The sequence below is a fragment of the Schistocerca piceifrons genome, chromosome 4 (assembly GCF_021461385.2).
Source record: "Schistocerca piceifrons isolate TAMUIC-IGC-003096 chromosome 4, iqSchPice1.1, whole genome shotgun sequence".
Taxonomy (NCBI): Eukaryota; Metazoa; Arthropoda; class Insecta; order Orthoptera; family Acrididae; genus Schistocerca; species Schistocerca piceifrons.
Window position 1 is genome coordinate 326,111,112 of NC_060141.1, and position 72,089 is coordinate 326,183,200.

A 72,089-nucleotide genomic window follows, 5' to 3' on the forward strand; every position below is an offset into this window, starting at 1 on the left:
CCATTGAATGTATTTCGGTTTTTAGGTTTTACTGCCGATATTTGTCCGAAGTTAAAAAATATTTAAGTGTGTGTGAATTCCTAAGGGACTAAACAGCTGAGATCATCGGTCCCTAGACTTACACACTACTTAAACGAATTTAAACTTAGCCGGCCGCGGTGCCGAGCAGTTCTAGGCGCTTGAGTCCGGAACCGCGCGACTGTTACGGTCGCAGGTTCGAATCCTGCCTCGGATGTGTGTGATGTCCTTAGGTTAGTTAGGTTTAAGTAGTTCTAAGTTCTAGGGGACTGATGACCTCAGATGTTAAGTCCCATAGTGCTCAGAGCCATTTTTGAACTTATGCATATGCTAAGAACAACATACACACCTGTGCCCGAGTGAGGACTCGAACCTCCGGCGGGAAGGGCTGCACAATCCGTAACATGGCGCCTCTGCTCCTCCCTACGCCATATTGATTGTAGACATTATTGTCAGCTGCAGCAGAAGCACTACCTTCCGCAGCTGCTGTGACCTTTCCTCCATTAAATGAAAAGTGTGCTAGTGTAACATACAATGACTGTGATAGTACCATAAAGTATTGTTACCATACATTTAAGCTCGACAGCCTTGTCTGGTTATTAACTCGTTAGTTAATTCTCACCTATCAAATTTAAAAAGTAACTATTAGCTTACCCGAGTTAGAACGCTGATATTACGAAGCACTATTTACCCATATCTCCAGGCGAATCATTCACAATCAAAATGGTTCAAATGGCTCTGAGCACTATGGGACTCAACTTCTGTGGTCATCAGTCCCCTAGAACTTAGAACTACTTAAACCTAACTAACCTAAGGACATCACACACATCCATGCCCGAGGCAGGATTCGAACCTGCGACCGTAGCAGTCCCGCGGTTCCGGACTGCGCGCCTAGCACTCACAATAATCGGTCCGCTTTAAGCAGAGCTCACACACCGACAAAATAAAGAAATAAATATGCAAACTCTGACAATGGACATGTTCCCATTTTTCTCTGAACAAAAAACTGTTTCCCTCCGTGCTCAACAGCGTTCTCAATCTTACAACAGTTATTTATAATGCCTGGACATGAATCTTCTAAGCTCTGAAAGCATCTTCACATATAATACACAAAAGTGAAGTAATTTCGACAGCAAGCTTCTCCCTGATACAAACGTTTCTCTTGCAGTGTCTGCAACTTGTGTATTGTTGATTATTTCCGTAACACCCTCGCGTTTACTAAACGATCCTGTATCTCTTCCTTGGGTCTTCTGTACCTGTTCGACTCACCCAATCTGGTAGCGGTCCCAAACGGAGTGATACTCAAGAATCAGTCTTACAAGTGTTTTCTGTGTTACTCCTTTCGCGGATTCCTTACATTTCGTTGATGTGCTCCGAATGAGACTCAGCCTAGCATCTCCTTTTCCTATAATTATTTTTATTCGTTCAACTTTAGTTCACTATAGGCGCTAAGAGCCCTACTTACGCACCAACCGACCGATCGACTGACCGACAAATTCGGCCTGTGTTGCGTTTTGACCGACAGACCGAAGGACCTTTACTTGTCGGGGGGTGTCGGGCGGGTAGGACCACAAGACAGCCTACACTCCCCACTCCCCCTCCCCCCCCCCCCTTCCCAATCGCCCATGACTTCAACCAAACAACTGCGCCGTGTGTAGCGCTGTCGTGCCAACCGCCCGACAGAAGTTCGTTTTCTGTCACTGTGCCCGGGAGTAAGTACTATTCTACAGAGTGCGAGGCGGGCGAAACTGTGACGGAGTTTCTGTAGAAATTTAAAAACTGGAGATGATTGTGGCGAACATAGTGCGAGGATCATACCAGCAGAGATGCAAGAAATGAAGCACTTGTTTCGTTTCTTCACGAATCCATAATGGTTTATGTAGAACATACAGAGAGTGTAAAATATGCATAGTTTATGTATAGACGTCAGTCAACCTTCTGTATTTCGGTTTGTAGGTTTTTTCCGATACTTATCGGAAATGAAATCTAAAAACCGATATACAGACAGATTAGATCTTAGATTTAATTTCGGACAAAACCACGCGGATTGGCCGCGCGGTTTGAGACGCAATGTTCTTACCGGACGAAGCTACTTTCGTCCGGCCATTACTGTGGGTTCTTCAGTTGCTCTGGGAGAAGGCTCACCAAACTAGAACACATCAAATATTAGTTCAGTTTATTACATGAATAAAAGATTTATTTAAGTTCGACGCAATTCTTTGTCACAGGATTGCTTGATACTTTACAACTGTCATTGATTACGAAAGCGTCACTTGATGCACAGATTAACAAACTTTTCTTTTGAAATACACAATGCATCATGTACGAAAGAACATTTAATCAGAAACTTGAACTGTCGCTGTCGTGCACGATGACGTTAAGTGCTGTAGCTGAGGTCTTGAACAGGCAGAGCCTTGCCTACTCGACACTATATTGACCTCAGTGCGATGGCGCTGCTGTACTGAGAGACACGGCGTGTCTTCTCGACGATCGTCTACTGGTAGTTGCGAATTGCAGCGATCCCTCGCAAATATCCGCGGTATCGATTCGTGTTGCTGAAATTGATGTGGCACTGCGAGCACTGGACGGTACCACAGTTCGTTCGAGAAAGACGTACAACCTTTCTGCCCATGTGCCACTCAGGAATGCAGCAGGAATGGCGCGGAGGGTGGGGGGTGGAGTGACACTGACAGACAAAATACCCTTCGACACACACCATTAGGCAGCTTGCAGAACATAAATCACTTGTGTTTCTGATTAGCCACCAAAAGAATGTAAATCCGGTATTTACCTACGTGAAGGTCAAGCTAAGTACCATACAAAGGTGTACTAATGTTTAAAATACCTGAGTGTTTCATTTGTTTAGTATTATGTCGACCAGGGATTCATTTACACAAATTGTGTTTTCATCCTGCTCCATTGTCCATAAACGCTGACAAGTAGTTTTTTTTTTGGGGGGGGGGGGGGTGACATTAGTCTTCTGAGTGGTTTGATCCGACCCGCCTCAAATCTCTCTCCTGTGGCAACCTTTTCATCTCAGAGTAGCACTTCCAATCTACGTCCTCAATTACTTGTTGGATGTCCATTCCGTCATGAACCATGGACCTCGCTACTGGTGGGGAGGCTTGCGTTCCTCAGCGATACAGATGGCCGTACCGTAGGTGTAACCACAACGGAGGGGTATCTGCTGAGAGGCAAGACAAACGTGTGGCTTCTTAAGAGGCGCAGCAGCCTTTTCAGTAGTAGCAGGAGCAACAGTCTGGATGACTGACTGATCTGGCCTTGCTGTGCTGGTACTGCGAACGGCTGAAAGCAAGGGGAAACTACAGCCGTCATTTTTCCCGAGGGCATGCAGCTTTACTGTATGGTTACATGATGATGGCGTCCTCTTGGGTAAAATATTCCGGAGGTAAAATAGTCCCCCATTCTGATCTCCGGGCGGGGACTAATCAAGAGGACGTCGTTATCAAGAGAAAGAAAACTGGCGTTCTACGGATCGGAGCGTGGAATGTCAGATCGCTTAATCGGGCAGGTAGGTTAGAAAAATTTAAAAATGGAAATGGATAGGTTAAAGTTAGATAGAGTGGGAATTAGCGAAGTTCGGCGGCAGGAGGAACAAGACTTCCGATCAGGTGACTACAGGGTTATAAATACAAAATCAAATAGGGGTAATGCAGGAGTAGGTTTAATAATGAAAAAAAATTAGGAGTGCCGATAAGCTACTACAAACAGCATAGTGAACGCATTATTGTGGCCAAGATAGACACGAAGCCCACTTATATTACAGTAGTACAAGTTTATACGCGAACTAGCTCCGCAGATGAGATAAAAGAAATTATTCAGATAGTGAAGGGAGATGATAATTTCATGGTCATAGGTGAGTGGAATTCGATAGTAGGAAAAGGAACAGAAGGAAAAGTAGTAGGTAAATATGGAATGGGGGTAAGGAATGAAAGAGGAAGCAGCCTGGTAGAATTTTACACGGAGCATAACTTAATCATAGCTAACACTTGGTTCAAGAATAATGAAAGAAGGTTGTATACATCGAAGAAGCTTGGAGATACTGGGAGGTTTCAGATAGATTATATAATGGTAAGACAGAAATTTAGCAATCAGGTTTTACATTGTAAGACATTTCCATGGGCTGATGTGGACTCTGACCACAATCTATTGATTATGAACTGAAGATTAAAACTGAAGAAACTGCAAAAAGGTGGGAATTTAAGGATATGGGACCTGGATAAACTGACTAAATCAGAGGTTGTACAGAGTTTGAGGGAGAGCATAAGGGAACAATTGACAGGAATGGGGGAAAGAAGTACAGTAGAAGAAGAATGGGGAGCTCTGAGGGATGAAGTAGTGAAGGCAGCAGAGGATCAAGTAGGTAAAAAGACGAGGGCTAGTAGAAATCCTTGGGTAACAGAAGAAATATTGAATTTAATTGGTGGAAGGAGAAAATATAAAAATGCAGTAAATGAAGCAGGCAAAAAGGAATACAATCGTCTCAAAAATGAGATCGACAGGAAATGCAAAATGGCTGAGCAGGGATGGCTAGAGGACAAATGTAAGGATGTAGAGGCTTATCTCACTAGGGGTAAGATAGATACTGCCTACAGGAAAATTAAAGAGACCTTTGGAGAAAAGAGAACCACTTGTATGAATATCAAGACCTCAGATGGAAACCCAGTTCTAAGCAAAGAACGGAAAGCAGGAATATGGAAGAAGTATATAGAGGGTCTATACAAGGGCATGTATTTGAGGACAAGATTATGGAAATGGAAGAGCATGCAGATGAAGATGAAATGGGAGATATGATACTGCATGAATGACAGAGCACTGAAAGATCTAAGTCGAAACAAGGTCCCAGGAGTAGACAACATACCATTAGAACTACTGACGGCCTTGGGAGAGCCAGCACTGACAAAACTCTACCATCTGGGGAGCAAGATATATAAGACAGGCGAAATACCCTCAGACTTCAAGAAGAATATAATAATTCCAATCCAAAAGGAAGCAGGTGTTGACAAATGTGAAACCTACCGAACAATCAGTTTAATAAGTCATGGCTGCAAAATACTAACACGAATCCTTTACAGACGAATGGAAAAACTGGTAGAAGCCGACCTCGGGGAAGATCAGTTTGGATTCCGTAGAAATGGTCGAACACGTGAGGCAATACTGACCCTACGACTTATCTTGGAAAATAGATTAAGTAAAGGCAAACCTACATTTCTAGCATTTGTAGTCTTAGAGAAAGCTTTTGACAATTTTGACTGGAACACTCTCTTTCATATTCTGTAGGGTGCAGGGGTCAAATACAGGGAGTGAAAGGCTATTTATAATTTGTACAGAAACCAGATCGGAGTTATAAGAGTCGAGGACGCGAAAGGGAAGCAATGGTTGAGAAGGGAGTGAGACAGGGTTGTAGCCTATCCCCGAAGTCATTCAATCTGTATATTGAGCAAGCCCCCCCCATGAACCATGGACCTTGCCGTTGCTGGGGAGGCTTGCGTGCCTCAGCGATACAGATAGCCGTACCGTAGGTGCAACCGCAACGGAGGGGTATCTGTTGAGAGGCCAGACAAACGTGTGGTTCCTGAAGAGGGGCAGCAGCCTTTTCAGTAGTTGCAAGGGCAACAGTCTGGATGATTGACTGATCTGGCCTTGTAACAATAACCAAAACGGCCTTGCGGTGCTGGTACTGCGAACGGCTGAAAGCAAGGGGAAACTACAGCCGTAATTTTTCCCGAGGGCATGCAGCTTTACTGTATGATTAGATAGAGTAGCATGGAGAGCTGCATCAAACCAGTCTCAGAACAGAAGACCACAACAACAACAACAACATTGAGCAAGCAGTAAAGGAAACAAAAGAAAAATTCTGAGTAGGAATTAAAATCCATGGAGAAGAAATAAAAACGTTGAGGTTCGCCGATGACATTGTAATTCTGTCAGAGACAGCAAAGGACCTGGAAGAGGAGTTGAACGGAATGGACAGAGTCTTGAAACGAAGATATAAGATGAACATCAACAAAAGCAAAACGAGGATAATGGAATGTAGTCGGATTAAGTCGGGTGATGCTGAGGGAATTAGATTTGGAAAAGAGACACTTAAAGTAGTAAAGGAGTTATGCTATTTGGGGAGCAAAATAGCTCGAACGTCCGCCGGGACCAGCCGCACAGTCCATGACTGCAGTGCCCCAGACCGCTCGGCTAATCCCGCGCGGCGTGAAATTTGTGGCAGAACTTGACTAGAAGAAGAGATCGATTGGTAGGACATATTCTGAGGCACCAAGGGATCACCAATTTAGTATTGGAGGGCAGCGTGGGGGGTAAAAATCGTAGAGAGAGACCAAGAGATGAATACACTAAGCAGATTCAAAAGGATGTAGGTTGCAGTAGGTTGTTGTTGTTGTTGTGGTCTTCAGTCCTGATACTGGTTTGATGCAGCTCTCCATGCTACTCTATCCTGTGCAAGCTTCTTCATCTCCCAGTACCTACTGCAACCTACATCCTTCTGAATCTGCTTAGTGTATTCGTCTCTTGGTCTCCCTCTACGATTTTTAACCTCCACGCTGCCCTCCAATGCTAAATTTGTGATCCCTTGATGCCTCAAAACATGTCCTACCAACCGATCCCTTCTTCTAGTCAAGTTGTGCCACAAACGTCTCTTCTCACCAATCCTATTCAATACCTCCTCGTTAGTTACGTGATCTACCCACCTTATATTCAGCATTCTTCTGTAGCACCACATTTCGAAAGCTTCTATTCTCTTCTTGTCCAAACTAGTTATCGTCCATGTTTCACTTCCATACATGGCTACACTCCATACAAATACTTTCAGAAACGACTTCCTGACACTTAAATCTATTCTCGATGTTAACAAATTTCTCTTCTTCAGAAACGATTTCCTTGCCATTGCCAGTCTACATTTTATATCCTCTCTACTTCGACCATCATCAGTTATTTTACTCCCTAAATAGCAAAACTCCTTTACTACTTTAAGTGTCTCATTTCCTAATCTAATTCCCTCAGCATCACCCGATTTAATTTGACTACATTCCATTATCCTTGTTTTGCTTTTGTTGATGTTCATCTTATATCCTCCTTTCAAGACACTGTTCATTCCGTTCAACTGCTTTTCCAAGTCCTTTGCTGTCTCTGACAGAATTACAATGTCATCGGCGAACCTCAAAGTTTTTACTTCTTCTCCATGAATTTTAATACCTACTCCGAATTTTTCTTTTGTTTCCTTTACTGCTTGCTCAATATACAGATTGAATATCTACAAATTGTAAATAGCCTTTCGCTCCCTGTATTTTACCCCTGCCACCTTCAGAATTTGAAAGAGAGTATTCCAGTTAACATTGTCAAAAGCTTTCTCTAAGTCTACAAATGCCAGTAACGTAGGTTTGCCTTTTCTTAATCTTTCTTCTAAAATAAGTCGTAAGGTTAGTATTGACTCACGTGTCCCAACATTTCTACGGAATCCAAACTGATCTTCCCCGAGCTCCGCTTCTACCAGTTTTTCCATTCGTCTGTAAAGAATTCGTGTTAGTATTTTGCAGCTGTGACTTATTAAACTGATAGTTCGGTAATTTTCACATCCGTCAACAGCTGCTTTCTTTGGGATTGGAATTATTATATTCTTCTTGAAGTCTGAGGGTATTTTGCCTGTCTCATACATCTTGTTCACCAGATGGTAGAGTTTTGTCAGGACTGGCTCTCTCAAGGTCGTCAGTAGTTCCAATGGAATGTTGTCTACTCCCGGGGCCTTGTTTCGACTCAGGTCGTTCAGTGCTCTGTCAAACTCTTCACGCAGTATCTTATCTCCCATTTCGTCTTCATCTACATCCTCTTCCATTTCCATAATATTGTCCTCAAGTACATCGCCCTTGTATAAACCCTCTATATACTCCTTCCACCTTTCTGCCTTCCCTTCTTTGCTTAGAACTGGGTTGCCATCTGAGCTCTTGATATTCGTACAAGTGGTTCTCTTCTCTCCAAGGGTCTCTTTAATTTTCCTGTAGGCAGTATCTATCTTACCCCTAGTGAGACAAGCCTCTACATCCTTACATTTGTCCTCTAGCCAGCCCTGCTTAGCCATTTTGCACTTCCTGTCGATCTCATTTTTGAGACGTTTGTATTCCTTTTTGCCTGCTTCATTTACTGCGTTTTTATATTTTCTCCTTTCATCAATTAAATTCAATATTTCTTCTGTTACCCAAGGATTTCTATTAGCCTTCGTCTTTTTACCTACTTGATCGTCTGCTGCCTTCACTACTTCATCCCTCAGAGCTACCCATTCTTCTTCTACTGTATTTCTTTCTCCCATTACTGTCAATTGTTCCCTTATGCTCTCCCTCAAACTCTCTACAACCTCTGGTTCTTTCAGTTTATCCAGGTCCCATCTCCTTAAATTCCCACCTTTTTGCAGTTTCTTCAGTTTCAATCTGCAGTTCATAACCAATAGATTGTGGTCAGAATCCACATCTGCCCCTGGAAATGTCTTACAATTTAAAACCTGGTTCCTAAATCTCTGTCTTACCATTATATAATCTATCTGATACCTTTTAGTATCTCCAGGATTCTTCCTGGTATACAACCTTCTTTTATGATTCTTGAACCAAGTGTTAGCTATGATTAAGTTATGCTCTGTGCAAAATTCTACAAGGCGGCTTCCTCTTTCATTTCTTCCCCCCAATCCATGTTCACGTACTATGTTTCCTTCACTCCCTTTTCCTACTGACGAATTCCAGTCACCCATGACTATTAAATTTTCGTCTCCCTTCACTACCTGAATAATTTCGTTTATCTCGTCATACATTTCATCTATTTCTTCATCATCTGCAGAGCTAGTTGGCATATAAACTTGTCCCACTGTAGTAGGCATGGGCTTTGTGTCTATCTTGGCCACAATAATGCGTTCACTATGCTGTTTGTAGTAGCTTACCCGCATTCCTATTTTTTATTCATTATTAAACCTACTCCTGCATTACCCCTATTTGATTTTGTATTTATAACCCTGTAATCACCTGACCAAAAGTCTTGTTCCTCCTGCCACCGAACTTCACTTATTCCCACTATATCTAACTTTAACCTATCCATTTCCCTAATCTACCTGCCCGATTAAGGGATCTGACATTCCACGCTCCGATCCGTAGAATGCCAGTTTTCTTTCTCCTGATAACGACGTCCTCTTGAGTAGTCCCCGCCCGGAGATCCGAAAGGGGGACTATTTTACCTCCGGAATATTTTACCCAAGAAGACGCCATCATCATTTAATCATACAGTAAAGCTCAGTCAATCATCCAGACTGTTGCCCCTGCAACTACTGAAAGGGCTGCTGCCCCTCTTCAGGAACCACACGTTTGTCTGGCCTCTCAACAGATACCCCTCCGTTGTGGTTGCACCTACGGTACGGCCATCTGTATCGCTGAGGCACGCAAGCCTCCCCACCAACGGCAAGGTCCATGGTTCATGGGGGGTACTGGGAGATAATGGAGCTTGCACAGTATAGAGTAGCATGGAGAGCTGCATCAAACCAGTCTCTGGACTGAAGGCCACAACAACATCAGAACAGTCAGCAAATTGGCTGACGCCTTTGTCAGACGGCTGGTAACGTATCAACTGAGTACAATTCTACAAAAAATATTACCTAAGCTGTTGAAGACTGATTGGTACAAAGTATCTCAGAGAAGCTTTAGTTTCATTTAAAGAAATAAGAGACGAGAGCACGCGACTAGCGTTAATTCGTTAGCAGTCGAACAATTTGTTACTAACCACTCGCATTTGAAGCCTGAAATAAAATTCTAAAAACACGTAATATTTGCATGAGAAGAATTAAGTTAGGTGATTAAACTGAAATAACTCACACGGCAATGCTTTAGACAGTAATAGCAATTATTCAACTAATTTGGCATACGGAGCGAAACTTACGTGAGTGTATAAAATATCTGGAGAGAGAGAGAGAGAGAGAGAGAGAGTGGCTAGAAAACTCAAGACAGCAGAGAGCAGAAGAGTGGTTCTTTTTTTTCCACGATATTGTAACATATTTTCTTTAGACGGTTCACACTAAGTAATGAGATATTGCATATATATCTTTTCTCTTCAAGGTGAAAACTAAAAAACCGGTTCCTTCTAAAACGATAAAAATTTCAATTGACTTTAAACGTAACACTTCAAGCACCACAGAAACGTTGAAAAATCGCAGCTGTCGGACTCTTCAGAAGCCATCGTACAGTGTTTGAAGAGCCAGTATTGAGAGAGAAAGCCAGGAATATGAGAGACGTCCTACATAGCGCACCCGCAGGCACCGCGAAGACAAGAGTGGACTAATCACAGACCGCACTAAGACATTTAAGAATGGGAAGAAGCGCTAATAACTGGTACAATGGGAACTGTTTTCCGCAGTGCACTTCGCAGTGGTTTTCAAAGTACAGATGTAGGTGTGGACAAAGTTCATGCACAAACGTTCAACAAACATTTTAAGGAGTACGAACGCCCCCGGTAACTCCATGGATACCTTCCTGTCGTTAGTCCGCAATGAAAGAAGTGGGGGAATAAACCATCTTTCTTTAGTTCTGACTCGCCAGTAATGAAGCACAGTATATATAGGACAAACACAAGAAACGATTGGAGCGGCAAATGTCATTTTTAGAGATGGAACCCTGTGTCGAAACTGATATTTTGGGCACTGCTGAGAGTGCAAGCTTGAGCAGTGTGCGTCATGTTTCTTGGAGTCGTATTTGATAGTCTAGTTAATTACGCAACACGTTGGCAATCAGTTTGGCGTTGATTCACGGGCTTCTCGTAACAGCCTCTCTGTGCTTGTGCTGTTCCTTTCTATGGTCCTCTGTTCCCGTCATAACTGGATAGCTGCATTACGTACCGATGCAGTAATGTTGTTGACAGCATTACGGCATGTACCGACACACAAGAATCGAAGTGGTCGTGATGCAGCTTCTAGCCGGCCGCTCGTGGCCGAGCGGTTCCAGGCGCTTCAGTCTGGAACCGCGCGACCGCTACGGTCGCAGGTTCGAATCCTGCCTCGGGCATGGATGTGTGTGATGTCCTTAGGTTAGTTAGGTTTAAGTAGTTCTATGTTCTAGGGGAGTGATGACCTGAGATGTTAAGTCCCATAGTGCTCGGAGCCATTTGAACCATTTTGCAGCTTCTATACGGCACAGCTGATGGCGACAGCAAATCTGCTGCGTAATGGTACCGCAAAGGCTTCCCTGTAGAAATAGTCCGGATCATTCTATGTTCTGAGCAGTAATTAAATGTTTCCAGAATGATATTTTCACTCTACAGTGGAGTGTGCGCTTATATGAAACTTCCTGGCAGATTAAAACTGTGTGCTGGACCGAGACTCGAACTCGGGACCTTTGCCTTTCGCGGGCAAGTGCTCTACCACTTGCCCGCGAAAGGCAAAGGTCCCGAGTTCGAGTCTCGGTCCGGCACACAGTTTTAATCTGCCAGGAAGTTATTGAATGAAGATCAAGGGAGGCCTTAAAGTGACAAGTAAGTATCGTATTTTCTATTTCGATCAGTGTTTCTAAAATTATGGTGTACATGTAAAGCAAAGTGTGTTTTCCGTTTTTGCTGTATTTGAATGTACTTAAAGTAGGACTGTCGTGTAGAGATGTGAAGGTCTACTGATTACTCTTGATTACTTTATGAATTATTCGCATTTCTGTAAAGTACTAGGTGCCAAAACGGATGAATGCAGTTCACTCTCAGTTCAAACGGTTGCTTTTGACGTGAATATTTAGAAACTTGGAAGCAAAATCGGCACTCGCTATGTGATAAAAGCGTGGGTACATGCCGTACTAACATGAACAGTGTTGATTGCGAATATCCATACCACATGCAGAAAGTCCATACAGCAGGAGTGAATTGCACACAAATACGGTTCGTACAGTGGTATTTTCCACTGGAATGTGGTGCTATTTACTGACGAATGCCCGTTCAGTTAGGACGCCATAATGGATTCGCATAACATTCATATTAGGGGAGACGAAAATTTCCCCGCGCAGGTGATTAGAAGTATCGACTACAGGTCCTGGATCACCAGTTCACAACGCGCCCAAATAGATGAACTGGTAGAGGAGATCGTGTCGCATGGTCGCCATTCACTAGACCTTATTCCTCTTGACTTCTGTGGAGTAATTTGAAGATTATGGTGAATACTTGCCGTAACTCACACTGCAACTGAAAAACTGCCCACAGAGCTGCATGTATTTCACCGTGTGTATGCCTCTAAGGGATCTGTCTTGAAAAATGGTCAGCTTACCGTCCCACTCAGTATATGAAGCGTTCCCTCACCGCGGTCACTGAATTCACCTCACTCTCATGATTAATGGTGCAACTAATTACAGTATCAAGCACAGTGCTACGAAATTTTGACACTACCATCTTCAAACTTCGACACCCCATAAAGTTAAGCTTACATTTCTGTATAGGAAACCATTCTCGAAAAATAATTTTTCGTTCCGCATAACGTATTAAGTGTTGTGTTTTTTCTGTACATTCTGTATTTCCAGGTCTAGAAAAGCCAGACTTTTGGCATTAGTTGAGGAGCACCAACTTTACTCTTCACATCCCCTTAATATAACTCAAGTGATCGGGGGAAATTATCGCACGTTACATCTTGGTTCCATCCAAAGACTAGTACATAAATATAACGAGACAGAAATTTATATTGTATTCAAGTCCTTTCTAGCGTTTCAAATGGAGCACTTTATTAACAGCGTGGGATGCATTCGAAAACACAACAGATAGCGTGTGCATACTCACCTATACCAGACTGTAGATTAGCAGTTTCTCCGACCGATCTCTCAGTTTTGTACAACAATCAGAACTTTTCATTACGAATAGCGTCATAGTATTCAAACCTAAATCACACTGAAATGATGTGCTAACTTGCAAAGAATAAGATATGGAATGATAACTTTTCAAACATTTGGCCCTCGAAATTGAGGAATTCGCAACTGACAAATTGCTTTCTGTGGTACTGCAAGATTCTAGAAAAGCTTAGTTACAATGAAAAAAAGTTTGATGACTCATAGTGACGAGACGCTTTGATGAACCAAGGAACGGTAAATATAACAATAACAGCCATCGTCAGTCTAAAATAAAAGTTATCATTATTGTCCACTTATGAAATGCCAGATGACAGACACACTTACACAGGTCGTGATGGTAACGACAATAGAAGATAGTTCTACGGATACTGACAGCGAAACGATTTGAACTGCTATCGTAAGATAAATGTACTTTCCTTGTGTATTTTAAAATGACAGGGCGGTGTCTAGACGTGCGGTGTTTGACAGCTCTCCTCTCGTTTATTTATTTATTTAATCGTGTCAGAAGCATCGTTCATAAAATCAGAATGATTAACACATACATATCAAGTATATAACAAATACAAAAAGAGTATAAAAGTGTACAGATATATAAGCAGGGTCAAGTAGTTTTTTATTTTATGAAGTCTTGGACCAGAACCTGGCCACGTCCAGCGCTTCCGGGGTGGCATTCATCAAATCCTTCATGGTGCAGGTGCTCGGGCACAGCACGCACTGCGTGAGGTGGGTGGAGGTTTGAGTGTGTCCACAGTCACACAGCGCCGGTTCATTTGAGAGGCCCCATTTGCGCATATTCTCTTTGGATCGTGTGACACCTGAGCGCAGCCTGTTAAGAGATTTCCATGTCGTCTATCCTTCCATATGGCCGGGAGGGAGTTCTTCGTTTGGGACTAACCATTCCCCAAGGTGCGCGTTTTCTTCTCGCCACATTGCCAGCCTCACTTGCTGCGGTGTCCCGACGATGTTTTCTGCCGTGTGCAGGAAGCTTTTTCTAGATTTTAGTCGACGGCGGGCTGGCTGGTGTTTGTACAGCGGGTGGGCAGGGGAGGTCAACGCCTTTGTGTTTTCCTTCCTGGCCGCTACTTTCCTTCTAATATCTGGTGGGGCCACGCCTGCCAGGCAGTACAATATATCAGTCGGGGTTGGTCTCAGGCAGCCTGTGATGATGTGGCAGGATTCATTAAGCGGTATGTCCACTTGCTTGGCGTGGCTAGAATTGTACCACATTGGACACGCGTACTCCGCTGTTGAATAGCACAAAGCAAGAGCTGTCGTTCTCACTATCCCAGGCTTTGCCCCCCATGTAGTGCCCGTTAGTTTGCGCACAATGTTGTTTCTCGCGGCTACTTTATGTTTAGTGTTCATGCAGTGCTTTTTGTAGGTGAGTGCTTTATCCAAGGTGACGCCTAAGTATTTTGGTGTTTCGCAATGTTCCAGGGGCACTCCTACCCAGTTAAGTTGTAGTCAAATGGTTCAAATGGCTCTGAGCACTATGCGACTTAACTTCTGAGGTCATAAGTCGCCTAGAACTTAGAACTAATTAAACCTAGCTAACCTAAGGACATCACACACACCCATGCCCTAAGTTGTAGTCTTCTTGCAGATTGTCTATTCTTTAGGTGGAAGGCGCAGGTTTGGGTTTTCCCTGGGTTGGGTTTGAGATGGTTTCCCTTATAGTAGGTGGCAAGCAGATTCTGTTCAACGGTTTTCTCCTCTCGTGAAAATACTGATGTGCACTTTGTTACTATCTACAGCTCTTTTTCTGGGATAAACATAGTGTCACCCTGGATAAGCCTTCAGACTGGTTTGCTGGCTAACTGTATACCCACAGGTTGCATTCATAGGCTCTCAAAATTCATAACGTGTGAAAGTTCCCCCATCGTTTATAAGGTGCACTGGCTCTACTAACGGATTTTGGTGGGTTGTACATGATTGGAACTGACGGTCTTTAGCTGGTTTTGACTGGTTACCCTGACGATGATGTGTCAGACAAGAAAACCCTTTGAGAAATGGCACGTGGAGTTTGACAGTAAAAACAAATCATGTCAGCACCATATTCAAAAGATTGCAGTATCATGCGCTCATGAGACGATTAACAATGCTTACAAATCGAGTTATGTAGATCAATAATAAAATATAGAGCAAAATATGTTCACCTACGACACAGTAATAGAGCGTAGTGGCCATCTGGTTATGACACTGAATTCGTATAGAAAAAATCAGTACTCCAATCTCCCTTCCCGCCATTGCAATTTCCTCCTCAAATCACTTCACGTCAAACTGGTATATGTTCCTTCAAAGTCCACGACTTCTATTCTGCATCCTTGCTAAACATATTATTTTCAACCTCTTAAAACATCAGTGTTAGCAGGACAGACAAGTCAAGCATTTCTTCTTTATTAAAACAGTTTTACGCTATTGTACAGTAACGTTTCTTGGAAGCAACTGTTCAAAATTTGATGCAATATTTTGCAAACTAAAGAGTGACAGACATTTATGCAACATTTCTAGCAATCAAGCTAACGCTACTACCTAACGAAATACTAAATTAGAATCTGATAGTACTGTAACAAATGCGTATATTTCTCGTCAGTTGTTTTTTCACTACTCGCGTAAACTGCATTGTCATTTTTAGTGGTAGATATACAGACTGTTTCCGTTAGAGCGTGCGTAAACGTAACAGGACAGAACAGTTTGAGGTAGGGAACTTGGGATCGGAGGAGCCAGCTTAAGATGTGGAAGTAAACTTGCCTTCCGTTTTGTCTACTATTACTGTTTTCCAGCTTATTTACAACTAACATGCGTACACGTTTACACGTACTGTGCTGTTTATTTGCATGTACATTCTTCACTTCCTGCAAGGAAACAACTAGGAAGTCTACCTGGCCGTCTGAATGGTCACCTGTACTCGAGGTTCGTGCGAAGTTTTGCCTGAATTGCTGGAGAACGTACCCTTGAGTGTTCGTGAGAGAATATGGATACAACATGACGGTGCACCGCCTCACTTCAGTGTGAATGTCCGCAACCATCTCAGTACTGTATTTCCTGGTCGCTGGGTTGGTATGGGAGGCCCTATTCCATGACCCGTGAGGCCACCTTACCTGAATCCCCTCAATTATTTCCTGTGGGGTTATTTAAAGTCATTTGTGTAGAAGACCCCAATTGATACGGAGATGGAATTAGTTGCCAGAATTGTAGCTGCCTATCACGTGATTCTAAACACACCAGGGATATTTGTCAGGGTCCGTCAGAATCTTGTTCGCCGATGTCATGTTTGCAACGAGGTTGATGCCCGTCAGTTGCAGTATATTTGGAAGATACGATACAAACCACCAGCCACCAGCTGCGACATGGGAACTTGTTAAGATGTGCTAAGAAGACGGATTACGCTTTGGCGAGTGGCATTGTAAAGGCTCACCAACATCTGGCAGAAAGAGAGATTACGAACAGCACAAAGATACGGATTGTTGAAACAAACGCATATTCCTTCTATTATTGTTACGAAACACGGGTCCTTAAGCTCAGAGCAAGCAGCGCATTGAGGAATTTCAGTTTTGATGCTGGCACAGATGCCGCCTATAAAATGGACTGAAAGAAGAAAAAATGCGTCAGTTATTGAGCAACTCGATGTCTTCAGGCTGCCCTCTTCTCGTGTGAACCAAAAAATTCTCTATATTGTGAGGAAAGATAGAGAAAATTGTGGAAGGAAAGATCGAGGACACGAGACCGATAGGGAGTTCAGCGAGCATTTGGATCGGTCATATCCATATCTCTGGTCTACCTCTTCAGCAGGTTCTAAGAGAAGGTAGGATGCAGACTCTCGGTTCGTTGGGTCATGACATTCGGCAGCGAGCACAACAACTTGATGATGATGGCAGCCACCAGTGAGATGTAGCGGATGGTAAGGCTGGATTCAAACAGATTCTCATGCGAACTACTAAAATTAAGAAAAAATGGCGTCCTGTGAAAGATGATGTACGTTATCTGATCAAAAATATGCAGACACCACTATGTAATGTAGAACTGACTATTATACGTCACGATAGGCGGACACGCCACTATAAATTTTTCTGTTGTCTGTAGAAACGCAGAACGGGTCGGGCAGGAGAGCTTAGTGACGTCCAACATGGAGTAGTCAGTGGATGTCGCCTAAGTAGCAAATATATCTGGGACATATTAGCCCTTGTAAAGACCCGTCGACTGTTGGTGATGTGATTGTGAAGTGGAATTCAAAGAACCACACTTAAACGAAGTTCACGCAGACCTTACTTACTGACTGGAACGGACCGTCGAGCGTTTTTGCGGGTAATCGTAAACGTCAATCTCCGGCCAATGGCCAGCCGCTTCTGCCTTCGGCACAACACCCGAGACCAGCAGTTAGTCTTGTTTCAGGCGCTCCTTCACCGAAGCCAGTACTCGCCGAGCAATACTATAGCATACTGGGTTCCCACCCTGGGTTTCTCAATAGTACAGTCGACAGATGCAAGCACGTCTGCACAAAAGTCATTCTCCAGCAGGCGTCGCAGAGGCGCCAATCTCTTCACAAATTGCGCGCCAGAGGCGACAGTGACGCTACAGTTGCGGCACTTGTTTACATCCGCGAGCCACGTGCGCATCACTCAACCTGCGGACATCCTTCCACTGCCTGCTTATATGACATGTTGCTCGACTGCGAGGAGGCTCCTGATTTCCAATAAGGTGAAGGACCGCACCTATGCCAAGAACAACCGTCCAATAAACTTACTCCGAGCAAGCTACTGGAGCGCATTGGAGAACTTCTAGCTGCAGGCGACTCCATCCACCCCGAGAAATTCGGATTTCAACAGAAGGTGTCCATCGAATTGCAACTACTCCATCTGACGCAACTCGACTGATAGCCACGCGCTTCCTTGACACTGAATGTGCGTATGACATGGTGTCGTGAGAATCTTCTGTGGAAGATAGAAGAATAGACGGCACTACCTGACTGCTACCAAAGACTGCTCGCCAGCTTTCTTCACAACATGCACATGATTGCGGGGGTTACCAACAGGGGACTGGATGCAAAAACTGCCATGCCGGCCAAGGCTAAGTTTTATCACCGATGCTGTTCGCCCTTTATGTCAATGACGTGCTTACGGCCCCTGAGTCCAGCTGTTCCAATTCGCTGAGGTACCGCCTTTTTCATTATGGGTACACACCATGCGACCAGTATACGACAATTTCTGTGGCATTTGGACTTGTCTAACGATTGGTGTCATCACAATATGGTGAAGCGTAACCCTTACGGGACAGTGGCATTGTACGTCAACAAAAATAGGCCATCATGGTAGATCACTCTTGGATGCAAGTGAAGCCCCTCAATTTGATACCTTGGCGTTCTCCTGGACAAACACTTCTTTTTTCACAACTACGTCAAGGATCTATGCACCAAGGTCATGGCTATGACGAGACAAGATGCCTTTCCTTAATAGCGTCGATTTTGGCAAGGTCACCAAATTCACCGTTTTGGCGAAGATTCTCTACAGCAGCTCGATGTAGAGGTTAGATACAGATCCTACAGAACACTTGCTTTCTCGGGATACTGCGTGCACACCTCTACACCATTACACACAAATGGACACCACTAATGAAGTGTTTGGAAATTTTATGGAACTCTCTACCAACGTATTGAGTCTCGAAGAGATACCAACAGAACAGACACTTGGGAGACATGGGAGTGGCGGAGTCGAGGGTTTGGCACAGCTACAGAATCCTGCTCACGCTTACTCTGCAAAATTAACACTTTCAGTTTATTAATACCAGTGGTTGTAGGTTTACGGACCTCAGAGGCTATCCAAAACCTCACGGACCTCAGAGGCTCTCCACAACCTAGCCAAAGCGAAGAAAGAAATAAAGAAATCCTATTCTGCCTAACCTGAGATGATATAGTGGACACCTGAGATCATAGGAGTTCAAACCATCCGCACCCCTCCCCACGCAATCACTCACACGCACACACACACACGCACACACGCACACACACACACACACACACACACACACACACACACACACACACACTAGAAAAAAAAGTAAGCAGCAGTCAGGCAGCGCGAAAGCTCACACTTATTCACAAGCTCTAAGCTTAAGCCAGCTGCACATATCACCCCATCAATTGCAGCTCTCGCTCGCCGCTTCACACTGATCTCCCAGTCGAAGCCTTCGACCCTTCGCCACTTTCGATGCTGACCTTCTCTGAACTCGGGAAGTCAGCGACCATCCATGGGAGATACAGAACTGCATCCGGACCGATCCACCAGCCATCACCCTCGGAGCCTTGGCGTCGTCTGATGCTGGCCTTGCCCAGATGCAGTGCATCGGAAACTGATATTGTTCTATGTGAACTCGTACCTAGCCGTTACCATCACGACTCACGTCACATCTTCACGATACAGATCATGAGAGACTCTTCGCTTTGCAACATTGATACCAGCTCAGTAGGATGCATATCAGTTACACCGTTCAGAATTTACATTGTGTTGAATCTTACTCTTAATGTGCTGTGTTAATAACGCGTCACTTATGTGGTACTTGGGAACTCCTCGTTTACTGAGTGAAGCCTACTACTCAGGACACACCAGTAAAAATCGCATGAAATCAACTGAACGAATCCCTCATGAGTTAAAAAGGCTACCAGCGATCTCGCTAGCATAATATCTGTATGCAGGAGTTCAACGCTCTCTAACTCCCTTCTCAACCACTGTTTCCCTATCGTGCCCACCAACTCTTGTAACTTTCGTCTGGTTTCTGTACAAGCTGTAAATAGCCTTTCGCTCCATTTATTTTACACGTGCTACCTTCAGAATTTCAAAGAGGGTATTCCAGTCAATATTGTCAAAAGCTTTCTCTAAGTTTACAAATGCTATAAACGTAGGTTAGCCTTTCCTTAACCTAAAATAACTTGTACGGTCAGTATTGCCACACGTGTTCCTAAATTTCTCTGGAATCCAAGCTGATCTTCCCCGAGGTCGGATTCTACCAGTTTCTCCACTCTTCTGTGAAGAATTCGTGTTAGCATTATGCAAGCATGACTTAATAAAATGATAGTTCAATAATATTTACGTCTGTCAGAACCAGCTTTTTTCACATTTTCTTCTTGAAGTCTGAGGGTATTTCACCTGTCTCGTTCATCTTGAGAGTTAACGAGCATTGCGCTCTCATATAAATATATGGCCGAAAGAGTCAGCCTACAGGAATTGTGAAACGAACCCTGTCGTCCAGGACCACGTTCCCCCAAGTGAGCAGATTCACACGAGATCGGGAAACTCACAGGCGTCTATTGTCTATTGAGACCTAAGCGCTGTAGTGTGCGAGTGAGACAGTCGAGAACCTACGTCATAAGGAAACCCAGAAGAAACCTTTGTGGCCAAGGAGACGTGGGAGTGTTAAATATTGCGGACCTAAGATCGGCCATAAAGGGAAACATTTATGAAAACTATTTAACACTGTAGTAATGTAGGGAATCAAGCCACAGTAACTTTAATCTACCATCCTGCATAAATGTTCATGGTGATCCCAATAAAACTTGACTATTGATCATAATAGTTCAGGATTTACTGTTAAAGTGAAATTCACAAATTTTGTGACAAAGACCTAAACGCTTTGGTCGATCTTGACGATCGACATTTCATGTAGAAGCGCATCATTACAATGACAAATTGTGTAAATATCAACTCTGTAAATTTATTTGTTTAAAAGATATAGTAAATTTAAATTACCAGTATTTTCAGTTATCATCGGATCATCATTTTCTCCACACAAAACACACTGAACGATGACAGCATGACACCTTATTGATTCATTAGGTAATAGAATATTTGTTGTGAAGTTTAGTGCATAATAGTTACTTTTGTTCTTTATTTATTTATCAGAAAGGCTACTGACCGTGACATTCAAAGCTAAGAAAGAAATTAGATTTGTTTTATGTAAAAGAATTTAACGTTTATTATGTAATGGATATTATTCTTACTTTATTTAGAACGTGAAGGTGGAATGTAGAATAAGGTGTAGCCAATCAGATGGACGGCTTCAGGAAAGGGAACTGCCCTCGTCAGTTGAGCGAGGATATTCGGCGCGCGGGAAACGCGTCCGGGGACGGGCAGAGACAGTTCTGGTCTAGGCACCAAGGAGTACAGTTCGGCTGGAGACACCAAAGCGTACAGTTCGGATTGAGACGCGAAAGCGGACAAACGGTCTTTAGGCAGCTAGGAAGTGAAACAGAAAATTTCGCGTTGTGTGGTATCGCGGGACTTAAAGTCTGAGCGGTGAGCAGCCGCGCGCCTGGTGTGAACTCTGACTTTTCGTGTGGGGTATCGTACTTATGTTTCGCCACGAGATTGTGAATGATCGAACTGTGTCAAATGGATATGCGCTCGAGTGCAACAGTAACTCTAAATACGACCAGTTTTGCTATTAATTTGCTTTCTGAATAAACATTATTCTAACCAAATCGCAACCGTGTGGCGTACATCTTTTATGAGTCGTTAATTTAGTTCCCGATACTATTATTACTGTTATTATATGTTATGTTAACTTTGTATTTCGCAAACTTGCCACCAGCCAGGCAATTTATTCACAGGGTCACAAGTGTCTAATTTAGGGCGTGTAATGCGACACGTGCAGTTCAACCCCTAGACGAGTTTGAGCCAAGATATTTCGACGAAGAAGAACTGCATGTGAGTCCCAACGTCTATGGGATGTTAGCTCGCAATCTCGCACACCAGATGGAAGACTTCTGTCATGGTGAGTTCTCCAAAGGCTATCAATAGTTCAGACGGAATGTCGTCTACTCCCAGGGCCCTGTTTCTACTTAGATCTTTCAGTGCTCCGTCCTCTGTCAAATTCTTCTTGTATTATCGTACCTCCCACTTCAACTTGATCTACGTCCTCTTCTATTCGTATAATATTGCCCTGAAGTACATCACCTTAGTATAAACCCTGTATATACTCCTTCCACCTTTCAGCTTTCCTTCCTTTGCTTATGACAGGTTGTCCGTCAGAGCTCTTCATATTTTATAGCTGCTTCTCCTTTATCCAAAGGCCTATTCAATTTTACTGTAGGCGCTATCTATCTTTCCCTAGTGATATATACTTCTAAATCCTAACATTTGTCCTTTAGCCATTCCTGCTTAGCTAACCTCGTTTTATTGACGTTTATATTCCCATTCGCGTGCTTCATTTACTGCATTTTTATTTTTTCTCATTTTATCAATTAAATTCAGTTTCCCTTGTGTTATCCAAGGTTTTCTACTAGGCCTTGTGTTTTTACTTTTTGAACCTCTGCTGCCTTCCCTATTTTGCTTCTGAATGTTACCCATTCGTTTTCTACTGTATTCCTCTCCCCTGTTTCGTCATTAGTTGCGTAATTCTCCCTCTGAAACTCTCAGAAACCTCTAGCTCTTTCAACTCATCCAGGTCCCATCTCCTTACTTTCCAACCTTTTTGTAATTTCTTCAGTTTTAATCTACAGTTCATAACCAATAAATTGTGGCTAAAATGCACATTTGCCACTAGAAATACCTTAAAATTTAAAATCTAGTTACGAAATCTCTGTCATAGCATTATACAATCAATCTGAATTTTTCGCGTGTCTCCAGGACTCTTACAAGCGCACGACCTTCTTTCATGATTCTCAAACCAACCGTTAGCGATGATGGAAGTATACTCTGTGCGAAACTCTGCCAGACGGCTTCCTCTGTCATTTCTTTTCCCCAGTCCACATTCACCTCATATTTTTTTCTCTTCCTTTTCCTACCATCGAATTCAATTCCCCATCATAATTAAATTTTTGTTTGCGTTAAGTATCTGAATAATTTCTATTATTTCATCGTTAATTTTTTCATTCTCTTGAGTGCGGATAATAACATTCCTGAGATATTCTGATCCACGCAGAGTACCGACCTGAGACTAATGGAACATCGGGATGAGTTAGAATATCGCCTTCGCTCCAGACCCCAGCGTCCAACATCGCTACCTTCTCCGGTTTCGGCTCTTGAAGAAAAATGGGCTGCCATTCCTCAGCAGACATTCAGATATCTCCTAGTGTCCCTAGCAGACTTCAAGCCGTCATAAAGGCGAAGGCGAATGTAAGCAATATTAATGTCCACTGCTAAGCGTCTGCATACTTTTATCACGAAGTTTATACCTCAGAGGCTACATAAAAATTAAGCTAATTTGATAATGCTGCCACAGAAGATAACCTCACCAAGAGACAGGAAATATGTTTAATAATGCTAAAATTCTGGCTTGGTTCCTCATTGCCGAGCTAAAGCAACGAAATAATGCAGTGCGGAAGCTCACAAAACTTCAAGAGCTACTTTTCTTTGAGAGCAACACAGTGCCGACCACAGTCGGTTAGCAGAAGGAGACTGGAAAAACATGAACACTATATAAAACCGCCACCGCTTCGCCGCTGACGGAAGAGGCTGCGAGGGCACGTCGCTGATTGCCGTAGCTGAAAGTTCTAACAGTATACTATACGACTTACAATACTGCCGACTGCTATTAAAATAGTAATGTGCCGATACTGTTAGCTCTGTGAAAGGATTTTCATTTTGTGACCGTTAGGTTAGGTTAGTGTTTTTTAACGTCCCGTCGACAACGAGGTCATTAGAGACGGAGCACATGCTCGGGTTAGGGAAGGATGGGGAAGGAAATCGGCTGTGCCCTTTCAAAGGAACCATCCCGGCATTTGCCTGAAACGATTTAGGGAAATCACGGAAAACCTAAATCAGGATGGCTGGAGACGGGATCGAACCGTCGTCCTCCCGATTGCGAGTCCAGTGTGCTAACCACTGCGCCACCTCGCTCGGTTTTTGTGACCGTGAGTGTATGTAATGGAAATGTGGCGTACTAAATTAGTTTCTTTAAAGGTTTTTACTGAAAGAAAGCAGTAGCAAGGCAAATGGAAATCGAACCAAGGTTCCATTAGCAATCAAGTAAACGTTCGCCAACCTGTTTAGACAAAGTTGTACTAGGTGATATCAGTGTTCATAAAGAAATTCAACTATTGGGGTTGACTTTACTTGGTACTGAACAATTTCACTGTTAAGATACCAGACAGTAACACATTTTAGCAAGTAATGTACCAGTGATCTGACCTGAAGTACACTGGAGGAGTGTTAGTGCCTTTAGGCAACAACTGGCTCTCAATAACGCAAACAATCCGTACATTACAGTAGGAAGATAATGGTAAATACAAGTAAAAAGCTTGCAAATGGTGGAGCACGACTGACTTGGACAAGAGGTTCTCTTATTATTTTAATTATAGAAAATTACTACTACCGAAATAACTATAAAGTAAATATATTTTTCGTTTATATCATAGTATAGTTCGAATATTTGTAGCCAGTTGCTTATTCTTGATTGATGTTGTTGCAATATGCCATTTAAATTTGGCTCAACAATCAGCCTGGGGGCCCAGAAACTAATTTATCGATAGGTTCAGATCGTGATTGAACCCTTTATTCACAACACAATGTGGGAAACAATGCTAACTGCATATCGCATGAAATTGTGAACACTGTTATTTTAATTAAAAGGATCTTTGAATTGAATGTTTTAACTGCCCATTAATGAAAACTACGTGGAGTATTTCAAAACTTATGCACACTAAATATTTACTTACTTTACAACACCACAAAGTTTGTTAACTTCTGTTAAGGAAAATAATTGCTTTTTAGTTCAGTAAAATAGGATACTTGGATTCAGTATAGCACTTGGGATAGGGCACTGTCCAGGTAAATGACTAAGGATAAAATACGGTGGCTCAACACAAAGTTCACAGAACATAAAATTTTTACTGAAATCGAAGTCATATAACTGGTCCATGCAGTTTTACAGTACTCAACTGATAATTTGAGATGAATGTGGTGCAGCGTCGGTCTCCTGCGCTATTCAAAAAAGCGCGGCAAAAGTATGTTCTTGTGTAACATGCTCTGAAAGTTCTCTTCTCAATGTGAGATTTTCATATTAAAGACCTAAATAACGTATACAATGAAAGATAAGGCCCGTTACTTCGGCATCCGAAGCTATATTATCTAATCTTACAGTTCTTCTTATCTCTTTCAGTTCACAAGATGCTCTCTCTTTCCCTACTAGCCGCCAACTGACTCATGCCTTGCAGTTCGACCGACAGATCTACCTTTTCTATTCCCGCCTAGTCAGCTCCGTTGTGAAGGCACTTCCCTCCAGGTTTTATATGTTTGCAAACCTAGTTTCTCTATGCATGAACTAGTATTACAATTATATTTTAGCTCTTTACATTCATTTTCAACACACTACTTTTTAAATTACATCCGTAAATTAGGTAAAATTACATAAATTATCACAAATAACGAAAAAACATTTACATCTACACTCCTGGAAATGGAAAAAAGAACACAAAAGAACCATACTTGCTCCGGACACTGCGAGAGGGCTGCACAAGCAATGATCACACGCACGGCACAGGGGACACACCAGGAACCGCGGTGTTGGCCGTCGAATGGCGCTAGCTGCGCAGCATTTGTGCACCGCCGCCGTCAGTGTCAGCCAGTTTGCCGTGGCATACGGAGCTCCATCGCAGTCTTTAACACTGGTAGCATTCCGCGACAGCGTGGACGTGAACCGTATGTGCAGTTGACGGACTTTGAGCGAGGGCGTATAGTGGGCATGCGGGAGGCCGGGTGGACGTACCACCGAATTGCTCAACACGTGGGGCGTGAGGTCTCCACAGTACATCGATGTTGTCGCCAGTGGTCGGCGGGAGGTGCACGTGCCCGTCGACCTGGGACCGGACCGCAGCGACGCACGGATGCACGCCAAGACCGTAGGATCCTACGCAGTGCCGTAGGGGACCGCACCGCCACTTCCCAGCAAATTAGGGACACTGTTGCTCCTGGGGTATCGGCGAGGACCATTCGCAACCGTCTCCATGAAGCTGGGCTACGGTCCCGCACACCGTTAGGCCGTCTTCCGCTCACGCCCCAACATCGTGCAGCCCGCCTCCAGTGGTGTCGCGACAGGCGTGAATGGAGGGACGAATGGAGACGTGTCGTCGTCAGCGATGAGAGTCGCTTCTGCCTTGGTGCCAATGATGGTCGTATGCGTGTTTGGCGCCGTGCAGGTGAGCGCCACAATCAGGACTGCATACGACCGAGGCACACAGGGCCAACACCCGGCATCATGGTGTGGGGAGCGATCTCCTACACTGGCCGTACACCACTGGTGATCGTCGAGGGGACACTGAATAGTGCACGGTACATCCAAACCGTCATCGAACCCATCGTTCTACCATTCCTAGACCGGCAAGGGAACTTGCTGTTCCAACAGGACAATGCACGTCCGCATGTATCCCGTGCCACCCAACGTGCTCTAGAAGGTGTAAGTCAACTACCCTGGCCAGCAAGATCTCCGGATCTGTCCCCCATTGAGCATGTTTGGGACTGGATGAAGCGTCGTCTCACGCGGTCTGCACGTCCAGCACGAACGCTGGTCCAACTGAGGCGCCAGGTGGAAATGGCATGGCAAGCCGTTCCACAGGACTACATCCAGCTCTCCATGGGAGAATAGCAGCCTGCATTGCTGCGAAAGGTGGATATACACTGTACTAGTGCCGACATTGTGCATGCTCTGTTGCCTGTGTCTATGTGCCTGTGGTTCTGTCAGTGTGATCATGTGATGTATCTGACCCCAGGAATGTGTCAATAAAGTTTCCCCTTCCTGAGACAATGAATTCACGGTGTTCTTATTTCAATTTCCAGGAGTGTATATTAATGTCAAAGAGCTTGGCTCAAATGGCTCAGAGCACTACGGGACTTAACTTCTGAGGTCATCCGTCCGCCAGAACTTAGAACTACTTAAGCCTAACTAACCTAAGGACAGCACACACATCCATGCCCGAGGCAGGATTCGAACCTGCGACCGTAGCGGTCGCGCGGTTCCAGACTGTAGCGCCTAGAACCGCTCGGCCACCACGGCCGGCCAAAGAGCATTGTTATACAGAAGTCACATTAAGTTAAGACAGACAAAGAAGTTAGGTAGTACCAATATAGGTAATATCAATAATAGAGTTACACACAGACTGTATAAGAACACATTACTAAACAGCTAATTGACCCTCCGGTGGCAGTTGAGATTGCCTATATAACCACTTTCAGCAGTACCAAAATTTTGAGTTCAGAATTTCATATAATTATTCTTCGAAATTAAAAAATTAAAACACTATCGTAAACTCCTCATTAAGAGGTACAATCGTACTCTGCACCTTAACAGTAAGTCAGGTATTAAAGTCAGAAAGTGTGTATATGTCTTGAGGGAGCGTAACACATGGCGAGCAAACAACCCAGACTTTATGCATTCAGCACTGGAGCACATAGCGCCTTGTAACAAATTTTATAAATAACTTAAAACCTTTCCGATACTTCCTCTTGCTGAATCCTCCCCTCCTCCCCTTCCTTTCCCTCACACAAAATAATGAAAGGGAAAACTTTTTCGCTCACTATATTACATACAATATAACTTACTTTTCTACAAACTCTACTCCCAACGCATTCCGTAAATAGTATCCATATATACTAAACTTACCTCCAAAAACTACATCTTTGTACTACGTATAGTTAAGGATATATGATGTAGAAGACTACCTTTTCTTAAAACGAAGCACGAATTATAGAGCCTATACTCATTCACTGAAACGCCTGAAAATAATAAGATCAACATACACTGAACTCGCAACAGTCATGGGACACCTCCTAATAGAGTGTCGGACCCCCTTTTGCGCGGCGTAGTGCAGCAACTGGACGTGGTATGGATGCAACAAATCGTCTAAGTTCCCTGCAGAAATATATCAACGCTGCCTCTGTAGCCGTCCGTAACTGCGAATGATTTGCCGGTGCAGGGTTTTGTGGACTAATTGACCTCTTTATTATGCCACACAAATGTTCGATGGGGTTTATGTAAGGCGATCTGGATGGCCAGAATGTTCTTCAAACCAGTCTCGAACGACTGTGGCCAGGTGACAAGGCGCACTGTCGTCCAAAACAATTCCATCGTTGTTTGGGGACATGAGGTCCGTCATTGGCTGAAATTGGTCTACAGGTAGCCGAACATAACCATTTCTAGTCGATGATCGGTTCATTTTGACCAGAGAACAGAGCTTACACCATTATGGAGCACCACCAGTTTGCGCAGTACCTTCTTGACAACTTGGGTCCATGACTTGGTGGGGTCTGCGTCACAGTCGAACCCTACTATCTGCTCTTACCAACCGAAACAGGGACTCACCTGACCAGGCCACGATTTTCCAGCCGTCTGTCGCCCAACTGTTATCGTCATGAGCCCAGGAGAGACACTGCAGTTGATGTACTATTAGTCATGTTTTAAGCAGGCTGTTTAGTAATAAAATTATAAACAGCCGACCAGTGGCAATAGATAAAGAAATTCTTTACATAGGTTTCGACAAATATAAATTTGTCTTCTTCAGAAGGTAACGTAAGGGCAATGAACATCATAGCTTACATTGGAAAAGTATGAAACTTGTAAGCCAAGAATAAATTTAAAGCCAAATTAGAGAACTCTTGCATTACAGAGGTATGATAACGACGACTGGTACTTACAATTTTACATTAGTAAGAACTAATGTACCATCGCCTGTTTAGGTTTTTATGATGGTAACGTAGCGCTCTGTATGAAAATCACTGCCTATGCTGTGTGCAGTCTGTGGTTGGTTGGCATTGTTGGAATATTCAGTATTGTAGTGTTGGGCAGTTGGATGTGGGCAGCGCGTAGCGTTGCGCAGTTGGAGGTGAGCCGCCAGCAGTGGTGGATGTGGGGAGAGAGATGGCGGAGTTTTGATCTGGAAATGTGTCCATATTTGTAAGACTGGATCTCATGAACTGATATATATATTGTTTCATGTCCATTATAATTATCCGGGCTGTTATGCCGTGGTCGGTTGATGAATTCTGTGGTGATTCCCAACGTTTCGTCACCGACTGCAGGAGACATCTTCAAGGGGGTCCGTAGCTTGATGGAAGGTCCAACACACACACTGGCTCGCTACTGACTGCCGCTAAATTCCGTGTCCGCGCGCCCCCGCGCCCCGGCGTGACGTCACTTGTTTTGAAAACGTCAGTGCAATTGGCCGCTGTCCGTCGCCGTCGATCGCCGTTGCCATCACCCAGTATTGGACGAGTGGTACACATCTTCTTTAACACCGGCATCCATATACCGTTTAATTTGACGCCCTCCTCCTTTCGGTTGAAATTATTTGGGTGTTTAGCGATTTCGATTGCCTCCCTGTAGAGCCTTTCGTAGTATCCGCTCGTGGCCGCTAGTACTTGCGTCTCCTCAAAACGAATATTGTGGTTCCCTGGCTGGAAAGCATGCTCCGCAACAGCTGATCGTTCCGTTTCTCCTCTTCTACAATTTCCCTTGTGCTCTTCCAAACGTTTAGAAACAGTTCTTTTGGTGGTACCCACATAAACATCACCACAGCTGCATGGGAGGAACTAAGCCGGTTCCACGAACATCTGAACAGTATAAACTCAAGAATTCAGTTTACTATGGAGGAGGAGGTAGACGGCAAACTACATTTCCTCGATGTGCTTGTGTTTAGAAACGAAAATGGTAGTTTGGGCCACTCAGTGTACCGCAAACCCACGCACACGGACCGTTATTTGCACCGGGATTCGAACCACCACCCACAACAGAAGCGGGGTGTTATCAAGACGTTAGCGGACAGAGCTAGAAATATTTGTGAACCTGAGTTGCTCGACGCTGAGATGGAACATCTAAAAAATGGCTCTGAGCACTATGGGACTCAACTGCTGAGGTCATTAGTCCCCTAGAACTTAGAACTAGTTAAACCTAACTAACCTAAGGACATCACAAACATCCATGCCCGAGGCAGGATTCGAACCTGCGACCGTAGCGGTCTTGCGGTTCCAGACTGCAGCGCCTTTAACCGCACGGCCACTTCGGCCGGCAGATGGAACATCTCCACAATGCACTAACGAAGAGCGGATATTCGTCCGCCGAAATAAAACGTGCGTTGAGGCAGCCACGCAGAAATCATACTGACGTACAGGCTACTGCAAAATCTAAGGTTTTCCTGCCGTTTGTTAAAAATGTAACGGAAAGAATAGGGAGGATCTTGACGAAGCGGAATATTACCGTAATTCACAAGCCCACCAGGAAGATACAGGAATACCTTTGGCCTGCCAAGGACGCTCGCAAACCACTGGAAAAATCTGGAGTGTATAGGATCCCACGCAGCTGTGGTGATGTTTATGTGGGTACCACCAAAAGAACTGTTTCTAAACGTTTGGAAGAGCACAAGGGAAATTGTAGAAGAGGAGAAACGGAACGATTAGCTGTTGCCTAGCATGCTTTCCAGCCAGGGAACCACAATATTCGTTTCGAGGAGACGCAAGTACTAGCGGCCACGAGCGGATACTACGAAAGGCTCTACAGGGAGGCAATCGAAATCGCTAAACACCCAAATAATTTCAACCGAAAGGAGGAGGGCGTCAAATTAAACGGTATATGGATGCCGGTGTTAAAGAAGATGTGTACCACTCGTCCACTACTGGGTGATGGCAACGGCGATCGACGGCGATGGACAGCGGCCAATTGCACTGACGTTTTCAAAACAAGTGACGTCACGCCGCGGCGCGGGGGCGCGCGGACACGGAATTTAGCGGCAGTCAGTAGCAAGCCAGTGTGTGTGTTGGACCTTCCATCAAGCTACGGACCCCCTTGAAGATGTCTCCCGCAGTCGGAGACGAAACGGTGGGAATCACCACAGAATTCATCAACCGACCACGGCATAACAGCCCGGATAATTATAATGGACATGATATTTCCGGCCGTGAAAGTTTACATTTTAGTATATATATTGTTTGTTCTCCATCAAAATCTTTCATCTGCTAACTATGCCTATCAGTAGTTAGTGCCTTCAGTAGTTAGAATCTTTTATTTAGCTGGCAGTATTGACGCTCGCTGTATTGCAGTAGTTCCAGCAACGAAGATTTTTGCGAGGTAAGTGATTCATGAAAGGTATAGATTATTGTTAGTCAGAGCCATTCTTTTATAAAGATTATTGAAAGTCAGATTGCGTTGCGCTAAAAATATTGTGTCTCAGTTTAGTTCTGATCAGAATAAGTAAAGAGCGAAATGTCTGAGTACGTTCAGTTCTGCTCATCTGTTTGAAAATCAAATAATGTAAGAGGTTTATCAGCACGGTAATTCAAAAATTTTTCTAAGGGGACGTTTCAATGTTAGAAAATGCACTCGGGTCGGACGTCTGCTGCTACAGACCATTAACGACAAATTTCACAGCACTGCTCTAATGGATACGTTCATCGTACGTTTGACGTTGGTTTCTGCATTTATCTCGCGAAGTGTTTCTTGTCTGCTAGTACCGACAACTACGCAAAACCCGCTGCGCTCGGTCGTTAAGTGAAGGCCGTCGACCATTGCGTTGTACGTGGTGACTGATAACGCCTGAAATCTGGTGTTCTCGGCACAATCTCGACGTGGATGTCGAAATATTGAATAACGATTTCCGAAATGGAATGTCCTGTGCGTCTAACTCCAACTAAGTCTCGTCGTACGGCTATAATCACGTCGGAGACCTCTCAGATGAATCACCTGAGTACAAATGAAAGCTCAGCCAATGCACTGTCCTTTTGTACTTTGTGTGCGCAATACTGCCATCATTTATGTATGTGCATGTCACCATACCATGACTTTTGGTACCTCAGTGTAATTACGTTTCGCGTTTTGAAACATAAGCTTTTCATAAGCATACGTCAAATATTTAACACATCGGTGTAGTAATCAGACGTTTGAAGCACATTTATACATTGGAGTTCGATTCTTCAAAAAATCGCCGTTGGGGGTAGGGATTACTGGTTTTTACTAAAGGAAGGTCTACGCTGCTGGGACTGATGACCTTCGCTGTTTAGTCCCCCTTAAACATCCCAACAACCACCAACCACCATCTACGCTGCTCAAACAGGGGAGAAGTACCGATACTTTGCAAAATCACTCCACAAATTAATTACTGACTTGTTGATCGTATTTTCAGTAATAAGCAAATAACACTTCCTTTTCTTGTCTCAGCAATTCTCTTATTTGTTTTATGCGCCCCCAACTCTTCTCTTTCCTTTACTAACCTCTCCATCTCAGAACAACAGTTATTACCAACGTACTAAATTATTTGTGGTTTATGTTCCAATCACAGTGTTCCCCTAGAGTTTCAGCCTTCTATGGCTTTCTCTCCTTCTATTTAATACTTTCCATGCATTATTTTCCTCTCCGGTTCTGTAGAGAGCCTCCTCATATTTTCTCAATCTATTAAGCATCTTCCAGCCACATCTCAAACTCTTCCATCCTATGCTTTTCCGATTTTTCAACAATCCATAATTCACTTCCATAAATTAATTTATTCGTACCTTCTCAGAAATTTCTTCCTCAAAGAAGGCCTGTGTTTAATATTCGCACACTTCTTTCAATGTGGAATCCTCTCTTTTCCTGTGCTTGTTTGCTTCTTACATCACTCGTAATTTTCCTTCCAAGGTAAGAGAATTTCCTCACTTTGCGTTCTTAAAACTCCCCAATTCTGGTGTTAACCTTATCCCTAACCGCATTTCTGCTACTCCTCATTACCTTCTGTCGTTGGTATCTCAGTCCATCTTCTGTGCTCAATGGAGTGTTTGTTTCACTCAACAGGTCTTGCTTTTCTTTCTCACTTTCCTGGAAAATAGCTATGTTATCAGGGAATCTTATCACTCATATCCATCACCCTGAAATTTAAATCGCCTCCTGAAACTTTCTTTTATTTCCGCCGTTGCTTCTTCGATGTGCAGATTGAACGGTACGGAAGAAAGACTCCATCCGTGTCTTGCAACTTTCGTAATACTTTTTAATCCGAGTGCCTCTTTCTTGGTATTCCATTCTTATTGTTCCCATATGATGCTTGTGTATACTGTACTACTCGTATATCACCCGTCTTTCGCTATAGTTTACATTCATTGTTCTGAGAACTTGAAACATCTTGCACTATTTTACCTTGTCGAAGGCTTTTTCTAGGTCGACAAATGGTAAGAACTTGATTTTTCTTAAGTATTGCTAGCATTATAGAGAGTATTGCCACAGCTGTCTCTCTAGCTCCTTTACCTCTACTAAGGCCAAACTTGTCGTCATTTAACAGTTTCTGAATTTCCTTTTCCATTCTTCTATTTTTATTCTTGTCAGTAAATTTTCTGCATGAACTGTTAATCTGTACGATAGCTGGATAGCTGTAACATTTATCTTCCCATACTACCTTCCGTATCCTGTGGCTAACACTTTTCCAAATATGATATTTCTGCAGCCTCACAGATTATACATGCCAACTTGAACAGTCGTCTGGTCATAACTTCACCCATAATTTTTAAAAATTTCAAATCCCTTGTGCCTTATTTGATCTCAGTCGACTGCCATTTCTTCTTCTATCACGACAGCAGACAGTTCCACTCGTCCTTAGAGTCCTTCTATATAGTCTGGTCACCAACCCGCTCTCTTCTCTGAGGTTAGCAATGGAATTCCTTTTGCAGTCTTCATGTTTACGCCTTTGTTTCTAATTTCAACAAAGGTGGTTTTGACTTCTCTATACGTTTTTCTACTTCTTTCTTTCCTCAATCAACTGAAGTGTTTCTTCGGTTACACAAGGTTGCCTCACAGTTACCGTCATTCTACTTTCCAACGTCTGTGATAACAGTTCCAACGAAATTTCCAATCATTTCACACCTTAAATTGAGTGAAGTACTTATCCATGCATGGACAGAGGTTGAAGTTGTCTGGACTCTGAAACGGGAAATTTCGAAATCCTTGTTTGTAGAGGATTAACGTCCTTCCCTATGCAGGTAAGCACAAAGAATTATTTGTCTTAACACTCTTCTTTCACGCTGGCACAGTAATATACACATGCATATTGTGGCGTGTTGTGTAATTGCTTGAGTTGTGTTGTACAATTTCAGCTAGACTGCAATCAAACTAATTACTTATTATTAATGTAACATGAAGTTTTATTTAATCACTGCTTTTCCGTGCTAATGAACGTTATTTTGTTAAAGAAATCTCCACCTGGGAACGTGTAGCAATGTTGTCTGTCAAGCAGTTAAATATCACTAATATCATTCACATAAGTAATCATTTATAACCAACAAACAAGCTAAATGTATGATAAGTAATCTGAACTAAACAACAGTAATGGTTTTTAGTAATTTCAGTGCTGTTGTGTAAAAGACTGTTTGCTAAAAGTGAATGTCACTGTTACCTCGAGGTGGCAACACTTTCCTTTAAGCAAAATGAACTGTTTTGTCACACAACACTAATGTATTTTCCTGTCGAAATATTTCATAAAAGTTGTTACGAAATTACCTGACTTCATACATCAGTAGATAAGAATTGATATCACGTAAGATGCTGTCTGCATTCATAGAAGTTTGGTATGTTCACAGTCTAACTGGAATTTATTAGCTCAGAGTGGGCCGTCGCACACTAGTACACAATTATTATTGCAATTATAACCAACAACATTTATGTCTGTATAGAAAATAAATTTAAAACTGCGGTTGCAATATTTCACTAAGATGGCGGCTAACACAAGTCAATCACTTATTGATTCTGCTTCAGGCTGAATTTTACTCGTAATAAATAATACATATTAAATCTTTTCTCACCTTCAATATATGCATTAACATTTGAAAATATTTCTCAATGTTTCGTGAGACATTAATATTCACTATTTATCAATAAACTGCACTGTAGATCAATAGCGCTAATGGCTGCGCTCTTGGTAGCTGAGCCGAAAACTTAACATTTATATAGGACAAGAATTACAATGAAATGAAACTCCACACAAAGAAGATTGGTTTCAGTAACACACAATCTCTACTTTCAAATATCAGTTAGCAACATAACAGTACTTTAGTGCAGTCTTTTACTGACCTCTGTGTTACGAGACATCAATCACAGTACAACAGTTCGAACTAGAAGAACGATTTTACTACAAAAATCATAGCTAGCAAAATATTGAGATTTTCATTATCTTTTCACATGGGTATTGTCTGAGATATAATTTCTTACAAAATATTAGATCATATCGTTGATAATAATTATTTATTATTTTATTAACGATGAAGTCCCTTTTATCAGTATCACAGGGATACGATCCAAGTTCAGTCACATTCCACATACAATGATGTCGTAAAAATTATTTTGAATAAAATATAAGCGTGGATATTACAATATGTATACAGCACATTAAACATATTTCGAAGCCAGACATTTAGCAGCACAAAGGAAGTGGCAGTTTTTGACGGAGTTACTTGCTAGCGTGGCACACGAGTCGTGTCTAACGCTGTGAAAAATCGATAGAGACAGATACTTGAAACAGGGTTAGTTATAGGAAGAAAATGTTTAATAGTAATACTTTACGCGTTCGCGGGTTGTCAGATCACTATTGATACTGACCTGTTTTACTGGGTGGTGTCACGGTACTTGCAAGAAGTACTGCTTTCTTTGATGTCACAACGTATCGATATCGTACTCATGACTTATGGCTGGCTTCTGTAACTTTCGGAGTCGATGCCACCTGTTTTGTGTGAATGCACTGTCTTGCCGGATAATGACTTCAACGCCGCAGGGCTACGACCACGCGACGTCTTGGCATGGGGAGAAGAGTCGGTGTTGGGCTTTCGTGCGGTGTGGTCGCTCGCTGCCGTGCCGCGTATAAGCAATGTGCAGACTTTGGTACAAAGTGGAAGTGGAAGTAGTAGCTGAAAAGTGTTACATCGGTTTGTAGAAGTAAATGAATTCAGTTATTTCGCGAAAGGAATTCGGGATTCCACGCCCGGGTTCCCGGGTTCGATTCCCGGCGGGGTCAGGGATTTTCTCTGCCTCGTGATGACTGGGTGTTGTGTGATGTCCTTAGGTTAGTTAGATTAGGGGACTGATGACCATAGATGTTAAGTCCCATAGTGCTCAGAGCCATTTGAACCATTTTTGAATTCGGGATTAATTTGGAGATTTGTGGTTGATACAACGTCGTGTTTGAGAATCAGTAATTGTCGTGGAGAAACGTATTGTTAGTTGAATGTAAATGAAAAGGCTTCAGTGAACAGTGATCACATGTTTCATTAATGTGGAAATGCAACATAGCAATGATTGCTTCAGTCTGAATGAGAAACGAAGGTAACTGTTAAACGACACTGGATGAGCGTAAGCGTTGTTAGGGAAGTGTGTTACGTGCAAAAAGATCAATAAACCAAAGTAATTTGACTAATACTGTTATCATTTCAAAGTGACATTTTCATTATCTAATTAAATAAATTTAATATTTGCAACGCGTAAGAGATTCCTATTAGTATTAGGCATGTGGTTAGGTTTATTTCCTAACAAAGCGTGTTCAAACAGAAAGGCAGCAAACTTGAATTTGACAGCCGCAAAATATAAGTTGTAAAAGATAAAGAGACACTGACAGACTCATTACATACTGAGTACTCTAAGTTCTTTGATCTTCACAATGCAGTTGTATTTGTATGAAAAACAGACAGTAATTCAGACAGGAAAATCAGTTTTTGCTTAAGTTCTCATGCCAGCATTTGCATTCCATTACGACAATGTTAATGTAGTGGGAGCGAGGAAGTTAGTTATAAAGGCTGGCTACGACATTTCATATTTATGACGTATATGCACAACTGTGAATCACATGTCATTATTGCAGACGTGTGTCAGTGTTCTAAATCGGTATAGACTGTTATTCATAATCTAGTCATCGGTTTTGAAAGCTACGTTTCTGTTTTTAGCATCAATAATTGAAACTGTGACGTCAAAGCAAACTTTAATGCTGTGGTGCCGTATGGATGGCACATGAAATCTCGTTTATTGAGAAGCGAGCGGACAAAAAACGATTACTCGCTTCTCGATACGTGATGGGCGCAGCCCCGCTGTTGTATTTTCTCTTTAATTTTCTCTCATCTGTGACGACCATACACCGCGGTTGACGTAGGGCTGTACCGAAACTGCTGCGGAGCAATCACTGCCACAATTACACTCCGCAATAAATGCATACCAGTTACTGTGAAAGCCACTGCCTTCGATCTTCTGTTTCTTACTAGATAAGTAAAGCAGATGTTAATTTTACGGAAGCTTAAGGAAGCATATCATATTATATCAGTAAGTTGTTAGCCAAACATTTGGTTCAGCACCTCCATCTGCACAAGGCTATGTTTAACACACCGGCACTGCTGCGACGAAGCACTTTATTTTGATTTTAGTACCGGTTATTAATGATCATCATCATAGTCACGACAACGTAAATTTGCATTTTATTTCGAATTTATTACTATAAGGCCAAATCTTTGCTCAGCATTCTGCCTCGTTATTAAGGATAAAATGTTCACTAAACATTATGTAATGAAGTCCATGATTTCACCTCGTGTTTGATTACATATGGGTAAAATAGGCACAAATGCGGAATGGGCAATGACAGGCTTACTAAGAGGAAGTATCATTTCACAAATATAAACAAAACAAAACCCATATGATTTAGAGAACGCAGAGAGATCTACAAAAAGTTGGTGCCCCAGAAAACACAATCGAAAACTGGTATTAACTGAAACAAATGGTACGAAACTGCGGGGAATTCAGAAAATGAGTATAGAAGACGAAAAGACGTAAGAAAGAGACGCCTTGACAGAGGTGTCAGGAGATAATGGCAGGATTTAAAAGCTGACAGGAGACCTGAGTGTCCACATGGGAAAATCATTTTGATTGTTAGCTCACGTTCAACACAAACCACCGCAAATGGTTCAGATATATTTTTAATACAAGGTCGCTTTCGAGGTAATTTTTTTATTTGGCAATATAAATTAAGAGTTTATTGGATATATGATTAATCAGATGCCGGGGTTTGTTTTTATTTGAGAAACAGGGGGCAGAAATTTACGCTATAATGTTAGAGCTATAGGAATAGGCGTGTCACATGTTTTGCGTGGGGCGAAATCACAGTGCGCGTTCCGCAAGGCTCGATGATGGGCCCATTACTATTGTTGTTCTCTGTTAATGATCTACCGTTTTATTTGAATCAAATTATTCAAGCATTACTGTCACACCTGCTAAAGCAGCATCAGCAGCTAAAACAGTAAACTTTTTATTTGTTAGAATTATTTCGCTAATGGATTACGTTTGGAATTTGGTGTTTCGTGCTGTAAGAAACACATTACCTCGTACTGACGTAATGTACCACCAGAAATGAAAAACCGAGCAGAATGTTCTTGATTGTGCATACTGATGGAAATTTAAGCTGAAAAACCCATATAGTAACCTGACAGAAAGTTTAGCTACAGCCACTTTCACCATCGCAATAAATCCGTGTGCCTCAACGACCTGGTGCCTTTCAACAAGCTACTTCCTCAGCGACTTGCGTGTTCCTAACGTACTCAAATAATTGTACTGGGAAAGGGGACCTACAGTTTAACACAGAATCTGAACGACTCGATCATGGGGTGTCTTCAGATCACTGGGAGGTGAAGACCAGGTTAAAGGCACACTGAAATATCCATGGACTGATCGATATTTGATCTCGTGACATTTCGGTTTCCAGGGATGGCCATACCACTACATCACCAAGCCTGACTATTTTTACCATAAGCAAACTGTAACAGCCAAGTCGGGAACAGAGAAATATGTAAGTGAACTTAAGTTTCATATAATCGTGTATGGCAGGCTCTGCTGTTGTATCTAGCTTTTCGATTGGTCCATGGTACTAGAGGGAGCTGTAGAGGGCAAAAACTGTAGAATACACACGGAAAGTAATTGAGGACGTAGGTTGCAAGTGCTATTCTGAGATAAAGAGGTAGGCACAAGAGAGGAATTGGTCGCGGTCAGCATCAAATCAGTCAGAAGACTGATGACCCAAATAATAATAATAATAATAATAATAATAATAATAATACACAAAGACGTTCGCTTCATCGTATTCCTAAGCCTCCTCTTATCTGACAGAAATTGGCATATCGTTCCATTAACAACAGTCGTAGGTAATCCTGTACCGATGTCGAATCAAGTAGAGCGGAGTGGAAATACGTTTTACTTCAGCGGTATGGGTCTGTCTTCTCGTTGGATACAATGACGAAGCCTAACATAAGAGCGCAGCTTGGCGGTATTTACACTGCAATAGCAGACTCCGATTGACTTATCTTTCAACTTCAGCATATTTAATCTAAACGTTTCATCGCCAATATTAACGAGCGTTGTACCAGTGAACTAATCTTTTCATGAGCTTTAGAATGTGCCATTAAGAGTGTTACCCATACATCTAAATTACGTACCCCTCTGACTACTATCATTTGATGGAAACATTGTTTCGATATCATAAACTGTTCACGAAATAAAAAAATGTGGAAGTTGTAAGCGTGGTCACCCAGTACCTGTTCATACTATTTCTGTGATGATAAGTTCCAGATTATAATCGTTATCAGGAATAGGATACACCAGTAATCTCCATCCTTCCCACCAACGATTCTTGCAGGAATCGTATAAAAAGCAGCTTCAAACGTTTGATTACTATAGGAAGTTAATGCCTTAAACACTTTACGTTAGCCACTGAAGTGTTTCTGTGGTGTCACCGCCAGACACCACACTTGCTAGGTGGTAGCTTTTAAATCGGCCACAGTCCGGTAGTATACGTCGGACCCGCGTGTCGCCACTGTCAGTGATCGCAGACCGAGCGCCACCACACGGCAGGTCTAGAGAGACATCCTGGCACTCGCCCCAGTTGTACAGCCGACTTTGCTAGCGACGCCACACTGACAAATACGCTCTCATTTGCCGAGACGATAGTTAGCATAGCCTTCAGCTACGTCAATTGCTACGACCTAGCAAGGCGCCATCACCAAGTTATATTGAGATGATAATACTGTATCAACAAGACCAATGTTCACCAATTGTGGATTAAAGTTAAGTATTCCAGCAGCTACGTACTTTTCTTTATAGCATTCATTACGTATCCTGTTTCAGACCTCACGCCAGCCTGCGTGAGTTTAAGCGCGTGCCTTTCGGCTTCCTCTCATTGTGTCTAGGCTGTCTTGTCTAGACACAACAGTTTCCTTAATTCTGCCTCAGCTAATCTCAGAAAGGAAATTAAGCTGAGGAGGTACAGGGTCACTAGGACGATCACTGAGCCCGCTCCTCAGCTTGCCATTCTTCTGTGCCGTGCTTACTCTTGTCGCATGACTTCGTCTCCGCAGGCAGAAAATCTCACAAATCCAATCTCTCGACTCTACGAAATAAGAGGGATTACTTCATCATGAAACTTCATATATTAAGTCGAAATTATAACCGAAAACAATTCTTATGAGGCTTTCATGTAGTTAACCATTAATATTCAATACATTAATAGATCAGTCTTTTCACATGATAGGGTAAAGACATAACGAGTCCTTCAACTGTCCTCGTGGCGTCACCATTCACTGTCACGACCTTCGGAATTCTTTGCAGCTCTGTGTGTTTCTGAGAAGGGGCGCAATCCTCCATGGAGCAACTGCCTACCCAGTGAGTGTAGTATGGCGACCACCAGCTGTCAGTCACCTCACCTTGTAGAAACGCAGCGCCCAGCCTCCTGGTTACGTGCACATACGAACGAATTTCACGCAATATGCGTATCTTAATTTATTAAGTGCCTGACGAAATTTCTACCTTCAGCTGACGAACATCATTCGTCGGTAACAGAGAAAGGCAGTAAACAGTCACTTTCACGAAGTAATAAGTTACACTTCAGCATGTAACGTCTTGATGGTTAATGGCGCAAAACCCTAATTTTGTTGATTCTGTTACTTTCGCACTATCCACCTATAGATTTCCGAAAAATTTCAAACCAGAGCTGGTAAAGTAAAACAATTGATAATCCTTTTATATGATAGGCAGTCAAATGGTAAGCGAATAGTTGCGTCAGCGGGACCGTGGAACGGTTCCATTCAAAAGTAGTCACCACACGTAATAAGAAATTTGTCTCACTGGGTGACGAGACAACCAATTCCTGTTTCACGGAACGCATTCGGCAGCTGACGGATCCACAGCCGCAACCACTCCTGCACTTTTCCAACAGACAGAAGACGAAATCTACGTATGTCTTTCTTCAGATTGCCAAAGATGTGAAAATCACACGATAGAAGATCAGTGCTGTAGGGAGAATGTTGCAGTATTTCCCAAACAAATCGCTGAAGTGTAGCCTTCCTTCGATCGGCAGTGTCGGGACGGGCGCTATCATCTGTACAGCCCTGATCTTTCACCGTGTGCTTTTCACGTCTTTGGCGACTTTTCAGTCGGACGAGGAAGAACAAGAGTAGGTGCGGTTGTGAATCCTTCTACTGGAACTTTACGTCTCACCTCCCAGTGGGCTATAAGTCTTATCAAGTCTGGTGCTTACGTTTGAATGGAACCATTCCGTGGTTCCATTGGGGCGGGTGTTCGATTTTCATTTGACTGCCCGTTATATGATCATTTCCATCTCTTTGGCAAATAGTTCATAGTGTCAACCTTTTATTTTAGAGATGTTTCCAGAATGAAATTTTCACTCTACAGCGGGGAGTGCGCTGAATGAAACTTCCTGGCAGATTAAAACTGTGTGCCGGACCGAGACGCGAACTCGGGTTTGCCTTTCGCGAACAAGTTTCATTTATTTTAGACTTGATCATAGCAAAAGTTAAAAAGGCCGCCCGTGGTGGCCGAGCGGTTCTAAGTGCTGCAGTATTGGAACCGCACGACCGCTACGGTCGCAGGTTCGAATCCTGCCTGGGGCATGGATGTGTGTGATGTCCTTAGGTTAGTTAGGTTTAAGTAGTTCTAAGTTCTAGGGGACTTATGACCTCAGATGTTGAGTCCCATAGTGCTCAGAACCATTTGAACCATTTTTTATAAAAGTAAACTCCGTGCAGTACAGTGATATAAATTTGTAGGTATCTTTCGTATTATACGTCGATAATATCTGCAAAATGGGTAGCGAATAGAATTGGTGCTAATGAAATAAAGAATTATAACGTCATGCTAGATGCTAAAGTTTTACATGGCCAGCGAGAATGTCGTAGGCGATACACTTTATTACTTCCATTATTTTGTGAAACAGGGTGTGGGGGTACGGCACATATTAGCCAGAAAAAGGTACCAAAAGACTGGTGGAAGTTGCTAAGCGCTTGCATTCTCAAATACTGGATAATTACAATCAGGGTAATTTACACGCCACGAGTTACACTGCATCAAGAAATAGAGAGTGAGTCAGGAGGAAAGGTACGTGCTTTGAGGGGTGGTGATATTAGTGATTCTGAATAAAATCTCCGTACTACGTGTGCCCTATTCCGAATAGTTAACGAGGTAGAACACATTTAGTGTACATTCTTATTTACTTTCTGTATCATTCAAACACTGTCATAATTTACAACGTACCAGAGTAGTGAAGAGGAAGTTGAGACAATCAATTTGATAAGGGACACTCGTGGGCTATCAAGTCTGGAAACCTCAAATTGGATTACATAAAGTACTTACAGCGCATGCACGTCGCCCGAGATTTTCACTATTTTCGCGCCCTCTTCGTGCAAACGATTAGTTATAGAGAAAAGAGAATAAGACATTTCTGTAGGAAATTTAATGTCGTTTAATTTTGTACTGCGACACGTTTTTTTCCGTAGGGTGCACTTTTCGAGTTATTCAAGAAAATATACAAGAATGACAACAAATATGTTTAGTTCAGTACTTACATAGTTGACTAAATTTTGTTAAACCTTTAACCTAAATTGTACTTCTTGCACATTTTGAAATTCGGTCTGCAGTTACTCGTATATCAAAAACCGAGAATCAAGTTTCGCTACTCCTGAAAGCCGGTAGCTAGGCAACCTGCAACTGGGACCGGATGACCGTTTTAGTCATTTAGTGGTGTAAATGTGAAAAAGTGAGGAGTTACTTTAATTTTGTAGTACATCGTCTCCAGAATCTGTTCCTTTTCATTGGCGTAATTGGGGGGTGTCCGGCACACGGTGGCAGGGACGGACCCTCGAGAGGGGGAACGAACGTTCTCTCCCCGCTTAGAGCTCCCTAGACTACCGCCTAGAATTCTTGCAGCGACAGCCGCCAAATTAGCGGGCACTGCTGCCAGCGCCGCCTATCGACGTCTGCGAACGACACGGCGCTCCCACCCCCACTTCTAATTGCCCCCATTCTTCTGCCTCTCTTTCTACGTGCATTTCTCCTCATTCCGAGCGTAATTAAAACCATCGCACTGGACGCGCGCCCGTTTAGAAGCCGTTGGAGTTTTTCAATGAAGCGAAAAATCGCGCTACCCGCAGCGAGCGTCGTACCTTTAAAAGAACTCGCCGCTAGTGTTGCCTTCGCGGGACGGTGTCTGCTCAAGAGGCAGCTCCATTACGTGTTGCAGCTTTTAATTATTTCTGGATACAACTTTGCTCGTTATCGACTTTTGGTTGTGTAGTCTTTTGATTATGATCAACATAGAGCATGAATATCATTTGGTAACGTCAGTAAGCCATTTTCACTGAGACTGAACTTCATCTCAGTTTTGCATTTATGTCCCATTTCCTCCTTGGTTAATCCTTCTGAATCTACTTGTCTCTGACGAGTCAGTATTTTATAATTTTTTTCCTTTTCTGACTAATAACCAAAACATCCTGAGTCCCGAATTCGAACCGAGTCACTGCATATATTTTGGACAAAATATCATCGCCAATGGCGGCTGAAAACTTCCGATACGTGGATCACCTTCTTTCCGTCGACGGCTTTGCCCGAGATGGAGGAAGAGCGAACAGAGATTCAAGGCACTCTCTTTCACTTGGGTTGGGAAGCTGGCCCTAAAAGGCGGTTGAATCAGCAATGATCAACGGCATGAGGGTGGATAAGACAATGAAACCACTGCATGAAAGACACTCAGTACTTGTGGCCTGCAGTTGAAATATTGCCCTGATGGTCTCCCCATTGGCAAAATATTCCGGAGCAGTATTCCATTCGGATCTCCGGGAGGGTACTGTCAAGGGCGATGTGACCAAGTGAGTATGAGAAAAAGACTGAACGACCAACGAAAGTGTAAAATTGTTCGAGTCAGTCTTCGTACACGGTAGGAAAGATAGGAAATCTGGGAACAAATATGCAGAAGCTCAATTTAGATACAATGGGTTAAGGGAAGTGACAAAGGAAAGAAATCAAGGATCTCTGGCTAGGCAAATATAGCGTAACACCAAAAACAGCAGAAGTGGTGCAACAGAGAATTCCATGACTAGGGTAGTAGGGCAGACAGCGAGACAGCGTGAAGACAGGATTATTCGTAACAGAATCGACTGCAAACAAACGCCAACAAAAATAGTTCCAGTATACATGTCGACGCCACAAGCAGACGATGAAGAGACAGAGAAAGTAGATGAGGATACTGAACGCGAACTTCAGTATGTAAAAGGAGATGATAATCTGTTAATCATGGGGGAGTATAACGCACTAGTAGGGCAAGGCATAGAAGAATGTGTTACGGGAGAATGTTGGCTTGGTAGTATAATCAGAGGACAGAAAGACTAATTGAGTTCTGCGTAAATTTCAGTCAGTAACAGCGAATACACTCTTCAAAAATTAAGAGGAGAAAAGGTATACTTGGAAATGGCCAGGGTATGTTAGAGGATTCCAGGTGGATTACATCATGGTAAGAAGATATTCCAGAATCAGATATTGGATTGTAAGGCACAGTTAGGAGTAGATACAGATTCGGATCACAATCTAGGGTTCATTAACAGTGGGCTGAAGTTAAAGGATTCGTAAGGAAGAGTCAATTTGCAAAGAAGTGAGGTACTGAAGTTCTGAGGAATGATGAGATGCGTTTGAAGTTCTCAGAGACTATAAACACTATGACTCAGAGACGATAAATACTACGATAATAAACATCACAGTTGACAGTTCAGTTGGAGAAAATGGATATCTCTAAAAAGGACAGTCACAGAATTTTAAAAGACAAACGTAGGTACATGAAAGGTAACGGCACAAAAATCCTGGGTAACGGAAGAAATACGTCAAGGAAGAACAAAATTTTTCGAGTAAATTCTGGAACACAGAAATAAAAGTCCTCAGGAATAGAATAAATAGGAAATTCAGGAAAATAATGCGAAACGGCTCCAGGGAAATGTGAAAAAATTGAAAGAGAAATGAATATCGGAAGGACTGATCCAGATCCTTCGGCGAAATTAAAAGCAAAGACGTCAGCATTAAGAATGCAATGGGAAATCCCTGATAAGAGCAGAGGAGAGAACGGATAGGTGGAAAGAGTACGCAAAAGGCCCGTAAGATGGAGGAGGACTTGCCTCATGTAATTAAAGTATAAATGGGAGTCGATTTTGAAGTCGTCGCGGATCGAGTGTTAAGAGTCGGAGTTTGGCAGAGCTTTGGAAAACTTGAGGTCAGATGAGGCAAAAGGGATGGGTAACATTCCTCTGAAATTTCTGAAATCATTGGATGAAGTGGGTGGCACTCAAGCAACTGTTCAAGTTGGTGTGCAGAAAGCATAAAATTGGAAACATACCATCAGACTTTCGTTGAAGAACCATCCACACAAACTCGAGGATAACAAGGTCAGATAATTCCGAGAACTATCGCACAATAAGGCTAACGCCATATTCATCCAATTGTGATGAGAATAATACACAGAAAAATGTAAAAGACAATTGAAGATCTTTTAAATGACTATCAGTTTGGTTTTCGTAAAGGTAAGTGCACGGAGAGGAAGCCCTGACGTTGTGATTGATAAGGGAAGCAAGATATAAGAAAAAACAAGTCACGTACATAGGCTATGTGGTACTGAAAGAAGTTTCAACAATGTAAAACGGGACAAGATGCTCCAAATAGGAGTGACCTATAGGGAAAGACGGATGATACACAATATAAACAAGAACCAAGAGGGAGCAACAAGAATGGAAGACCAAGAATGAAGTGTTAAGATGAAACGTGGGGTTACTCCTTTAAAACGCTAACAGATGCCATTAGAAAGCCTGGACGTACGATCTGTATCACGAAAACAACACCGGCTTCAGGTCTGGCGACCTACGTGATCAAATTATACGTTCGTATTGTTCAGAATGTTCTAAAGGTGAATCGCTACTGATTATAATACTCGGTAGGTCCTTCATTGACGACTGGCGCACAGCACATAGAGATTCACATGCAATGACTCAGCTTCACTAGAAAATGTCATACAGGATTATGGAACTTTCACCACGTTCACCTTTGTTCCATGATACCAGTCTCACACATAACTGCAAACATCAACTCTAAGGAACTGTAATGTTCATACATCAGATATTTCTCTGGTAATCAATGTAGCAAAGAAGTCGTTCGTACGATTTAGTGAGGTACTGGTTTCGTAGCTGTTCCGTTTGTAAGAGCACTCTCGTCGGCCTTTCCAAAACGCTTTCTGTGTGGCACTGTGCCCATATCATCGATGCCCTACTTTTACTCTCGTAATCTCCCTGTTATCAAAGGCGATTCAGGTGTGACTTTTGTTGTGCCCATCGTTAATCATCATAATCTTATCCTCCAACGCGATAATCACTTTGCAGTGTAGACAGTGTGGAGAAAGCAAACAAATTCTTAACATCTTTCAAAATTAAATCTCCTGCGCATCTCTCTTCGGCTGCCATTCGGGAAAAAGGAAGGATATGAATCTAACGTTCAGTTCTTCACAGCTAGGAAAGTAGAAGAGGAATACTAGTTCATTTCGACGAAAACGGTATTAGAAAAACGAATGTGGTATCGACGGTGGAGCAGTCTCCTGAAGCGATCTCTAGAATACACGGAAAAGCTGTACTAATACGGTCAGATGAGCATTTGCATTGCACTCCATCCCATTATATAATGTTAGCCACTTAATCGTAGCTTCCTCAAGGTGCACTCTGAACTCCGACAATTCTCGTCGTGAATTCATAACAATGTTGGAAGACGTTGCAACACAAATGTGACTCCAACGGGCCGCTTTGATAACATTATGCTAGCTACTTACGTTCGGAGCTATATACTAGTTCCACAACTTCATTTTCCGCCAGTAGTGTACTGAGCTTCTACTTAGCCCATGTTTCATGACAAATGGCAAAGTCGTAGAAGTCCTTCTACATTGACAAATACTTGGTCTGAGAGAACATCACCTTTCTGCATCTGCATGTAAACCGGTTCAAGGTATAGGCTTCGAGTCTGATCGGCTTTGATTATGTTCTAGTGGAGATCAAAATAAGAGACACATTTTTTATACGTGGCCACAAAACTTTTAAGGGTGAAATACGCCGTTGAAAAAAAAAATGAGATTAATATTTCTGAATGAATACCGTTGAAAAGGTAACAGCTGTTAAAAAGAAGCTACACACAAAGGTTCCGTGGTTTTGAACGTGATTTACTACGGTGCATCCTAATTTGTCGAAAAAGTCATTTTTTCTAAATCTCCTACACCCTCACTATTTCGTTTTTGTTTCGACTTTTGACTAAAAGCAAAACGTATAGTATCGTTAATACCAAATTCAGTCGTATCTGATGGAGTGTATTCCAAAGATGCGTTTGTCAGAAATGAGCTACAAATATCTCTATATTGAAGTATGCGTGCTTAATGTGTGTCCACTTCAATGCCAGTTGTTGTGTGTGCATATATATATATATATATATATATATATATATATATATATATATATATATGTGTGTGTGTGTGTGTGTGTGTGTGTGTGTGTGTGTACATATTCTTTTAATTTTGTGGAAAATAAAATATCTTCTGTTGAAGTTGTGGTTTCTTTTTACATTTGGGGTATTTGTTTTTACTTTCAAGTTGTTACCTTTTCAGATTTAATTATGTTACATTTGAAACTGTTTATACATTATTATTGTAAAATTATTGAAAATCTGTACAATAATGAGGAAAAACAGAAAAATACTGAACATGTTTCGATTTATACATTACAGATAATATCATGTGTTCACTCCCACACCTGGTAAATTGACATTGGAGCCCTAAGGAAATGGCTTGTACAGTTTTACATATCTAATATGAATGAAGAATCTTCTTTGTGTTTAGATTCATGGACTTGAAAAAATAAAAAAAATATTAAACACCATTGATAAACATAGAAAAGAAGAGAATATTTTAATGACTCCTGCCGGAAAGATCGGTATGATTCAGCCATTAGACGTATATACTCGTACATTTGGGCTGTGGAAAAGTTTCTTGAAACTTTTTCAGACATAATTATAAATATAATTATGATATCAACCTACATTTAAGAAATAACATTTTAAAAATTCAGTCTGTCATTCACAATAAGTTTTATTCTTCCATATTTGTCAATCTTTTTAAACATGTATGGTACAACAGTCGTTACACTGGACAGAAGCCACCAAATGAGAGAAGCCTGTTCACTGTTGTTTAAGAATTGTGATCCTGTGTGCGACTTCTGTCATGAAATTACAATCGTCTGATAAAAGAGAACACAAAATCAAAGTACATTCAGAATTTTTTTTGACCTGAACAATTCTGCACTTCTTTATTACAGTACGGATTAACAATAATGTTACGACAATGCTGTGCAAACAATTTCAAATATAAATATATTAAATCTGGAAAGGTTTCAACTTGAGAAAAACAACAAAATGTAAAAAGAAAACATAACTGCAACACAAGATGTGTTATATTTCATAAAATTAAAAGAAAAAAATGTGTAGAACAATATATGTAGAATATATGTTTAGAATATATATATCTGAAAAAGACTAATAAACTACCCAACACAGAAATTGACACTGATGCAGACACATATTGAGTGTGCGAACAGCGGCATAGAGATATTTGTGGTGTCTCCGCCAGACACCACACTTGCTAGGTGGTAGCCTTTAAATCGGCCGCGGTCCGGTAGTATACGTCGGACCCGCGTGTCGCCACTATCAGTGATTGCAGACCGAGCGCCGCCACACGGCAGGTCTAGAGAGACGTCCTAGCACTCGCCCCAGTTGTACAGCCGACTTTGCTAGCGATGGTTCACTGACAAATTACGCTCTCATTTGCCGAGACGATAGTTAGCATAGCCTTCAGCTACGTCATTTGCTATGACCTAGCAAGGCGCCATTATCATTTGCGCTTTATCTTGTGATGCATGTACCGTCAGACCGATGTTCATCAATTATGGATTAAAGTTAAGTATTCCAGAAGCTCCGTACTTTTTTTACTAGACTCAACTCCTTTAACTGTTCCAGACCTCACGCCAGCCTGCGTGAGCTTAAAGGCGTGCCCTTTCGGCTACCTCCTAGTGGCTTGGCTGTCTTGCTAAGTCACAACAGTTTGGCGCCGAGGATTGGCGACGAGCTAAATCGTGTTTGTCCCACTTATTCCCTGATTTACTTGTGTAATGGCTTCGCCACCATCTCCAGATGTACTGTCCGAATTTTATCGCTTACAGAATCAGCAGACGGAGGCCTTACTGGATGCCCTTGGACAGCTTGTCCAGGGTCAACGTGTAATGCAAAACGATGCGGCCGCCGCCGCTCCACCGCTCCCGCTGCCACAACACGCAGTTGTACCACCTTTTCGTCCTTTTGATGCGGCACTGGAAAGCTGGACGGAGTGGTCACGCCAATTTGGATTCCATCTCGCCGCCTACAGAATTCAAGGTACTGAGCGGCAGCCTTTTTTGTTAGCATCCGTAGGCGTCCAGACGTACCATGTGATAGTAAAATTGTTTCCCCGACGCGACGTAGCAACTCGGTCGTACGACGAAATTTTGTCTGCATTAGATGCATATTTCAAAGAATCAGTCAATGTAGTTGCAAAAAGGTATACCTTCTTTCGTACAAAACGTACGGCCGGTCAAACTAATCGGGAGTGGGTTGCAACCTTGCAAGGCCTTACTAGGGATTGTGCTTTTGAGTGTGAATGTCGACTCCCTTATTCAGATACTATGGTATGTGATGCAATTGCACAGAACGTGTCTGATGTTCGTATAAGGGAACAGATTTTGAAACTAGTCAATCCCTCCCTTCAACAAGTGATAGACATATTAGATCCGCAGGACACACTTGACTTTGCTCAGGAATCATATGAAACTTTGCCAGCCGTGTGTCATGTTACTCAGCCCGCCGGGCGAGCTGCACAGAACAGTAAACAGTTCTCGCGCCCGGCCACACAGCGGCCGCCTGGCTCTCCGCCACGTGTGCCGCGCAAGCAAGCAAATGCAGTGCTAAAATCATGCCTGCGGTGTGCTACTAGACATTCTCGTGAGAATTGCCCGTCACACCAGGCTGTTTGCTTTTTCTGTAATAAAAAAGGACATGTTCAAAGTGTTTGCCAGAAAAAACTCCGATCGGACACTCAAAACCATTCCAGGGCCTTTGCTTCGCGCTGGAATCGGAATCGAACCAAGGATATTCAGGCTCGCAACACTTCACCCATGGAAATTCTTGTAGTTCATTCCACACCACCCAGTGCCACTCTCTCTAACAGTGACTGTGTTTGTACCACAAATAGTGTGCGTCGACAACGCCGGAAATCCCATCAAGTCGCAAGTGATTCTGTACCAGTGTCAGTTCACGTTGCACGAGACAGTCGCTCTTGTCGTCAGCAGGACAATCAACTTTTTGTAGATTTGGACATTAATGGCAATGTGATACCATTCCAGCTCGATACCGGAGCTGCAGTTTCCTTGATCAATCAAGACACGTACAAACAGCTGGGCACCCCTCTGTTGCATGCCGCACATGTTAAGTTAAGTAGTTATTCAGGACAAGCAATCCCTGTGTTAGGACAGTGCAGCCTTCTTGCAACATACAAAGGACAAACAAAACTTGTGTCATTTTACGTCCTTCGTTCTTCTTCTGCAGTGAACTTGTTTGGTTTAGATTTGTTTCAGTTGTTTAACTTGTCTATAGTCAATCAGGTCCTGTCAGTGAACCATCGCTAGCAAAGTCGACTGTACAACTGGGGCGAGTGCTAGGACGTCTCTCTAGACCTGCCGTGTGGCGGCGCTCGGTCTGCAATCACTGATAGTGGCGACACGCGGGTCCGACGTATACTACCGGACCGCGGCCGATTTAAAGGCTACCATCTAGCAAGTGTGGTGTCTGGCGGTGACGCCACATTCCTCCCCCGCAAATCGGCGGACGGTTGTGGTATAAGGCTTCCAATTTGTAGTTAGCTTAACATTTGCGGCACGCAACGGAGGTGTGCCCTTTCGGTTACCTCCTAGTGGCTTGGCTGTCTTGCCAAGTCACAACAATATTTCTAGCTTATTTTTGACAAATGGACATCTGAAATTCCACTTCGTCATAAACTTATTTGGCTGAATTTGGTATTAACGATCTTATGCGCCTTTCTATAAGTCAGCTGTCGAAATGAAAAACGCAATAGTGTGAGTGGGAGTAAGGGGATCTCGAAAAAACTAACTTTTTCTACGAATCTGGATGCACTGTTGTAACTACATTAAAAAACCATAGAAAGTCTGTTGAAAGGCTTTTTTATATCTGTTTGCGTTTCAGAGGTATATTAAACTTAGATTTTTCGGGAGGGTGGGGGAGGGGGGTGGGGGCGGAGGGTGTTTCATGTCCTCCTCCGTCGTATGGGCAGATATAAAAGAAATGTATCTCTTATTTTGCTCTACACTACAACATATTCAAATTCGATCAAAATCGTTATGTATCCCTTAACAGGTTTGCATATAAGACAGTGGCTTAAACAGCATCGAAGCCATCGACTTGCAGCCAGAGTCACTCATATTGTTAGGCAGTACTTCTGGACCATTAATAATCGTAAGGGCAACGCTTCCGCAACGAAAAAGTGTTCGTGACGTAAATATCTATGAAGAGGAGCAGAATTTTATAACTGCTCACGACAGTATTCCAGCATAAGACTGCTATGTTGTTATCGGAAAGATAATATAAACACAATAATTATCTTCAACGTAAGTTAAAACACAGTTGTAATCTGCGAGGAAGTTTCGTATCAGCGCACACTCCGCTGCAGAGTGAAAATTTCATTCTGGATAAATTAAACTGTGGACGGATCTCAAAACAAATGTTCTAAATCAACAGTTCATAATATCATGTGTACTGGTTGCCAGAAACTGTATGTAAAACAGAGAGACTATTTTGCAATAAGATTTAAAGAACACACCTGAGGGGCAAGGCAGGGGAAATCGTCTTTCGGTTTACACACTTAAAAAAAAGAGACATTCTGTAGAAATTGTAGAAGATGTCTAATTTAGAAATTCTCCACATGGGTGCTCAATTTTTACTATTGAGCAGACTGAAAATAAAAATTACCCCTACCCTTGTTAAATGGGGGAATATACTTCACGCAAAACATTTGTATGAAGGTCTCTCGAATTTGTTATAAAACATATTTTTCATTTTAGGTGGTAATTGACTATTTTTTTGACTTACATTTAAAAACTGTTAGTTTACTTTTCTTTTTATACATTACATCTTAATTACGTACATGCGCCAACAACATTCTTTACAAAGTTCTTGTAGTAGCCCTGCAGTAAATGTCAACACGTTTATTTAGAGACTGTTCCATGGCGAATGTCTAAGGAATTACTCACCTTGCATCACGATGAGAATCAACGATAAATGCTGGCCTGAAATTTCATCTCTATTGCATTCTGTTACACGACGCTACGTACATCTGCAGCAAGTTTAAGCCCGTTTTACACAATCCTCTTTCTTGACTCAGTTGACAACTAGAGACAAGTGAGTCTACTGCAGCGGCGAGCCCATTGCATTTTATGCCATCAGTGATGCTCCTCTGTTTCGAGTGGTCATTTTCGTTTACGTCAGAACAAAGATTGAATGCGTAGTGCCAGCTGTCTGCTGTTCAATTTAGCGTCTTAACGATGAAAGTGAGGTTATGGGGGACTAACCTTTTTACTAAAAAATAGAAATATAGTAGCAAAATATCGGAACAAGCAATCATAATAAAGTTTATCAGTGTCCACAGCAGAATTCATAATGGAAGTTCTTGTAAAAGCTGGTGTGGTAAATTCTTCACACTTCTGAGAACTGAATGAATTGGAAAAGTGTCATCCAAACATGCTGATAGACATTTATTTGTTCGAGAAAATATATGCTTGAAAAGTGGAAACACATGAAACAATATCCAGAAGCCAGTAAACAGCGTCTTTTTGCTTTATCTTTAATACGTTGTTTTCTTGCTAAGTGCCAAATAACATGGAAAAGTATTTGTCTGTTCAAATATCTCTGGTCTTTTCACAGTTGTGATAATTTTCATTAAAACAATTTAATTGTTTACGTTCTTATTTTCGCATAGTGTGGGCTTTTACTCTCTACTAAGTAAATATTTTTTTGGTTTCAGATATTTCGTTTATCTTGTAAGAGAACACTAGCAGAAAAAGATCAGGACCTAGTGTAACTTTTCAGTGTGCAATGAAAACAAAGCAAACAACACAATAAAGATTAAGGAGATACGAAAGTAAAATATCCATTTCCATAACAGGAGTGGGCTCGGCTGGAATAAGTTAACTTTCAATGTTAGGAGATGCCCCCAAAGTCCGTTGTTCCTGCCCATGCGCAGTGTGCAGCATACATGGAAATTTAGGGCTTCACGCGGTACAATCTATAGATCACTGACGTTTTAGACACACTCGTGTCGTGATTGGTTGCTGATTTACACGCAGACACTAAAGCTGCACGTAATTAGAGCAGTCGATTTAGACGAGGAAGCCGCTCGTCTAAACGGGTTTTAGGCAGCGATGGTTCAATCTAGGTTGCAGAGACTTATCTGAACATCTAACATATTTGCTTCTGCTGTCAGGTGCATCGATAGACGTTGTATGAGCTCCATCTTTGCTGAAAGACCCAGTAAAACTTTTTCCATAGGCCGTGGAGGTAAAAATAACGGAAGATAGCGCTAGAGTCTAACGTTGTGCTTTATTTTAAAGCCAGCACCGCCATGTTAGATGCTCCAAAACATTATTAGACTATTGTTTACATGAAGATTGACTGCGATTGCTTTTTGTTCGTAATTTCTGTCGTGTGCACGCCACAGTTGTTTTAAGTAGTAAATATTACAGTGCTTACGCTAATAACATAGTGTCAGCAAGGAATTTCCAAAAGTTAAAATGCGAACCAGCAGTATGATGAATTTGCACCGTAAATTTAACTTTCTTTTCGTTTATACATTTCACTTTGCGTCGATAGCTGATGACTCCAGAACTCCGAAAACAATGCTTGTTTACTTATTGGTGCTGATTCTTACTCGTTACATTTTCAAAATTCAGATCATATGCACATCATGTTTAATGTTCACGTTTGCAAAAATCCTAACTACGTTTTCTTCGTTAGCCCATAGATGTGTGCAATGAGGAAAGAAGTGAGCAAGGCATGCTACCATGACTTGATGATGTTAAGATTCTTGAAATGTCGAAGGAGCGGAACTGCGTGGTGGTATATCTCATTCCCGTTTTAATAGGTCGTAAGTCTGTGTCATTGTAGTTTACATATCTACTCATTCTGAAATCTTTTCTATGAAATGTAATTCAGTCTGTGGCCGGTAATAGCAAAATAAGATAAAAGCATTTTTGAAAGCATGTTCCAGCAATTTGCATTTCAATAAATGCCACCAGTGGAACTGATGGTATTAATGAGTATTTAAACTAATACCTCCAATACTAGCTACTGTGAAAGAGTGCATTGTGAATAAATGAATGAGCTCAACAGTCTACACACTGTACGAAGGATAATTTGCTTCAACAAGTATATACCGTAATCACTTTTTAATAATGATAGCCTAAACTCTGTAATATTCAAATGCTTCTTAAACTTGGTACTTGAAGAATGTTTCCATAACGATTTAATCAATAGCGTATAGTTTCACACTTGGTTTTCACTCTAAATTATTGAATCTTTTTAACAGTAACCTATTTGCTACATTTCGCGAAATACTTCTTATCAGAACCTCTCAATGTCAGTTTTTCATCAATTACCTGCTGGATTTTACTTTTTGAATTTCATTTTGAGGATTTCGAAGTTGATTAACTTACACCAAGCTTTGTGATCAACCAACAATAATACTAGCATTCCATACAACTGTAGCTTTCATTTATTCATTCATCCATCACACAGGCATCCAGTATGGTATAGTGTACTTGTCAGGTACTGTCGTGCACTAAGCGTGCACAATAAGAATTGTTATGAAAGGTACACAGGAATAACGATCAAGGTAGATCAGAACTTAATATTAATTTTGTAATGGCATCTTATAGAGGAACAGTAGTACTTTAATGTGGCAAAGTTTGTTTTCTGTATAAATGATCAAGGTGTTTGAAACTATATGCTGAAGTTTTTATGTAGTTGAGAAAAGCGATCACATTCGGTACTGATGAAGAACGATCTACTTAGAGCTTTTCTATTTTCCGTCTACATTTTATCTTATTATGTTGTACCTCTTTTCAGCAATACTTGCCAGCCACTCACACACTGTATACGAAGTTCGAACTGTTACATTATTTCGTAATAAAGCAAAAACCGATAGAAAATTGCACCACATAGTGAATCCAAAGTACGCTGGAAAAAGAGATTTTCTCGGTAAGTTGAGCAGAAACTCTCATGTGTAACTGTTACCAAAAGATTACAGATCATGAGTCAAGTTACAGGTGACGATTGTAAGAGCTTACGTCTGATACGCTTTCAAAATGTTCCATTTTTTAGAAATGAGTAGATTAAGGAAGGAACTCAATCAAGTGACTTCCTATGATACTTGCCGGCCGCGGTGGCCGAGCGGTTCTAGGGGCTTCAGCCCGGAACCGCGCGACTGCTACGGTCGCAGGTTCGAATCCTGCCTCGAGCATGGATGTGTGTGATGTCCTTATGTTATTTAGGTTTAAGTAGTTCAAAGTCTAGGGGACTGATGACCTCAGATGTTAAGTCCCATAGTGCTCAGAACCATCCTATGATACACGTATAAATGAACTCCTGTGATCCGGAGAAGACCAAAGAAAAGTCCAGATCAAGCTGCATGTCATGACCTTTCCAGTATCTGTAGGGTGCGTATTAAGAGACGAACATAAACAGGACGTTCAGGTACGTCAGTTAAACAGCAATTCTGACGTTGCATAGCATCGCCAGCAGATGTTTTATCACTCTTTAAAAAGGTACTGCGTGCTACAGAGGAACCACATCACAACACTTAGCTGCATGTAAATAAGCTGGTGTCAGTTCTCTACTGTTCAACAGCTCTCTCGATATGGTTTCCAGAAAGGCTGTTGCATGTTGTCAACAAATATAAAACAAATTCGTAGTTTCTGTTGTACTGCATTTAAATCTCAGTAGTAGTATAATATGTCAGGTTTCCTCCTACCCAGCTGCAAACGGACTGTAAGTGGTAGGTGGAAGTTCGCTGGGATATTTAGCTAGCTGTGAATACAACAAAAAACACATGCATCGGCTGGCAATCGAACTCGGCCGACGGGGGGAGGCGAACGTTCTACCACTGAAAAAACGAAGTAGCTTCTTCAAATGACAGATAATGGGTAGCTAAGTCGCCAGAGTAGGCGCTACGCTGAGTCACGTTCTCTCGGCCAAGCGCTGCTTTCTCTCCGCCAGCCGTAATGGTGGCGGCACAGTCAAAAAGAGTCGATTAATAACGCTTTTGTCAAAGCCCATTGCATCAGAACTTCTGTTAACATACGTGAAGTGCGAAAAAGTCAATTTATATTGCAAGTAAGACTGTCAATGCTACGACTGAATAGGACCAGAAAACAAGACAAACAAACTATTGACGTCGGACCAACGCCAATAGGAACGCACTTTAGAAGACAGCGCTGTATATCGGCGGAAATGGAGCGGAGGAACACTTTTACCGGAGCAGTGAGGTTACCGAATTCGTTTGCTGAAACAGGAACTCAGAAATGTAAAAAAAGAAAAATACGTTATTCCGGGCCAACACAGGAATAGAATTCAGCCTTGTAACAAATATCACTTTCTCTGGAAAGATTTCGCTGTTGCCAGAGTACGGACACTAACACGTAACCCAGGAGCCTACAGAAAATGTAGGAAAAATTCCTGTGGGCTTAGAAGGAACTTATCTGTCGTTAAAACGAGATCTTTAGGAAGCAAGATCAGAATTTTCGCCTTCTTAATGTTATCGCAACGAAATTATTTTCGCTTTCCATTTTCTTTTATATCCCTAATATAAAAGAATGTGGAAATCAGAGGAAAACGTAACGTGCTATCCTAAGTGAAAGTGAAGAAGAATTACATGATGTGCTGAATGGAATGAACAGCCTATTGAGGACAGAATATAGTGATCAGAAGAAAGACGAAAGCAATGAGAAGTAGCAGGAATGAGAACAGCGACAAACTAAACATTAGGATCGATGCTCAAAATAGATGAAGTTAAGAAATTCTGCTACCGCAGCAGCACGATAACCCATGACGGACGTAGCAAGGAGAATATCAAAAGCAGACTAGCACTGGCAAAAAGGGCATTCCTGGTCAAGAGAAACCAACTAGTATCCAATACTGGCCTTAATTTTTGGAAGAAATTTCTCAGAATGTTCATTTGGAGCACAGCATTGTATGGTAGTGAAATATGGACTGTGGGAAATCTGAACAGAAGAGAATCGAATCATTTGAAATGTGGTGCTACAGACGAAAGTTGAAAATTAGGTGGACTGTTAAGGATTGAAGAGGTTCTGCTTAGAATCGGAGAGGAAAGGAATATGTGGAAAACACTGAGGAGGAGAAGGGACAGGATGACAGGACATGTATTAAATCATCACGGAATGACGTGGATGGTACTAGAGGGAGCTGAAGAGGGCAAATATTGTAGAGGAAGACAGAGATTGGAATACATGCAGCAAATAATTCAGGACTTAGATTGCAAATGCAAGGGTTGGGACAGGGGAGGAATTCGTGGCGGGCCGCATCAAACCAGTCAGAAGACTGAGGACTCAAAAAAAAAAAAAAAAAATAAAAAAATAAAAAATACCAAAAAGACTTAAAGGTGAAAAGCTGTGCATCAACTGAAAGGCCACAAATCACATTATAGCATTAATGATAGGAAAAGGTTACATTTACCAGACGAACTTAGTATTACACCTGTTATATTCAGAGAAAAATCCCCCAAACCGTGTCTCATACGAGCAATATCGATTGATTTCTGTGACGAGCTGTAATGTAAGTTTTCGGTACCCCAGAACATGTGCAGGGTGTGACAAACTTAGAGCCAACTTTCTAAGCTTGATTTACAGCTAAACAACGAGAATGATGCAATTCAGATACAAACTTGGAATAAATAGAAACAAAATCTCACGATTTAAAGTGTGGTCAGTTTGACTATGGGGGAAGCAAAATTAAAGTAAGAGCAGAGATCAGCGTCCAATCGACGACAGTGTCACAGTGGCGGGGGAGAAGATCGGGTTGGACAAGGACAGCTTCATATATGAATCTTGCGGGGAAACTGTTAAAAGTCTCTTTACGAGATTAATAACATTTGCCCACAAAATCTGTGATATAAGAATGCAACCTGTTTCGATTACCAGAGGAATCTTCCACTTCCGAATATTTCAACTAATGAAGCATATTACTTCAGGCAACTATCATTTTATTAATTCAGTATTAATTCGCTTTCTTCTGGGAAGTCTGTGTTTTATACATATGACGAAAAACTTTACAACAAAGACCTGATGAAGTGTGTTCAATATTTTGGCATTTCTGTTCGGAAATTTAGCCTCACTCTGAGCTTGAAGTCTGTGTTTTCTGTGATTCCTGTTCTGGACAGAACAAAAACGGTAGAAGGTAATGTTTCAGGAACACTAATATAGCGGACGTCGGCTTTAAGATTTTGATGTCCTGAAAATTCCCCTTATTTTTGCCTCCATACCTACAGAGTAGGAATATCTGTCGTGCCAGAATATGTCACTGTACACCGGAGAACACCAAAATATAAGAGAGTGAGCCTGAAAACCTAAATGTTTTTGTGACCTTGCTTGGTAACATATTCGGAAAACTCCATAAAAAACTACGATTAACTTCTCGCAGCCGGATTCCCAGTCATGTAAAGTTTTGTAAATGACATCGTGGTAGCCTTATGATGGCAAAATTATTTATCTGTAATTGACAATGCTGCATTTTCGACTTGTGGCTATTATTAAGTGGAAATAATTGCATCTTAGCACGTATCTAAAAATCATCTGACATGATATGACACAAAAACTGGTTGCAGCACATTGTGTATCGCATTATGGCTTCTCGTGAGTATTGCCTTCTTAGCTGCGTTGTGAGCATGTTGCTTGTATTATGCTTTATTTTTGGATACATCTATAATATTGTGTGACGTAAATGATTCCGTATTTGCCGCATAGTCTTCTGTGGGCTCATGTTCATTTGTTCCTGCTTATGGATCCGTGTGGGAACCGTTCGATTGTAATATGTTTTAAGTACATCGCTCATATTCTACTTTACTTTTGGTCAGATCTGTTTTTCGTACTTCCTCGGATTTACTCCATGTTAGCAGCTTTTGACGGAGTTGGTATCCAATTTCATTCCATCTTGTTACGGAATAAGTACGTATTTCTCATTTGAATGGCGCTGTTTCTACCACTGAATGTGCTTTGTAGTGGTAGTGACTAAGGCATTATTTATTGCAGATGTTGAAAATACAAGAGTAATTGCACAAATATGATCACACTTTATTAACAGGTACAACAACAATGAATGTTGGCAGAAATCAACATCCTACTACTACGAAAATTTAGAAGCAAGTAATACATAATCTCATTCTTTCATGATTGGATTTGCTAGTGAATTCTGTATAACTAGAGTTTACTAAAGGGAGTAGCAGTTAGTACGGCGTAAGAATGTTCACACTATCTGATGCAGTCCCATGTACAAATATGCACTTCGATGTAGAACACTTTTGCTGCATGGTAGTACCTGGCACAATATCTATGCACTCAGTGGCAAGAAGCAACACCATTCAAAGCAGAAATAATACTAGTTCCCCGACAAGATGTGATATACCTGAATACCAACTCTGTCAAAAGTTGGTAACATGATGTTCTCCATCAAATGCGAGAAAGTACGAGAAAAGGATGTGAACAAAAATAAAATAAAAGAAATATACTTAGAACGCATTTAAATCGAGCGATTCACACATGGATTCGTAGGCAGGAAGAAATGTCCACAGAACACTATGTGATGAAACCACCTTACGCGTTATATGAATCAAAAAACACAAATATGGAATCATTACTTCACCCAATACGCGAGCAACAATCAAACACAATTCACATCGCAGTGTGCATAATGAGGAACACGATGCTATGAAACCATCTTTTGGTTCGAGCGAGAGAAGACTTCAAATCACACAATAACAAATCGAGATTGTGGATTCATGATGGACTGATTAACTTGCAGCCGTCCAGCTCTACAACCCATTATATTTACTTTAAAGTAGCCACAATAATAAACTGTACTAACAGCACTTATTACGAAGAGAAAGTTTACGTGCAATTAATATTTTATTTTCGCCGGGGGCGGACAAAGCTGAGAAATTTAGTCCCTAAAAGTATTTCAAATTTCGATGAATCACGAATTTGGTGCATGTAATAGCTCGAAATTCGAAGTTTTTAGGAATACTTTCTCTTTGGCATACTAGGAAATCGCACAATGTCACCGCACAGTAATGATTAAAAACAATAATTAAAACAGAGATTTAGAGCAATACTTTTCCTATAATGAAGAATACGCTACGACTGATCTTTGATGCTTGTCGCAGATAAGCGTAAGATCCATGATTTTATCTCTTATCCCCAAGCCAAGTTTATCCACGCATAGAATGTAAATTAAGATGTCTATGAACAATGTGTACAGAATCCATTAGGCTTTTGAACAATACTTGTCTGGAGTAGTATAGTAATGATATGCAAAATCTACAAGGTATTTACGGGAAAGCTTTACGCTATACCACAGTCACTTATGTTGGTGATGAAAATTCTGTTCCGCGCATCTGAATGCCCATGCCAGCTACAGCTCACGATATGTAGTTAGAGCTGTCATCATCTTTACTTCACCCAATATCGACTGTGTATTCGCCATGGTGGCCAAATAACGTTTAACACGGCTTTGGCTACGCAACCCAAATAAACAATGTAGACAGTGCCTTCGCCAAAGTTATTTTCCTCCAAATGTGTTATAATATTCGTTTTTTAATTTTTTTATTGTGTTTCACAATTGTAAACTGTTTCAGTAAGCTGTAAGTATATTTTATTTGTACTGCGTAAACCTTCACTGTCATTATTTTCCTACTCTGTAAGAAGTGTGGTGGGCGGAGTTTGACCCATCTGTACCGCTATATAAAGACATGTCGTTGATTAACTTTCTTACCAAAAATCTGGAAAAGTACCTGATTGATTTGCTTCACATTTTTACACGATACTCTAATAAACTTTTGGTCGGACAAAGGTTACATTTTTTAATATACGTGAGGTATAAATATATTTGTACTATATAAAGGGGCAACGTTATTAGCAAATATCTCTAAAGTTATTCCCCGATTTACTTCAACTTTCTACACGATACTCTAATAATCTTTCCGACGGCCATATGCCGCATATTTTTAATATATATGGTATATAAGTGTATATATACTATATAAAGTGGTAATTGACCGATTTATTTTAAATTTTTAGGTGATACGTAAGGGGAAAAGTTGTCAGCAGAAATCTCGAAAAGTGCTTGACCGATTTACTCCACGTTTTTAGACGATACTCTGATAAATGTCTGAGCGGACACAGGTTATTTATCTTTTAGTATATATTGTTTATAAAGCTACACATATAAAAATGTATGTGTGTATGTATGTTCCGCATCTCTTCCTAAATCATTGCATAGATTCCAACCAAACTTGATGCACATACCACTTACTGTATAGAAGTAATTATTGGGGAGGGGATAGGGGAGCGGCAACCGCCTACCTATCAAAGCGTTGGGGCTTGAGGTGAAAAAGAAGTGTAGCCAACGATGCACGAATAACCAGACATTATTGATCTAGTATTTGAGAAAGAAAGCACTTAGTGACTCGCATAAACTTCATACAAAATTTCAAATCTTAACGAAACTTTTTCATGCTAACCACCCCCACAAAATGATGAAAGAAAAGAATTTCACCGCTTACTACATTTTCGCTGTACATGGAGTATTTTTGCCGCATCAGGCGTGACGTTTTAATTTATGACTTCTTTGCTACTAACTGCTTTTGTGACACATTACTAAGACAGTATTCACATATATATTCACATGTACAACCTGCACTGCTGCATTCACTTGTATCTGGAAAATTATACCATTGCAAACTACAGAGTTCAGGAAATACGACCTCATTAACATTGACATGATTGAAAAAGAAACGCTGGCCGGAGTGGCCAAGCGGTTCTAGACGCTACAGTCTGGAACCGCGCGACCGCTACGGTCGCAGGTTCGAATCCTGCCTCGGGCATGGATATGTGTGGCGTCCTTAGGTTAGTTAGGTTTAAGTAGTTCTAAGTTCTAGGGGACTGATGACCTCAGAAGTTAAGTCCCATAGTGCTCAGAGCCATTTTGAAAAAGAAACAGCATGTCGAAATTCGCCAGAGCCACAGATGAAATATGTGTACAAATACCTGTGAAATATATATAACATAAATGAAGTGTTTGTGACATTTATGTTAGGGTAAAGCTGCTGTAAAAGACTCCTTCCAAACTTGGTACTCCAAGGAAATAACCCTGGGTTCGGTGTGGGGCGGCGGTGAGGTGGGTGGACTGCTGTGGCCTGTTGTGGGGTTGTGAACCACTGAGGGCTACAGTGGTTGCAAGCCTCTCCGTCGTTCCTAGGTCCCCAGATTAATACACAATACTGCAAGGAAAGATGTACTGTGAGGTTAAGAGTCAGCAACCTCCTATTGGGGTGGAAGTGATAATGTGGAGAGATAAGGGGGAGGAAGAGAGAGGGGAATACATTGACACAGATAGGGGAGGGTGGGAGAAGGTGCACAGAGAAAGGTGGAAATGGACAGAGAAAGGGAGGAGGAGATGGATAAAAAAAGGGAGAGGAGGAGATGAGAGAAGGGGAGGAAAAGTTAGAGAGGGGAAGGGAAAGATGAACATAGAGAGGGGGTGGAAGAGATAGAGGGGAGAGGAGGAGATAGAGGGCAGGGGAAGATGAAGTTAGATGGGCGAGGAAAAGATGAGGAGGAAGCAGCACATGGACGAAGGGAGGAGGGGCAGATGGACAGAAAGAGTTAGTAGGAGCAGATGGACAGATACAGCAGCAGTAACAGAGATTGTCAGGGGGAGAAGGAGAAAGACGAAGAGGAGAGCGGTGAAGGTGGACTGAGAGAGGGGGAAGGGGGAGATGGAGTAATAGCCTTGGAATAATACGTACAGGGCAACGGCAGGTACTCAGCTAGCGACACATGTTTGCCAGAACAGTTGCTGGTCAGTTAGTTGGTGTTTCGTTTTCGCAACTAACAGCTGCCCAGTAAAGGTACTACTGTTTCAACGGTGCCTGCGCTGTCATCAAAATAATATTATTTAGAAATTCTCATTCTTTATTGTATTAAACATATATTATGGCCAAAACTGGTAAACAGATTTTGAATGTGTCTGGTTTAATGTTTCATGACCAGTAACTGAAGTTCCAAAGCTGTTACATCTAAAATTAAGTAGATTAAATGACGAAGTAATGTACCAGGTGCCCTGTACTGTCACGCTAATCATTTTACTTTAAATCAAAGCACTATAGAGTTTTGAGTAAGAAAAATCTTCTGTACACTGAAGGAAAGCAGCTAATGTTAAGAGTTTCAAGTGGGTACGCGGTATAAAAGTAGTATCGTTGAAAAAAGCTGTTAAAATTAACAACTTTTAAACTAAAAGTTCTTTGTGTAGACCGACTATAAATATTCAAGGATATAACAAAATATGTTGCTGACTGTGACAAGCTGAACTAGTCTAAAGAACAAAAATATCTGGCTGTTTAGAAATACCTCTTTATAAATTTATAGGCAAAAACTTTTTCTTTCTCTTCGTATTATGGACAAACAAATTTCATTATTTCACAGATGATCATTATAGGGTATCTCTGGAATAGACAGCGACCCTCACGCAGCTCTTCATCTCTCGTTAAGGGATACTAATGATATACAGTGCCTTTGATGGCTCTCTCCTTTCCCATTTCTACTCTCGCCAACAGAATAAGGGGAATTCAAGCTTGGCAATGGTGACAGCTAAGGGGTAGTCCATATATCAGGAAAATTTTACTTTAATGTATAGTTGTATCCACTGTTTTGCAAAAGGCCAGCACTACCAGCACACACACACACACACACACACACACACACACACACACACAAAGATATTTTTATCTTTATTTTTGCTGAGTGAATGAACAGCAGAATAAAAAATAGAGCCGGTCCTCTAGTTCCGATCACAGTTTTCAGAACTTTAAATCTCCTCCTAAACAGTAACAAACGGAACCCTTTCACACCATTCCCAGATATCCGGGATTTGGCTGCTGAGTTTTATGAAAAGATTTGCTTGAAGAAAAACAGCAACCAATCACTTTTTTATAAGAGCCTTATTTATTCCAAGACCCGATTCGGGATGTAATCTATCCTCAACTGGCGCAATAAATCTCGATCTGTACTACGTTTCAATCTACTCCATTTTGAACGTTGCGTCTTCCCTTAATTCTTCAACTTGTAGTTCCTTTTTCCGCATTTGTATTCATGGCAAACACCTTTCAGCTTCACTAGCTCGCAGAATTCACCAAGTCGTTTATATGGTGAACGCTGCGCTGCATCAGCGAAGCTAAAGGTGTATGTGTTGCGCATATAAAGGCGAAAACTGGAATTACAAGTTACGGAATAAAAGACAGCTGCAACGTGAAAATGCAGCCGACAAAAACATGGTATTGATGAAGGTGTACAAGGTAAGTCAAAAAGGACTTTACAGCTTTGGAATGATAAAGAAAGTTATTGAGATTTCTTACAGAATTGGTATATGTGTCGTTTTGTAGCAAACAGCCTCACGTTTTACATAAGTGTCAATGCGATTCGAAGTGCCTATCATTTGTGATGTGGCAAACATTCTACTAGAAATCAATTTCTTCCCCCACTCGTAGCAGCAAATTGGGAGTCACTTGTGCAACAGCAGCGTAAATTCGGTACTTCAGGTAGGCTAAATTGTTTGGTAGGGGACGAACATAGAAACGATCCTTAATGAAACCCCAAAAAATGAAATCCAGGGGAGCGAGGTGGCCATGCAATTTGCCCCTCACGGCCAACCCACCGAGCTGGGAAGTGATTATCGAAGAAACCTCCAACTTCCGTGAGGAAATGAGACGGCGTAATGTCTTGCTGTGTAAAACCATCCCTCCTCGGTCAACTTCATCGATCTGTGGAATTAAAAAGTTTTCAAGAATATCCAGATACACAATACCAGTGACAGTTTTCTCCATGAAGAAAAAAGGACCGTACACTTTCAGTTTGCTAAGGGCACAAAACACATTAATTTAGGGGCTGTCAGAAAAGAAATTGTTGGCCTGCTTGGAGCTTCTTTAGGGTATTCAGTGCGAAATTTACGCCGAAAAGTTGTTGCAGAGTTAGTTTCATGAAACCATAACACACAGCGAGTACGCTCCGCAACAGTGAACGTAGCCATTTCAATTGTGCACTATGCTGGCGCTCCTTGTGGCGAAATGGGGTACTCATGCACTACGTTAATCAAACTTGAGGTTACTTACTACGAAATGACATATCTATCGATTCTATAATTTATCTCACTAAATTTCTAAATCATTCTAAATTTGTAAAGTCCTTTTTGACTCATCGTGTATTAAGTCAATTGAAGATGCGTGAAAGACGGGAACGCTCCTTGGCATAAAGGAAGTTATGTAAAAGCTGCTGGTTGCTGTACTTCAAGTAATTTAATCCACAACCTCGAAGCTCAATCACCATTAGCATGGCAATGTAAAGTCGGTAAAAAGTGACTCCTTCATTAAGTTATTTACATTTTGATTTGCTTTAAGATCGAAAAACAGGTCGTTAATAACATGTTGGTTTTTAATTACGGTGATTTCTGCTTGATTTCTCTTCTACATCGGGAAATGCCATCTGCTAGCACATCGTTGATGTTTTTCGTCTTTAGGCGCTGATAGTTGTGATCTAATGTTGCTCTGCAGCACTGTGCATTTTTTTGTTTTTCACAGCACGCTTTTTCGTACACCACTGTTTCCTGTTGGTTTTTGTACTTCCAAGTATGTATTGTGGTTTGTGTTTTGTGGTGTTGCCAACATAACTTTGCCAATAATTTATCTTTGATATATACTCTTCTTTTTTTGGCTTATTGTACATGTGTAATTCTGTTTAATTATGTTGCTGTGTATTTATATACTGTGTGAGAATGTGGAAGGAATAGTGGAGTTTTTCTCTTAGTTGGGGGAGGGGAAGCCATGATAAGTGGAGATAAGTGTATAGTAGAGTGATGGAGTGTGAGCTAGAGGAGAAGGTGAGGAACAAGAAGTGAAAAGAAATTGGGAGAGGGTGGGGGGCGACTAGGACAGGGTGAAGGATGGTAGAGGTTTTTTTCCTTCCATGAAATTTCATCAATTATTTTATATAGAATCTGTTTTCCAATATTTATCGGGTTATTAAATAAATGCTTATTTTGTGTTAATGCTTTCTGTATGTGGAAATTTTCTTGGAAATAGAGGAGATAGCTGTCTTTACTGATTCTTATGATGTTCATATCTTTTTCAGTATTGCTCGGTATATGGTGTTCTTGTTTTAGATGAGCTGCAAATATTGAATGCTTTGTATGGTATTGAAATGCTCGTACGTGTTTTTTGTATCTTGTGTCGAATGTCTTGCCAGTGATTCCAATGTATATCTTTTCAGAATCTGTGTAACTAAGCTGACAGTTACCAGATTGTTGGTATCTGCCTGGTTTTTATTTCAGTTTTGGGATGTGCTTTGTACAGAGTATTTGTCTTGTAAGCAATGTATATGCCTTGTTTTTTGTCTATGTTACCTAATTTATGTGTAAATTTGTTGTGGTATGTGACTGTATGCAGTTTTTTTGGTACTCGTGCAGATTGTATGTGCTGGTGTGGTTTGGGTAGTTTTTTTTATTATTTGTTTCTTTATTTTTCTGGTTAGTTTGTCTACAATTGTTTCTTTGTGTCCATTTGTAATGCTATTTGTGGTATAATGGTTAGCTCCAGTGGAGAAGAAGAAGACGGTTCCTATCCATCGCCAAAGAACGGACGGCGTCTGGAAAAGACAGAAAAAGAGGCCGGAACCAGCCCAGCAGAGAGACGGTGCCCGGGGACGGAGTGGTCATCCCGGGAGGCGGCGGGGGCGGTGCAGCCTCAGTAGCAGCGAACGTCGTCGCGAGGACAGCCTGCGGCGACGGCGGGCAGCGTGGAGTCGCTGACAACTTACAGAGGCGGTGCATCGGCACTGGCAGTTGCTGACAGAGGCGCGAGGTCGCATATGACGGTGAGAGAGGCAGCCAGCAGTGGCATCGGCCGCAGCGGACAGCACGGGGTCGCAGACGACGCAGAGGCGGTGCAGCAGCACCGGCGACGATAGGCAGCGGCGCTGCCAACACACGGCGTGCGGACAGCCAGCAGCGGCCACAGGGCAAGCAGACGCACCAGGTCGCGGGCAGCAGCGTGAGGCGGCGGCGGCCGCCGCGGCTGCAAGGACGGACGGCGGCGCAAGGGCAACGCTTCGCAGCAGACGGCGGTCAAAAGCAGCGGCCGCGCTCAGCATTCCAACGGCGAGTTAAAAGACTAGCAGGCATGTCACGATAATGTTTCTGGCGCATGCTGTAAGTCACAAAAGCGGGCAATTTGTTAGTTTATCGGATGTGGTAAAATTGATGACGCAATCGTTGGATGGCACTTAGAACACTCTAAATGTGTCTCTTGACAATTGTGATCTTGGATCTGAACTTGCAGACGCAGAGGAGCATCACACCCTGTTGAAATTTTTTGTAACTAAAATAGAGGCTCAGCACATAGCACATTTTTAGTGAGACATCTAAGGGCCTTATTACACTAGGTCTCCAGCCAACTGCGCCACCGGCGGCGCAACAATCACTTGTTCAGGCTACGGTAGTTCGGCAGTTCTCGCTGGTCCAGTATTATGTTTTCCTCGCACAATTTTCTGCGCACTATTTCATTTGCTTCAGTATGTCTAGTGAACTGCAAAGTGTCACTGTGGAAAGGACTGAAAGTGTAGACACGGCAAAAGGGAAAAACATAAAGCTGGAGGAAGCACTGAAAAAATGCCAGAAGTTATTGGACACACAAGTGAATACCGAAGATTTCATTTGTGCTGTTGAACAAAATCCTGCAATTTGGGACACGAGTTCTAAAGCTTACAGTAATAAGCAGGTAAAACTAAATGCTTGGATTGAATTTTTTTGTTCACTCCTACCGGATTTTAATCAGCGGTCCTTGGTTGAGAGGAATAACCTCTGTAAGTATTTAAAGCAAAAAATTTGATAACTTTCAATACAATTTAGCGGTTTACATACCTCAAAGTGACTACGAGTTTATCTTCTGGTGAGATACACTTTCTCATTTTCGTTTCTTCCTCGGTAATATCAGTCTTAATTAACGACAGTAACTCAAAGAAAGACCATTTAACCGGCCGGTGTGGCAGAGCGGTTCTAGGTACTTCACTCTGGAACCGCGCGACCGCTACGGTCCCAGGTTCGAATCCTGCCTCGGGCGTGGATGTGTGTGATGTCCTTACGTTAGTTACGTTTAAGTAGTTCTAACTTCTAGGGGACTTATGACCTCTGATGTTAAGTCCCATAGTGCTCAGAGGCAAAGACGATTTAGACATTCGTAGGTAATTAAAAACTTGTTGTCGTCTAAACACAGTTCACTAAAAAGAGTATAATACAACCCTTTAGACTCTCTTCACGATAGCATACGGTGCACACGCATCTTCCTCTATCTTCGCCTTCTCCTTGTCATTAAAAGTGCTTGGAGGAGCACGTATGTAAAGTTGTTGTCCGACATGTTCCCTGGTCACTAGTACACAACGAACTGACGACGTGGTAGACAAACCGAGTGGTGGTGGCAGGATTGGCGACCCAATGTAATAGGCTCCATTTGACGCGATGCCCCGCCACGACTCTCCGCCACCAGCGGCCGACGTGGTGGCAGGGCAAGGCAGCCAGTCGGAAGCCACCTTCTGGCGGCTCCATTGGCTGCCCTAGTCTAATGAGCTCCGTAACGATCTACTCCCAATGACGAGCAGCGTCACCAGTGGCGTAGCTGGCCGCGCCACCTGGGGGCCTAATGTAATAAGGGCCTAAGCGCCGCTTGGCAGGATGTTCGTGCCGTATTAGTAGAAAACTAGTGGTGGTGGTTGTTGGGGTGTTTAAGGGGGACTGAAGAAAACTAGTAAAAGAGCACTTGACTTCTACGCATGTCAGATGTTTGAAAGCCGGCAAGAACGTGGGTAAAATATAACTGAGTGGGGCTCAAGGCTGCATACCGTGCAGCACCATTTCAGGGAAGAAATCAGAGGTACCATGCCTTAACCGGAACTAGAAGGCAGCCTTGCTCTCATTTGGAAATTAAGCTACACCGTGTTTATACAAGGGACTTATAATGACAGGGTGAAGACAATAGTGAGTGTATGGGGTGGAGGAGGAGGAGATTAGTGTTTAACGTCCCGTCGACGAGGTCATTAGAGACGGAGCGCAAGCTCGGGTGAGGGAAGGATGGGGAAGGAAATCGGCCGTGCCCTTTCAAAGGAACCATCCCGGCATTTGCCTGAAGCGATTTAGGGAAATCACGGAAAACCTAAATCAGGATGGCCGGAGACGGTATTGAACCGTCGTCCTCCCGAATGCGAGTCCAGTGTGCTAACCACTGCGCCACCTCGCTCGGTGTGTACGGGGTGAGCAGCTAACATTAGCAGAGGCTGTAGACATAGGGACAGCACGATAACCTCATCCCGAGAAAAGATGATCTCCTGAAGTAGTGGTGTGGTGCCGCGGACCGCGATGAAAGCCATCAACTGTTTCACGTGTGGGAAGCCAGGTCATATGCCGCCAGAGTGTCGTGCAGGTAAAAGAGTAGGAAAGGTGGGGCCAGGTGTATCAACGAAACGTAGAGAAACGGACCAGTCACGCGTAGCGATATGCTCATAATGTAGTTCGTCAAGTCATTGAGGTCCATGTGTGCTTCCGAAGCCCGTAACGTGTTTTAAATGCAAACGGAACAGCCATTATACGACAGACTGCCCAAAAGTCCTTGACACATACAGAATGCATGTAGGAGAAATAAAAGTCGGAAAAAGTAAGTAAAGGTGTAAGAAAGCATTCACCTTATACCTTACTTGGAGATGTTAACAGTCGACTGCGAAAATAAAAATTGAGTTTATACAATTTGAGTATCACGACGGCATTACTAATTGCCTGAGCTGTCTCGTAGATGGCGATGTGCAGATAAGCCTAGTTAGAATACGTAGTTTGAGAAACGGCGGATAGTATCATCAAGCCGAACATATTAGGATTCGGCGAATCGCTAATACGGCTGCAAGGACAGAGGGGACTGTAACCCTCGGATTACGAACGAGAAACGGAATGCAGGTGAGACAACGTTTCCACGTACTATAATTTGGGAGAAAGCAGATCTCCCATTTGACGTGCTAGTGGGCTGAGACTTTTTCAGACAACATGGAGTGGTAGTCAATTATGCCACCGGAAGCCTATGAATCTGCGGGGAAGGGATAAGAACGGAAACAGAGCAAGAGTGTGAACTCCACTCGGTGCAGATTGGTATTGCACTATGTGATCAAAAGTATCCGGACACCTGGGTGAAAATGACTTACAAGTTCGTGACGCCCTCCATCGGTAATGCTGGAAGTCAATATCGTGTTGGCCCACCCTTAGCCTTGATGACAGCTTCCACTCTCGCAGGCATACGTTCAATCAGGTGCTGGAAGGTTTCTTGGGGAATGACAGCCCATTCTTCATGGAGTACTGCACTGAAGAGTATTGGTGTCGGTCGGTGAGGCCTGGCACGAAGTCGGCGTTCCAAAACATCTCAAAGGTGTTCTATAGGATTCAGGTCAGGACTGTGTGCAGGCCAGTCCATTACAGGGATGCTATTCTCGTGCAACCACTCCGCCACAGGCCGTGCATTTTGAACAGGTGCCCAATAGTGTTGAAAGATGCAATCGCCATCCCCGAATTGATCTTCAACAGTGAGAAGCAAGAAGGTGCTTAAAACATCAATGTGATCCTGCGCTGTGATAGTGCCACGCAAAACAACAAGGGGTGCAAGCCCCCTCCGTGAAAAACACGACCACACCATAACACCACCGCTTCCGAATTTTACTGTCGGCACTACACGCTGGCAGATGACGTTCACCGGGCATTCGCCATACCCCCACCCAGCCATCGGATCGCCACATTATGTACCGTGATTCGTCATTCCATACTACGTTTTTCCGCAGTTCAATTGTCCAATTTTAACGCTCCTTACACCAAGTGAGGCGTCGTTTGGCATTTACTGGCGTAATGTCAGGCTTATGAGCAGTCGCTCTATCATGAAGTCCAAGTTTTCTCGCCTTCCGCCTAACTGTCATAGTACTTGCAGTGGATCCTGATGCAGTTTGGAATTCCTGTATGATCGTCTGGATAGATGTCTGCCTATTACACATTACGGCCCTCTTCAACTATCGGCGGTCTCTGTCAATCAACAGACGAGGTCGGCTTGTACGCTTTTGTATGTACGTACCCCTTCATGTTTCCACTTGACTATCACATCGGAAACAGTGGCCCTAGGGATGTTTAGGTGTGTGGAATCTCGCTTATGGATGTATGACACAAGTGACACCCAATCACCTGACCACGTTGGAAGTCCGTGAGTTCTCCAGAGCGCCCCATTCTGCTTTCTCACGGTGTCTAATGACTACTGAGGTCACTGATATGGAGTAACTGGCAGTAGGTGGGAGCGTAATCCACTTAATATGAAAAACGTATGTTTTTGGGGATGTCCGGATACTTTTGATCACGAAGTGATAGAAGTCGAAAACTTGCTAATACGATTGTGCAGGTACAAAAAAGAGA